General features: G+C 36.6%; 3 protein-coding genes, 1 long non-coding RNA gene and 1 other non-coding gene across 7 annotated transcripts; 2 read left to right on the forward strand and 3 right to left on the reverse strand.

Annotated features, from left to right (window-relative positions):
* Window positions 1-2797: 2797 nt before the first annotated feature.
* LOC142178286 (uncharacterized) lies at window positions 2798-3232 on the reverse strand. The gene has a single exon (XM_075247616.1). It carries the CDS (start codon window positions 3230-3232, stop codon window positions 2798-2800), a length of 435 nt encoding a protein of 144 aa, XP_075103717.1.
* Window positions 3233-7934: 4702 nt separating this feature from the next.
* LOC107793628 (IQ domain-containing protein IQM3) lies at window positions 7935-13454 on the reverse strand. The gene is made up of 10 exons (XM_075248362.1): window positions 13312-13454; window positions 12955-13204; window positions 11782-11896; window positions 11599-11664; window positions 11388-11476; window positions 10518-10605; window positions 10074-10220; window positions 9893-9985; window positions 9230-9331; window positions 7935-8804 (listed from the first exon to the last, which is right to left on the reverse strand). Exons 2-10 carry the CDS (start codon window positions 13092-13094, stop codon window positions 8388-8390), a joined length of 1257 nt encoding a protein of 418 aa, XP_075104463.1. The 5' UTR covers window positions 13095-13204; window positions 13312-13454; the 3' UTR covers window positions 7935-8387.
* Window positions 13455-41490: 28036 nt separating this feature from the next.
* LOC107785673 (uncharacterized) lies at window positions 41491-48911 on the forward strand. Of its 2 annotated transcripts, none has more exons than XR_012706496.1 (5): window positions 41491-41703; window positions 42414-44179; window positions 44986-45054; window positions 47223-47332; window positions 48437-48911. It is a non-coding gene; the product is annotated as an uncharacterized LOC107785673 (long non-coding RNA). The 2 variants fall into 2 exon arrangements; XR_012706497.1 differs by lacking the exon at window positions 41491-41703 and having other exon boundaries at window positions 43569-43873; window positions 43996-44179.
* LOC142178756 (U6 spliceosomal RNA) lies at window positions 41526-41626 on the forward strand. Its single transcript, XR_012707010.1, has one exon. It is a non-coding gene; the product is annotated as a U6 spliceosomal RNA (small nuclear RNA).
* LOC107763009 (myb-related protein 2) lies at window positions 42528-45304 on the reverse strand. Of its 2 annotated transcripts, none has more exons than XM_016581420.2 (7): window positions 45151-45304; window positions 44856-45071; window positions 44690-44766; window positions 44256-44316; window positions 44082-44157; window positions 43903-43972; window positions 42528-43557 (listed from the first exon to the last, which is right to left on the reverse strand). In XM_016581420.2, exons 2-7 carry the CDS (start codon window positions 45058-45060, stop codon window positions 42820-42822), a joined length of 1227 nt encoding a protein of 408 aa, XP_016436906.1. In that variant the 5' UTR covers window positions 45061-45071; window positions 45151-45304; the 3' UTR covers window positions 42528-42819. The 2 variants fall into 2 exon arrangements, with proteins under 2 accessions (XP_016436906.1, XP_016436904.1); XM_016581418.2 differs by having other exon boundaries at window positions 42528-43575.
* Window positions 48912-72089: the final 23178 nt, after the last annotated feature.

Genomic DNA, 72089 nt, shown 5'->3' on the forward strand with positions numbered 1-72089 from the left:
AATTGCTGATAAGCTATTCTTTTGTTAAAATGACTAAAATACCATTGAATTTTTTTCAAAAGATTATAAATTAAAAATTTCTTTGTAAAGAAAAGAATTAATAACGAATATGGAATGAAGAGAAAGTCAAGAAATTTATTTTGGGAAAAGTATTTTGTGAATTAGAAAATATTATTAAGGATAAACTAGTAAAAATGTTGGTCAAACTAAAAGTGCTTATAAGCTGAAAAGCCATAAGTTGGAGGTGACCAACTTATGAATTATGGCTGATTTTAGCTTATAAGCACTTGGTTTATAAGTACTTTGAATGTTTACCAAACGCGTAGATAAACCAAAAGATACTTATAAGCCAGTTTGACTAACTTATAAGCTTAGCCAAACACCCTCTTAAAGTGCTTATGCTAAGCATAAAAAATGTACAAGTCACCTTAAACACTTTATCTACATATGAAAAAATAGAATTTTTGCTACTCACATGGTCCAAAAAAGGAATGGACAAAGAATTAGAATTTGAAAACATGCACGAAGACAAAAACTTTGCAATTCATTACAATTCCTAACGTGTAAAAACTTGGAAACATGGAAGAGTTATATGTAAGGAAAATAGTTACACTAAATATAGAAAAATTATCTAAGTAAAATCTAACTCTAACTCAATATCATATTCCTAAATATTAGGATATTTTACGGAAAAGAATAATTAATTTACAGTTCTAAATATTAGAAAAATAATTAAATTATAATTATAATTTTATCCAATGTGAAATCTATTTTAAAAGGGTAAAAAAGTCGAACGACATTTCGCTAAGGGCGTTCGTGCTATTAATATAGTATATAGATAGATAAATATAGATATCTCCTTGCTAAACCTAATTTTTGGGTTGCCGAGTGGCGAGTGCAGCTATGTTGAATTCCGTAGTGCAACTGTGTTGAATTCCGTTTGATATCTTTTTTTTTTTGGGGCAGAATGGCCTAAATGGCACTTATACTTGAGCCACTTTGTCATGCCGATCCCCAAACTTTGAAGTTTGCCAATTGAACACTTACACTCATTCAAACCGTGAATAATAAACGCTTATCCTATGTGATTGATCCTATGTATCATATTTGGCTTTAGTGCGTGATTCACACGCCTATAAGGGATGTGAAGGCAGTTTAAAAAGCCCTAACGGTAATAATGTGGCCTATTTAACAACCATCTTCTTCTTTCTACCTTATTCTCCATTGTTGAACATTATAGAAGCTGATTTCTATCAAAATAAATTTTTTTGCTGGGATTCTTCATAGCCCATAAATTTTTTCCATCTCCTTTTCTTTTGAAAGTCGATTATTTTCTTCTTCTCCGGCAAGAAATAAACTACTGTCGCGTCTTCTCCTTTAGCAATGAAGAAGGAATCTTTGTGTTATTGTGGACTTGCTGCAGATCTTAAAATATCACGAACTCCCACCAATCCTGGAAGAAGGTTCCTAGGCTGCCGAAGATATGAGATTGGTGAAAGTTGTGGCTTTTTCCGATGGGTTGATCCTGCGATTGAGGAAGAACACTACAAGACTCTTCTTGCGGGTCTTATTAAGAAGAGTGATCGATGCCATTGTCAGAGAAGACAAGGAAGGTCGATGTTCAAAGTTGCTGCTATTTAATTGCGGTTGTAGTTGTTCTAATGTTATCTCTTATGTTATGTGTACAGGATTAATAGTGTACTTTCTTATTTTCTGGGTTTAAGCTACATATTTTGTGTTGATGTAAAATTTTGTTCATGGAATATATTGACAAAGGTTCCATTACGGCAGCAAGTACAAGAACTACTAATATCATGGCATGTTATAGGCAGTTAATAAAACATCCAAAATAAGAAAATTGCTTTACAAAATATTGTCTACGATAGGCAGTCAACAAAAACATACATAATGAAGTAGCTTTACAAAATATTGTCTACCACAGGCAGTCAACAAAAACATCCATGAATAAGTCTTCAAAATATCAGTTGAGCACTTCAATTAATATCTGTTGTGGCTTGGTTGATTGGTGTGGATTGTGTCATTGGTGTGGGTTGAGTGGTTGTAACAGAGTTTGCCCTTCTGTAACTCTGTTCTTGCAGCTGCTTTTGTGTAATTGCAGCTCGACCCTTCCACATTAGCCTAGGGGGTTTGAACCTAAGTTCAATGTTGGTAGGGGCGGAACTTATGAGTGTAGAAGGATTATGTACTACTCTGTCAGTAGTTCTAGACTGTATAAAGATAAAAGGTTGTGAGTGAGGGATTATTTAGTAAACTATATATGTTGATTGTGTAATTAAGTGGAAATATTTACCCTCTGTATCACAGTGCCACTTGAATCAAATAGCACACCATATCCTGCTGCCTTTGGTCTCTTAGACCCTGCATTTGCACCACCTCTTCTAGGCTCATTGGTCTTCCCTTTTGGACCTCCAGCAATATTAGTTGATTGTTGTGTGTTTGGATCAGTGATTGGTTGAGTGAAGGTGCTATTTTCCATATTTGAAGCTACTGATGCTGCTACTGATGCACTTCCACTAGTTCCAGCCCTTCCACCTGATGCAGTTTCACCTCCAACTGAACTAGTCCCAGCCCTTCCCCCTTGATTTCTCTGCATACACATAACAAAACAAACACTAGTAATTGAATTCATCTGATAATGACCACGAAGAACATTAATACTTACTGCTAATGGACATCTTTTCTTGTTATGTCCAAGAGTCTTGCACAAAGAATATCTCATTTGTCTCCCTATCCTTGTACCCTTCCCAAACTTCTTCTTTGGTTCATCAGCAGCTTTTCACCTTTTTTTCTTTTGCCTTCCTGGCATTGCAGTTATAACATGTGGCTCAATAGCTGGCAGTGTGCTTTTTGGCCACAAATTCATACTAGTTAAAGGTTGAATGAATATGTTGTATGCCTTAAGGTAGGTGTCCTTCCTATACCAATGGTCAACATATGGCTCAACCTCATAGTTCTTATAATGCATTGATGTAATTGCATGTGCACGTGGAATTCCTTTGAGTTGCCATGATCTACAAGTACAGGAACACCTCCTAAAGTCAACAACATGTTTATATGATCCATCCTGGATCTCATACCCTGTTTTACCATTAAATTTGACTTCACATTTGGCTGCCCTTTGAGCATTCTCTCCAAGTATTTTCATAGCCATGGGTGATATACCACCTACCCATTTTCCAGAAAATTCTCTCATGCTATTCATCCTCTCCATATACTTGATTCTAATTTCCTCTAACATAGTAATGATAGATTTGTGCTTAGCTACCAATATCCAACTATTGAATGTCTCACATATGTTGTTCTCCACTACATCACACTTACTATGTTCTTTGAAGTATGCCCTACACCATGTCTCCTTGTTGTATTTCAGTAAGTCTTGAACGATATTTCCCCCAGCTGGACCATTTCATCCAACTTCTTGCTAAAGTAAACTTCAAATGTAGCTCTTGCACACTGCCAGAATTTTTTCCTCCTTTCCTCACGAGGCCAAGTTTACTTCCAATTAGCCCAGATATGTCTAGCACGCCACCTCATCTCAGCATTTGGCAATAACTGAGTTATGGCTAGATGAATACCCTATAATCAACAACATTATATTGTTATAACTTAAACATAAATGAAAATAATTACACTTTAAAGACAAAGTGTTAGAAACCATACCTCCTACATATCAGACATGACTGTCAGCCCTTTTCCTTCAGATTCTGTCAAGTTCAGATCATGCTTAAGACATTTGATAAACCAAGACCATGTATCCTTTGATTCCTTTTCAACTATTGCCCAAGCCACATGGTGCATTTGATTATTTCCATCCTTGAAAATGTAGGAAAGCAGTTCACCTTTACATGTTCCCTTTAGGAATGCACCATCAAAGCCAATTATGTTTCTGCACCCTTTTAACCATCCAGTTTTTAATGCTTCAAGACAGACATAAATGCCCATAAACACCTCCTTGCCAGGTTCTGCATTTTTAGATGTCCTTATCACTATAGTAGTTCCAGGATTAGTAGACTTTAGCATTTCTGCATAATCATGAAGCCTAGCAAATTCTTTCTTGTAATCACCCATATTCTCCTTCATAACTATCATTTTTGCTCTTCTGCAAGAAGTTTTACTCACATACAGACCATATGCTTTCCTAATTAAGGCTTGAATTTGATGAAGCTTAATTTGAGGCTCACTAATTATTCTGTCTTTGAAGTTCTTTGCAATCCATGGTGGTTACACATCTTGTTCCTTGTCTTCTTGAAGCATTTGTGGACAGGGTAGTATGTAATCACCCTAAAATTTCTGGTGCTACCTTCTATGATGTCAAGGATATGCCACGGACAACCTTTCTTTGTGCAGTTTGCCCTAACCTTTTCCCTCTCATTAGGTTTCAACTTAAGGTTCACACCTTTTTGAATAGAATAGGTCTGCAATGCCCCCCTAAACTGTACAACATTCTCAAATATCATATACAGTTCAAATAATATTTTTTTGCAACTTGTGTCAAAGTAGACCTTCTTACTTGGATTCCTAGATGGTGCGTCCCTTACTTCATCAGTGCCAACAAGTTCTCTTTTATCATCACTACACTCACTACCTGGATCTGAGCTATCAAAATACTGGTCATCCCCTCCTAGTTTCCCTTCATATTTTCCCCTTTTGTTCTTATGCATATCTTCAAAACCAGAATCTATACCAACTGAACCAGATGGTATCTCATCTATATTTACTTGGGCATCCTTCTTTTTGTTGATTTTAGACTGTCTAATTTCAGCTAAGTCATCTTCCAAATCACTACACTCTTCAATGTTCTCATCTATCTCAAACAGTGAGTCAAACCCTTTAGAATCATCAAAGTCCTCGTCAAAATCAGATTATGATGTTTGAAAGTGATAGGATGAGAAGTTATTACCTTCACCTTCATCTGATTCTTCTATCTCTCTATTTATATCTATCCCTTTACCCTTATCTTTGTCATTTTCAGTCCTATTTATATCATTGTTGGGAGGTGACACATCAGCCCTAGCATTTAACCCAATGTCATGCCCATGTATTTGTATAGTGGGGTCTAGTTTAGTTTTATCCTCAACAAGAATAGGATCACTAATTTTATGGACAATACAAACATCAACAAAGTCACCACCTTTCAATATATTAAGAAACTTTAACACATCAACATCTGTTTTTAAAACGTAATAACCACCCCTTTTGTTAACTTTGCATCCAAACAAATCAACTTCTAAAAATCCTAAGTCCCTAGCAAACTTGTGAAACAACATAATATGCAGCTCATCAACATCAACTGTAGCTAATTGAGGACAAGGTAGTCCATTTGCATACCTTAGGTCAGGGTCCGATACAAAATTACCATTGTGGTGGATTTGTAGGTTAATTAGGCTTGAAGCCATTTTCTTCTCATACGTGCAAAGTAATAAAAAAAGCAGTGTTATCAATGACTATTTGTTATCAAAAGTTACACCTTTACACAACTCCATAAACAAACCAACAAAAAAGACAGATTTCTTAAGTAAAAAAGTTTTCAAGATTCCTTTTTCGTCCCCACAATACCCTATAATATTCAAAAATACTCTGGTGGATCACTAACAAGAAGGAGACCCAACAAACTTCACAAAAAAAATGCATAAACCTAAGATGAAATTCTGTTTTGACCAAAAAAAAAAAACTTAACGGAATAACATGCATGACACTACATTAAAAAGGGTTTTCACTCCAACATATAACAAAATACAGCAAAAGCTCCATATATTGAGAAAAATTAAATATCAATTATGACTTAACCCAGCCTTCCCCTAAAAATCCTAAACAGAGCAAAAGCCCCATATATTGAGAGAAATGAAGATCAATAAAGACAAAATATGAAGAATAGGTGAAGAAACTTACCCCCACAAATTTCGATATCAACTGCGATGATGAAAACCCCGGCAACGATGACGGAGAAGAGGGGAGAGACTCACTGTTGTTCGATACTTTCTAAGTCCCAACTACGCGGGTAATTGTAAAATGAGGGGAAAATTTGAGTTTTTTTTGGGGAGGGGGGGGGGGTAAATAATCCTTTCCTGTTTTATTTTCCTATGTGGCCATAATAAGTGACTTGGAGCCTACATGGTCTAATTTTATTGACGTGGCGTCCAACATGTAGGCGTTTGTATTACACGCACTGGCAGCCTCCTTTCATAAGCGTTTATTATTCACGGTTTGAATGAGTGTAAGTGTTCAATTGGCAAACTTTTAAGTTTGGGGACCGTCATGACAAAGTGGCACAAGTACAGGTGCCATTTAGGCCATTCTGCCTTTTTTTTAAAATTAAAAAAAAAGTTTTGATTTTAATCTTGTATATCAATGTATTTCTTGCATATATTTTTGTGTATATCCACAAAAACAATGTGTTATACATTGGAACGTACAAAGATGCTTAAAAAACGCACAAAGTTCTTTTTTTTTTTTTTTTTGATATACGTTGAGATATATAAAGAAAACATTAAATTTCTAATATACATTTTGATATACAAAGAAAAAAAATTAATATACACAAAGAAGAAAAATAAACTTTTAATATACATTTTGGTATACACATTGTTTGATATGTTATACATTACGATATACAAATAATATAATTTTTTTATTGTGACATATATTGATACAGAGATAATAATAAATTTTAAACAACTATATTTATAATTTTATATTTTAGATAAAAAAGAATAAAAATAAAATTTTACTATACATTTTAATATTACAAAGAGGAAAATTAAAATTGTGATATATATTTAAATAAACACATTATTATTGCAATATATATTTGTTGGTTGCGTGATGCCAATATTTATGACTAGGGCCTTTTCTGCTAGTTAAGTGGGTACGTTGCCACACTATGACAAAATCCCAAATAAAAAGCTTACACTTCGAGTAGATTTCACTTTAACCTTTAAAAAGGCAGTGTGGTGCACAAAGCATCCCGTATTCTCGCAGGATCCAGGGAAGTGTCACATCCCAAATAGTGTGATGTAGACAGTCTACCTTAATGCAAGCATTAATTGTTCACAGCTCAAACTCATAAACTATAGGTCACACATGGAGATAACTTACGCATTTTTAAAATTTAGGCGTCGGTGAAGTCTGAGTCCAAAAATGAGTTGGGTCATTGGCATATATTTTCAAGTGTGAAAAATGACCTTTAATTAGGATGACTTATTATATGATTTTTTGTTTCAAAAGAAAAATTACCAAAAAGTACCCAATAATATTATAGAAATGGGTAAAATTTTATCTAAACCGCCATAATATCTAAATCGTACTCCCTCTGTTTCAATTTAGATGACACACTTTCTTTATTAGTCCGTTAAAAAAAAAGAATGACACAATTCTACAATTGGAAGTAATTCAACTTTAAATTCTTCATTTTACCCATTTTACTCATAATGAGAAGCTTTTATAATCACACAAATGTCATGGCCCCACAAAACTTTTACCCCTTAAGCTTTTAAGACCACAAGTTTCAAAAACCTTCTTTTCTTTTCTTAAACTCTGTGTCGATTCAAATTACCTCATCTAAATTGAAACGGAGGGAGTACTTTTTTGCCTGAAATAGAAAACCCCATTAAATCAACACTTTAGGTGGTTTTAAAAAAAGGTTCAATATCATATCACCAATAAACTATATTAACATTTAAAATTATAATAAATTAAATAGTTTTAAAATTAATTAAAACTAGAATATATAAGAATAACATGAAAATAAAATCAGTATTTTACATGACTAGTTGATTTCAATACGAGCAAACGCAAATAACAAAATGGATCAAGACATCTTTAATATTTGAAGCTCTACAAAAAAAATGCATGAAACTGCTTTTAATATTAAAAGAAAAAACTGAAGGAGAAAAAAGATATGTACGAAATTTTAATTTCTATACAATGCTATTGGTTGAATAAGAAATCAGTACATGTTATAATCCATACTAATTGAAGGTCATATTTTTTACATTTTAAAAGTACATATAACGAACCAACTGATGTTTTGCCTTTGATTTAAATTTAAGGAGATTATTTTCCATTCACAAGGTGAAAGGGCATTATTTCCAAAACCCAAAAGATTAAGGGGGTTAAGCAAAATTTACTTCGGCTCTCGAACGTACAGAGGGGTCATAATTGCTCACATTATTAACAGTCGCATATTTGTTTGATTTTGGCTGAGAGAATAAGCAGAAGAACAAGGCATTTACACTTGCTACACACGGCTACAGAATACTTTTAGCAGGAAGCGAGGTTCAAGAGGAGTTATGATGCTATTGCCAAGAAGTAGAGAGATATAAGCTGCAAGTTAAACAAGAGTACATACGAATTGCCCTGGGAGTTGATCATACAGAACAAGGTCTAGGTGAGAGGTTAGTCAGTTCCAAGGCCTGCCATCTTAGCTCAGCAGGGAAGTCAGCAACACAGCCAATTCTTGGTCCAGCACCTGTTGACCACGCCATGGAAAGTTGATGCCCCAGTTGATACGACTTTGTGGACTTCTCGGAATGGATCCTTCGCAGTATTGCAGTCTTTGGCACATCTGCTATTGGGATATGAAGACCACCCGAGAGCGATCGGTTATACCTACTTGTTTGAGCTACCAGATTTCCATCTGATACCAAGAGAAGGCTTTCTTCCCCTTCCTTTAGAAAATCAGCTTGAGAAGGAGAATTTGATAGAGCTGAAAATTCAGATGCAGAGCCACTCTCAATAGACATCCCATCATCATAGCTTTCATAGGCTTCATTTGCCTTTCCAATCTGATGATAGAATCAGAAAAGACATGGATTATATTAGTCTAAAAATGGAGAAGTTATCATAAAGAAAGGCAAGTAAAATAATATGCAAAGTAGACAGTAAGGCAAGCATTCATGTGATATATCATTTAGTACTAAAGAAGAGCAAGATCGAGTTGAATCCTATCCTTAAGATCAAGAATTTTTTCGTTTTTTTTTTCTTCCTGTTTTTGTAAGGAGAATAATCCCAGTTATTTGATGCCTGGCTTTGACGGGTTGGAGGGCTTGCATCGCTCCTAGATTATACTTTTCAATTTCTGACACTGTCTTGGTGCATTTCCTAATATTAATTTCATTATTACCTAAAATCTGATTGTTCAGGGCTCTGAAACATTAGGCACTAAAAGCAAAAGGAGTAAGTGACAATAGGCACAAAAAACTTCACTAACCTCGACTTCATCCAGGTTGACCCCATTTTCATTGAGAAATGATAAAAAGCTGTCAAGTCTATCTTCCGTTGGCCGATAATGTCCACTATATGCTGAAATAGACTGAAAGGAATAAAATGTCAAGAGTACAGCACAGCTTCAAGCAAATGACTGTAAACAGCAACTTCGATTCAGCTTTCAAGTGATGTAAAGAATTCAGGTGGCATATCCTCTTTCTTTCACACCTTTCATTTTGCAAATAAAGCTGGTGAATACATTTATGTAATGGGGAAGACAAAAAGGTAAAAACAATTTTCTTCTTCTAGAGTTTCATCTCTATAAGTCAGGGTGTATGATAAAAAGAATTTCCATAAATGTGGTTCTATAAGTGATGAAAAATATTGATTAATTAGGATGATTTTACAAACATCACACTTTAATAACTGGAGATTGTCACTGCCGTACATTTTCTCATTTGAGAAACTATGAGTTGAGCATTTGGCAGTAGCCCACTTAGATTGGTTTAAGTTACCTAGTCAGACAAAAAATGTGACTAAAAGGAATGGAAATTACCTAATCAGTTTGATCTAAAAGATATGCCCTTAACTACCGCCACAAATCATTGAGAAAGTACAACTGAGTTAACAGACACAATTGAGATAATTGAGATAACAGAAATCATACGATGACTCTTCCATCCTCTACCACTAGTCTTCCAGCAGCTGAAGTAGCCCCACCAGCAAGAAAGCTGGAATGATGAAACATTCCTTTCTTTTTCTGAAAAACATTACGGAAAACAACCATATTAGGAATAACAAGGATGATCATCAAAAAGCATTTATAGAGCACCTATTTTACCACTCACTTCACCAGCATAGAGTCTTTTTGACGTGCTCATCACAAAAATCCACTTTGCCCTTGGCAACCCTTTAGTAGTATCAAGAAGATTTCCAGTTTTTGCATGCACAATTCTCCCTTCAGCAACGATATATTCATAATGTTCTCTCTCTTGCTGATTGAAGAAATATTAGGAGGAAACAATCAAGAACTGCATGCTAATATCAGCCAGTGCGACTAAAGCATAATGCAGAAGTTAATAGCTTCACTTAGGGCACAAAAATGGGCTACTTGAACATGCAAAAGAACTATATTCATATCAGATAGTGTAAAGTAGTGCTAATCAGAATCTTAAAGACTAAAGAGTGATAGTGTCCACACAAGTATTTAAGCCAGTTGTCTGTTATAACTAATGATTGACATTAAGCTTCAGGATATGCAGAGTGTAAGTAACAAAAGATTCGATACATACAGGTCCTAGGTACTTGATACTTTGCTTCTGAAGCTTAGATCTTGAACATTCGTTGAGATCAACCTTTTTGCCATCTCCAAGATCCAACCTGCAGTTTTTAGAAACTTCTAAGTAACCATACCAGAACTCCATTAGGATTCGTACATCTTATAAATAGCATCACACAATAATACATGTTGTCTTATCCATATGTCAAAGAAACTGAACCAGAAGAAAAGAGAAGCCAATAATGCAGAATGTTCTTGGACTTCATATTAAGGTAAAATAAGAATATTTCACAAAGATAAGGTGAAAGAATGCCCCAATTTCCTTTAAACTTCAAAACTTTACGAGAAGCACGTGTATTTCCTCTTGGGGTTAGAAACATTAGATAATCTTGGAGCAGATTTGCACTTATTTGGACTTTATCAAGTCGCTATGAACGGAAATCAAAAGAAGAGTTCAGGTTCTGGCGTTTGTTGCAAATGCAAGAACTAAAAAATTTCGTGTTAGAATATAAAGTGAATATGTGTTTAGATTCATACACGTCTGGATTAATTGTGCTTGAATAAGGAAAATCATGGGTTGCAGTCTCGTTATATGGTCTTGGGCAATTCTCATCCCTTGAGCTAACTTTTGGGATTAAGTTAGGTCTAAGGTCCACTTTTTTAACATTCCGGAAAAACGTTTTCGACCAAACACAATTTCCAGAAAAGTTTTTTCAGTTTTTACAAATAAAAAAGTTGGAAAGCTAAACCAAAGATTTTAGTTTTTGCAAAAAAGTGAAAAGCTTTTCTCTAAGAGTGTTTGGTGGAAAAAACTAGGAAAAATCTTAAACAATGAAATTTGTTTTAAACATCTTCTGAGAACAAACAATGTCAAAATTCTTACCAAAAGAAGAAGGGCTGACCAGAATCAGTTTTACACCATTCTTCATAATAAATATGCAAGTTATGCCCATAACGATGGCGTGGGTCAATCTATAGTGCAACAATACCAAGGTCAAAAAAACAAAAATTACAAAAAACAACAAAATAAATGGTGAATATTCAAAGAGCTGGGAAATGGAAGCCAGAGGGGAAAGCAAAGCACAGTGACTCACTGCTTCAATCCAGTGTTGAAATGCCAATTTTTGAGCTTTGGCATCTTTGGATAGACCTTTACCCACCTGAAAAAATACCTAAATACAATTAAAGTTTTCCTTATCTTTTTCTTTTCTTCTAAATAGTTTGTGATAACCAGAAACTGCCTGAAGTTAGGTATATGAAAATGTAGCAATATATACCTTGGAAGCATTTAAGCATATGCGATTCCACCGGGAAGAGGCCGTTTCTGGTTTCAAGAAATTGAAGAAAGAAATTGTACTGTGATTCAATCGAGCATAATCTATGGCTTGCCACCTTCAAGTAAATGTACTATGATTACTCCTTTTTAGAGTGCTATTGAAATAATTACTACCTCCCTTTCAGGCTAGACAGAGCATAATAATAGACGACGGCAACAATTACAACGCCTCATCACATCACAGAATAACCAGAGTAAACAACACAAGCATACATAATTAGTCCTTTTTTGAGTGCTATGAAAATAATTACTATCCTCCCTTTCAGTGTAAGACAGAGCATAATAATAGACGACCACATCACGACAACAATTAATATGTCTCATAAGGTTCATCACAGAATAACACAGTAAACTGCACAAATACACATGATTAATACTTTTAGAGTGCTATCGAAATAATTATCATCCTTCCTTTTTCGTATTTTAGCTTGTGTTCGCCTCAACTATTCCATGGAGATGGAGTACTCACTACCAGCTCCCACCAAAACAAATGAAAAGAACAACAACAATGTTTTTGCCCCAACAGATGAAAAGAATCAACTACTATTTTTGCCTTTTGCTGGTATACAACAACAAACAACAACAACAACCCAGTATAATCTCACTAGTGGGGTCTGAGGAGGGTAGTGTATACGCAGACCTTCCCCTAATCTAGGATAGAGAGGCGATTTCCGATAGACATTCGGCTTCCTCCCTCTAAGAACAACAACAATGAATCAACTAATGTTTTTGCCTTTTGCTGGGATACAACAACAAACAACAACAACAACAATCCAGTATAATCCCACTAGTGAGGTTTGGGGAGGTAGTTTGTATGCAGACTTACCCTAATCTAGGATAGAGAGGCTGTTTCTGATAGACACTCGGCTCCCTCCCTCCAAGAACTCCCCGCCTTGCTCTTGGGTGATTCGAACTCACAACCTGCTCACCTAGAGCAAACCACACTTTTGGTGGGATATGAACCTAAAACTTTACAGTTCTCTTTCCTTCACTGATTACTAGGCCACGCACTTGGGCGCAATCCCAAGCAAGTTGAAATCAAAATCTAAACTTTAAAGTAAAAAAGCTCATGAAGAATTTTTTAAAAGTTTGTGTAATAGTTAGTGAGCAGTACCAGAGCACTTCAGCTACCACAGCAGAGTCCGCTAACATGCGCCGCGTACGATAACTCCTATAAACTTTCTGCACTTTCATGGCAGCATTAGAAACAGACCGATCGCAATAATATTTCCCGCCATTGGAAGAAGCGGACATGTCGGAGCTCCAAATATCCGAAGCACGGAGCTCCGATTGTTCTGTATTGGAGTAGTATGGAGGAGAGTTGAAATCGAAATTTGACAGAGCGTGAGTTTTCACAACAAAGCCTGAAGATTGAGAATGAACAGGTGAACAAGTGTAGCTATAAGAAGATTGCTAGAGAGAAAGTGAGAAGTATTATTCAGTATTCAGAGAGTTCCATTAATGCACATACTATACGTGGTTATCGATGTGGTTTTGCTGATCAGTCCACCTGTCAGTGCTGTCACACCTTTCGGGGGGAAACAATATTTAGTCAACTCCACGCAACTGTTGCCTGTTGGTAGGCTAAGTAAAATTGAGGATGAAAGTGTTTTTTTTTTCGGGTTAATAGCTCGTTCATGGGTTGCTCGACTACAAGGCCACTAAAACAATTGCCTCGGCCTCATTTTTTTTTCTTAAAGTTGTATTATATATATATATTATTAAAAAAATATGCGTGCATTTAAATTTTAAAAAGAATTTTTGAAGCAAAAGTACAACAACATTAATGTGAGGATCGTCGTAATAATCAGAGAATGAAATAATTTTTAATAAATTATTCCCTTACAGACGGTGTTAGTTTTTTTTTTACTCATGTTTATCCTAACAACTAATATGAGCCGACATTATTATTTTTTATATTTATCTTTTCCATTTTCTCTCTTTTACTATTCTTATTCTCAATATTGAAAAGTCTCTCAATCGACAACGGGTTGTCTTCTTCAAAATATCAAACATTATAACAAGCAATCATCGTATTGAAGCAATGCAACACTTTTCGATATCATTATATCAACTTATCTTGCTCTATAGTTTCTTACCCTTTGATTTCTGCTATTATCTATTATTTCTTGCACTTTGTGGGTTTTCACTGCGTATGTTGTTATAGTATATCAACTTATCAATTGAGCTTGTTTTATAATTCTATCTTTCTTTTATACTTTTTTATATTGAAATTTTTTCTTTTATATTCTTACTTGGGGCCTCTCTCTGAAATTTGACTTTAGGCCTCGAATCTTGTTGAGACGGCCCTGAGCTCGTTTGGTTGGTGGTACAAGGAATAACAATCTCGGGATAAGACGTGGATTTTGATTATGGATATTAATTAGTTCTGTATACTATTTTGTACTAAAATTGTGGGACAGCTAATCCTATATGATATCCCAACCAAACAATTATTTAAACCCTAGCTTTAGTCCTTGTAATATATGATTAATCGCATTTGACCTTTGAAAAGTGCATCTTTGATCCATTTTCTCGTGAATATTCAATAATTTGCCATAATTATTAAATGTTTCACCGCTTACTTACTCGTGTGTTATGTTAAGTTTGTAATATTACTTCATATTTGACGGTAATATAATTTTAAAAATAGTTCAAATATAGCACATTTTCTCTATATATGAACCAAAAATATACTACAATTTAATTAATTGAATACTAAATTTGTTGAGTCATATATCAAAAGAACAAAAATCAAATTGACCAATAACTAATGAACCAAGAGCACTATCATTCCTTTTGTATGGTTTTAACATAGTTTTTTATTTGGTATTTAAAATTCATTAGTCTGGTAAATTTATTTGTAAGATATAACGATTACAAGCGAAAATGTTCTTACCTAGAGTACTTTTTCGCTCATAACTCAACCTAAATAAGGATTAAAAAAAATTCTATTTATTCTGATACACTCCTTGACGGCAGTTATAACATAGGCCAAGAAGGACAAGAAAACTTAAATAAACAGTTGAAACAATGAGAGGTCATTGAATTCAAAGTTTATGAGATCGAAAAGTGACTGCTGAACTATCCAGCAGGATCTAATAATTGGTCTCATTTTTCTTCTCCCACCCATACTTAGTTATTAGGTCCCGAAATCTATTTAGTAGATCATGAATGTGCTTTTAATATGCTATTACTCTCTGCGTCTCATATTATCTCATGATTCTTTTGTACACGCCCCTTAATTAAAAAAAATTAATTATGATGAAATTTTGACTATTTTACTCTTATTCATGTCTTAAGTAATATTTAATCTTTCTTCATTGATATTTGAACAAAGTTATCCATAATTAGGATGTTTGTAGTCTTCAAGGATAATTATTACTAAAGGTAAAAATGGAAAAAGATAATTAATTTTGTCTTAAACTTCTAAAATGACAAATAATTTGAGACAATTATTTTTAATAACCACGACTAATAATATGAGACAGAGGGAGTACTAAACTACTAATAATAGTAGGATTTAGATGACGAGGATAGGTAGTTGCATGTGACAGGTGGTTAGCTAGCTAGGTTTAGCGGGGCACGTTACTATATTATAGAGAAAAACAAACACTACTAAAAAAAACTTGAGATTAACTACAAATTTTGTCACTAATTTGCCACTAAATCACTCGTAGCTAATTTTTAAAAAAATATATATCTCTAATCCGTCTCTCAATAAAATTAGCGACAAATTTTACTTTTTAGCTACAAATTTTGTTTGCCGCTAATTCATATTCTGTTAATAGTGGAAAATATTGAATAAGGTGTGAAGCGACTCAGTTTTTCTATTGTGGAGTTATTATTTACATGGTCGATTTACGTAAATATTCCTTTTTAGGTTACTGTTAAGATTTTGTTTCTATTTTAAGAAATCGTGCAAATATAGCTATTTAAAAGTTACTCCTTTCAGACAACTTTTGACTCAGGTGTAATGTTTCATAAACTTAAGTTTGCTTAGAAAATATTAAACTATGGTCTAATATTTGCAATAACTTATAAGTAAGATTTTAGATCATAGTCAAACGTTTTTTAATAACATTTTCAGTTTGCTCAAAAAAGATCTTCGAATCGTGGTCTAAAAATTCTCTGATATGTCGTGACCAATGGAATTTTTAGGTGATTTCTTTCACCCGTTTAAATTCTAGTGGTTGTTATGAAATAAAAATAATTTAGTAAAACATGAACAAAAACAAGTTATGAAATAAAAGCAATTTAGTAAAACATGAACAAGAAATAGAGATAGAGAGAAGGAAGAGTATTTCTTCTTCAATTGTGTGTATTTTTCTATCTATTACAAGGCTTTTATATGGGCAGGAAAGTGAAGAAAAATATGTCATTGAATATGTTATTAAGCATAAAAATATGTCATTGAATATGTCATTAAGCATTTGAGAAGATCATGGAAGTAGAGTAGACATCCACCATAATTTAATTTTTCTTATAATACTCCCCCTTGGATGTTCATAGATAATGTGCCCCGTTAAAACCTTATTAGGAAAAAACCCTATGGGAAAAAAATTCTAGTGAAGGAAAAAGAGTACACATGTTTAGAAATACGTCTTTTGGTTGCCTCGTTAAAAACCTTGCAAGTAAAACTCAGTGGGACAAAACCTTGTAAGGGAAAAAGAGTACAACACGTATTAACTCCCCCTTATGAGAGTATCAATTTACATCCTTGAGCCTTCGTATCCCAATCTTGTACACTAGTTTCTTGAAGGTTGATGTCGGTAGAGATTTGGTGAACAAATCAACCATATTATCGCTTGAACGGATCTGTTGCACATTGATATCACCATTCTTTTGAAGATCATGCGTGAAAAATAACTCCGGTGAAATTTGCTTTGTCATATCCCCTTTTATGAATCTTCCATTCAATTGGGTTATGCATGCTGCATTGTCTTCATACAAAATTGTGGGTAGTTTGTCACACTTCAAACCACATTTGTCTCGAATAAGGTGTATTATATACCTCAACCATACACATTCTCGACTTGCTTCATGAATAACAATTATCTCAACATGATTAGATGATGTAGCCACGATTGATTGCTTAGTCGATCGCCAAGATATGGCAGTGCCTCCATATATAAACACATAGCCTGTTTGAGATCGAGCCTTGTGTGGGTCAGATAAATACCCAGCATCGGTATAACCAACAAGATCGGGACTGCAATCATTGCCATAAAATAATCCCATATCGGTAGTCCCTTTTAGATACCGCAATATGTGTTTGATTCCATTCCAATGTCTCCTTGTAGGAGCAGAGCTATATCTTGTTAAGACATTAACTGAAAAAGTTATGTCAGACCTTGTAATGTTAGAAAGATATATTAGTGCGCCAATTGCACTAAGATATGGTACTTCGGGACCAAGAAACTCTTCATTATTTTCATGAGGTCGGAATGGATGTGCTTTATCCATATAGAATCGCTTTAAAATCTTTTTAGTGTATGCTGATTGATGAACAAAAATTTCATCTTTCATATACTCAATTTGTAGACCAAGACAAAATTTTGTCTTTCCAAGATCTTTCATTTCAAATTCTTTCTTTAAATAGTCTACTGCTTTAGGAAGCTCCCTAGGAGTTCCAATGATACTTAAATCATCAACATACACGGTGATTATAACAAATTTAGATCCATATCTTTTTATAAAGATACAAGGACAAATTGAATCATTCTTGTACCCTTCTTTCAACAGGTACTCACTCAGGCGATTATACCACATGCACCCTGATTGTTTCAATCCGTATAAGAATTTTTGAAGCTTTATTTAATAAATTTCTTGGAAACCTTAATATGCTTCAGAACAATTTAAATCCTTCAATGATTTTCATTATACGCATATCACGTTTTTCTTGTATTGCCAGATTAAAACCTGAAATGGCGACATCCACCACAGGAGAACATGTCTCTATATAATCAATGCCAGGATATTTGTAAATCTTTTTGTGACACAAGTCGTCTTTATGTCTATCGACTTGACCTTCTTTTTTTTTTTCGTACAAGAATACATTTATACCTCCACTGGCTTTATACTTTCAGGTGTTGGGACTATCCGTCCAACTTCATATTTTTTTAGGTGAAATCAATTTTCATTGCGTATTTTTTATTTGGCCAAATTGTCCAAATTTCATGACAGATTTGAGCTAAAGATCCTCGTCAATATTAATAATATTGAGCACTACATTATATTAATAATATCGTCGACGATCATTTTATATCGGTTCTACTATTACCCAATAAAGACATAACTTATTGAGATCTTTTTATCTTATTATTTTTAGGTACCTGAGCCTCTCCCATGAGGTCTTATGAAGTGTTATGTCGTGGTGCTCTTTTAGAGCACTTGCCTTCTTATTATGATTATCTTGAACATTTGCTCCTCTTCTTCTTCAAGGAGTTTTATCTTTGGAACCGATTAGTCTATTATGCTTCATGCATGCCATAGACTCTATTCATTATGAACTTTATTTTATTTGGAGCATTAGCAGCTGAATATGATATTTAGCTTTGGGTCAGCAAATACTCCTGGCAATATTTTGCAAATGAATTATCACTTGAACTTCAAGTTCATATTTTCTCGTACGAGGATCTAGATGTACTCATAATAATTCATTACATCCATTACTTTTTCAGCTGCCTATTTTCTCCCTTATTCTTGGGATCACCAACACATATCCATAGTCTTATTTGGGGATCCATCTTTGTGCATTGTGGTGGAATAATTAAATCATATAGCACATTTATATTTCTAGATGAAAATTATTTGGTTCCTGACCCTGAACCGATTGTGATAGGGAGAACTTATCATAACTTGGCTAGATGCGTACAAGTGATGTTGTATATTAAATAATACATCACATACCAAATTTTATTTTGCTAGTTTTGTTCTCATAACCAATGGTTTAGATATAATTGGAGGCATACAATTTCTGCTAAACCAACTTAGATTTAAACCAGTATTATCAAGATAGATCATCATAATTTATATTCTGGAATTGTGCTCTAATAATTTGAGCAATCAATCTTGCAAAAGTCAAACTACAAGTTGATAACAAATACACATGTTGACATGGAATAGATGCATCTATTAAAATCATATAATAGTAAACGGTCCACATAGAAGATGACTGCGCCCATATATTTATCACCTTTTATTCGTTCCAGAAATCAAGGGATTCAATTCCAACCTAACTGGTATATCATGAGAATAAGCAATACAATTGTTGAAGAATCTTATATTTCTTCAATATATGCCAATGCAATTTTTAATTAATTTTTCGCATCATAATTGAACCGAGATGGTCAACCGGCTATGCCAACTAATATTTATTTCAGTAAACCTCTAGTTTACTTGTGGCTTGTGATTGTATCATCATGCTTATATTTGTGTAGTACAAATAGAAAAGAAGTCAGGTAACTTTCCATATTTACCCGGTATGATTATAGTAATATAAAGATATTCAATCTTCTATTCATTTATAGTCTCAATATGCCAACCACTTTGGCTAATATATTTGTAAATCAAAATATTTCTTTTGAGACTTACTACAATATTAATGTCATGAACAATTTGATTCATCCTGGTAGTAACAAATTAGTTCTTTCAGAGCTCTTAACTATTTTTTTACTATAAGATCTTTTGTCACACCATCCATATAATGAATGTCTCATTCACAAAGAGAATCATATCATAATAATTGTCATGTTCAAAATTATCATAAGCAAAATAATTTCTTGCTTTAATTTTGCTTTTAATAACTTTCATAAGGCATGACAAAATATTTTTGGCATATCACCTGTATGCGACCAATGATATATTCATGTAACTATACAGTAATATTCATTATCTTTCTTTGTCTCAAACCTCCCTTAGAGGTGAGTTGTGGTATGTATCCAATCATGCATTGCACGTCTTTATTCATTACTTTTATTACATATTGCTACATTCACCTTCAGGAATGGGTCTGCATTTTCAATGCTTATCACAAGTCACATTCTCTTTAAAAAAAATGGAGTATAATTATTGTGACATGCTTTATAAATTTTTCATACCATTTTGATGGTAAATATTTCCTTCACCTTTTCGAAGGATTACATCGAGAACCCTTATTGTTCTCCTTTTATAGTTACCATAATGAAGACAAATTATTATTTCGTCCCTTGCAATGTCTTCGTACATTCATACAGTCATGAAAAATTATTTTGTCGTCTTTCAAACTTATCATATATTGTTGCCACATTCGCTTCACTGAATGGAGCATATCAAGTAGGGCGGGCTTCATGATTCTTTCATCGATACTGTGCATTGTGACTCAAATCTAATGTCTTACCCATATAAAGGCATGTTAGGCAAAATGTATTAGGACTCAAACCCAACTCTTATCATTATAGTGCACCAGAACTTAAATATGTCTTAACTAGTTGCATAATAGGCCAAAGTACAAGATTAAATTATCAATCTTGTGGTCAGAAATATAAACAAAATTAGTTATAATAAGATTTAAAAATATAACCACTTTTTAAGGTTGTAGGACGAAAACGTTTCATTCCTTCTAAGTGTTATCACTTTTAGATTTACGTGAATTCAAATAGAAGTACATTCAAATAAATACTAGATAATCTGTTAGAACACTTACCAATTTTGTAAACGATAAACCAAATCAATAAAGTAAGAATAAAGACTAGGACTTGGAAGCATATATATAATTCTTGTAGTAATTCCAGTATCTACATATGCGATCCAATTCACATCATAATATATGGATTATAGATGATAGTCAAAGGCTAGGATTGACTGTAAATCAGAATATCTATTATGCTTACAACTATCCTGCCACAATATTATGTTTATTTGTGCATGCATTTAACCAACTATGCAGGAATAGTACCAGTTTAGTTCTATTCATTAAATATTACCATAGTAACATTCATCTTAGCGTAAAAAGGGTAAAGGGCACATTGGTTGTCTGATATCTGCGCACATATATGTAAGCACTATTCAACACGTTAAATATAAGTTAAAGAATTGAGTAGAGAGTACCTGTTTCAAAACTTAATTACAAAATATATATTGATGCATTTTGATTTGGTTCATGAATAGATCCCTTGAAGGATAGCCAAACGATAACTAAAAATTCATATCAGACGTCAAGAAAGAATAAGCAAAAACTATACTTGCCAATGCAGGGCTAGCACTCTTTCAAGCTATAACAAAATAACAATAAAATACTGAAAGCTTATTGTGAGTTATCATGGCAAAATAGAAATTTTTTGAGATTAGTGGAAGATAAAAATAAAAATATGAATAAGCTAGAAAGATGAAAACTTATCTTGTATTAGTATCCCTCCCATTGGCTTCTATCTTTATTTTGTTTGATAGCCACAGAATTGTTGGTATAAGGATAGCAAACACAAAGCACAATCTATGCCTATATGGAGGTGTACGAAAATGGGAGCACAGTCGTGCTGATAACGTGTTATGAAATAAAAGCAATTTAGTAAAACATGAACAAGTTATGAAATAAAAGCAATTTAGTAAAATATGAACAAGAAATAGAGATAGAGAGAAGGAAGAGTATTTCTTCTTCAATTGTGTATATTTTTCTATCTATTATAAGGCCTTTATATAGGAAGAAAAATATGTCATTGAATATGTCATTAAGCATAAAAATATGTCATTGAATATGTCATTAAGCATTTGAGAAGATCATGGAGGAAGAGTAGACATCCACCATAATTTGATTTTTCTTATAATACTCCCCCTTGGATGTCCATAGATAATGTGCCTCGTTAAAACTTTATTAGGAAAAAAAATCCTATATATATATATATGAGACCAAGTCTTGTGCCAACGCTGCTATTTTTTGTGAGGCTATTCAGTCGTGGTCTTTTCTGCAGGAACCATGAAGAAGGTTGTTGAATTCCACTCTGCATGGCCCATTTAATTACTTAACGTAACTGTAATGTGCTGTCAACATTTGTTTTTCTTTTTCGATTTCATTATTATTAAACTTCTGTTAATATCTTTGTTTTTTTCATTAAGACATATGCCATTTAGGTTAGAGTATTGTAACATTCTTTGTATAATAAATTAATACATATGAAGCAACGTAACAACAGCCATGTATACACCAAATTAAACCTTGTGTTTTTCGTGCCGACACATATATAAAAGAATCAAACAATATCTTATAGAGATTACGTACAAATGTTGTTTATTTAATACATAAGAGCTGGTTTGATATCGTAATGCTCACTACACAAGTTGTATATATATAACAACTACATTACTCCTTGCCCACTAACCGTTTGATCAGGGGCGGAGCTAGAACATACAGTGGTGGAGATAACATTGATGACGCGGGTTCGACCGAACCCAATCACTTTGATCGGAATCATATATTTATTTTAAGAAATTCATTTAATATGTAAAAATTATGTTAATTTAGATCGACAACATTAACTTAAAAGTACTAGAATTTCAAGCCCATAAGTTTTAAATCTTAGTTCCGCCTCTGAGAACAAATGTCACGGGTTCGGCCAAACCCTCACCTATGCTAGAAGGCTTAATGGTCCTCCTTATTAGCAGCCTAGATCTATTTTGCACTCGACTTGATGCTATCTCATATGTCCATAATTTTAATCCAAGTCTTGTATTTGTCTTAAAAAATCTATTGAATATGCACAAATTATTAATTTAGAACTTAGTAACTTAAACGGACTTTAAATTCTAGCTCCATCTTTGCCTTTGACGCATGTATTTCGCTCCGGGTCCCAAATATAATTTGCCAATTTTCCATCGTCCTTCCATAGGCTAGATAGTTATGTTCATAACATATTCAAAAATCTTCAGCAGTTAAAAAAACAATGAAGACCCGAGTATTTATGAATTATTGATTGTCCTACTTTCGATTATCCATATTTAAACAATATTCCCCCTTCTGTTTGAGTATATGTTACTAAAAATGATGTTTGTTTTTAACTTGAAAAAAATAAAGAAAAAATAGGATGAAAATATATACGGAGTAGTATTTTTCCCCCCAGCTGGTCCATGTGATTATATCTTTCCAAAATTAAACATGCGTCATTAGCTTAAGAAACAATGCAGACACAAGTACAGCTTATATTTTAATATATAATGTAGTAATCGATGATAAATACTGAATTCTTTTAATTGGTGTGGAACTACTGGTTACTATTATATTGACAATAAGAAGATAAGAAAAGAACATGTATAAGACCAAAGAAGACCAATATTAAATGACAAAAATCTTTTAGTTTCAACTGCATGCCCACCATGAAATATATTTTTTCTTTTAAATAACTAGAAGTGTCTTAGCTTGGACTTATTCTCATTTTTGGAGACACAATAAAGCCGGGGAATTTATTGATATAAGAAAAACCGAATTTACCAATGGACTTTATGTGAAACTAACTTAATGTATGGACGTATATATTATGACATAAACTAAATATATAATCATAAGATCATTTTCGTTGACATTTTTTATTTCTAAATTTTTTATTTAACGACAAAGTACTTTAATTTCATAAGTTTAATACAGTCAGATCTCTCTATAACAACATCCTATATAACAACACTTCACTATAAAAGCCAAGTTTTTTCGGAACCAATTTTTATGTTATGTTATAATATATGTTTTCTATAACAATACTTCGCTATAACATTCAAAAATATTCGGAACAAACGAGTATGTTATAGAGAGATTTGACTGTACCTCTAAAGTATTATTTTTTTGGGAGGAGATCGAATAATACTATCAAACCAAAAATCAAAGCCATGATCAGCATCCAACATCTAATCCTCAATTAGTAAACTTCGATTTTAGCATGTTGTAACAACAAATTTTCGTGTCGAGAAAAATAAATAATCAAGACTGAAAAATTGCGCAACAAATATAGTATTTGATTTCAGTAAATGATGAGTGTTACAATCTCTATGGTATTCCTCTGATTCTTCAAGAATGTAAACTATCTTGATAAGCTTGATTTTAATTTTGATTCAAGGGCTTGTAAAGCTTGGTCTTGAATCTCTTTCTTGAGCTTGAATTTGGATTTGATCACGAACAAGTAATTTGATCTTGAACGCCTTGGTATTTGATTTGGCTTCGTTCTTGATCTTGAACTTGAACTTGTAGCTTGAGTGCTTGAACTTGTAGCTTGAGTGCTTGAACTTGTAGCTTGTAGAGAAATCTATACTTGCTTCTTGTTATCACTTCTGATGTCTTCTAGCTTTATGAAAACCTCTATTTATATTAGGGAATGGTGTGGCTCTGCGATTTGATTGGTCCGTTTGAACTGACCAATACCATCTAGACACTTGGCATGATTTAATTGGCTCATTTATTTGGCTTGGATTGCCACGTCACTTGACACGTTGCATGATTTTATTGGCTTGTTCTTTTGACTTGGATAGCCACATCACTTGACACGTGGCATGAGCCTGAGCTTTAAGATGGGCTAATAGCCATTTGGACCTTTGTAACGACCCTGTCAAGACCCAAAATTTCCACCTTCGGACCGTGATGACGCCTAATATTTTACTTGCTAGGCAAGCCAACATTAGAATAATATTATCTATTTTTTTAAAAAAATTAAATTTATTAATAACAAGGAAGCAAATGCGGAAGCAATTTTGAAATAATCCATTAAAAAAAAATAACGATGTCTAAATACCATCCCAGAATTGGTGTCACAAGTGCACGAGTTTCTAGAATAAATACAAATAAAAGTCTGAATAAAATAAAGTTGTCTGAAAATGAACACACAACTAAAGAACAATAGACTGGGACTTCAGAACTGCGGACGCCATGCAGTTATACCTCAAGTCTCCTCTGGCAGCTGAAATCCGAGCAAGTCTATGGTACGCCGCTGGGACTAACTCCAAAATCTGCACAAGAAGTGCAGAGTGTAGTATCAGTATAACCGACCCCATGTACTGGTAAGTACTGAGCCTAACCTCGATGAAGTAGTGACGAGGCTAAGGCGGTTCACTTACATTAACCTGTACGCAATATTAATAACAACAACAAATAATAGAAATAAATCAGGTAACTCATTTATAATAATTGAAGCCAACTCAGCAGTCATAACCAATTATCATTTCCATCAATTCTGTTGCAGCGTGAAACCCGCTCTCACAATATATTCACATTCAATTCTGTAGCAGCGTGCAACCCGTTCTCACAATATATTCACATTCGGTTATGTTACGGCGTGCAACCCGCTCCTCCAATATATTCATTTTAATCAAGTGTGTCATATATTTATTTCAATCAAGTATATATATAGACTTTTAAATAAGTCTGATGCGGCGTGCAATCCGATCCTCCTATATTGACTTTTTAATAAGTCTATTGCGGCGTGCAATCCGATCCTCAAATATTAACTTTTTAATAAATCTGTTGCGGCGTGCAATCCGATCGCCCAATATTGACTTTTCAATAAGTCTGTTGCGGCGTGCAATCCGATCCCCCAATATTGACTTTTCAATAAGTCTGTTGCGGCGTGCAACCCGATCCTCTAATATTAACTTTTAATAAGTCTGTTGCGGCGTGCAACCCGATCCTCCAATATTAAATTTTAATAAGTCTATTGCGGCGTGCAACCCGATCGTCCAATATATCCATTTCAATCAATACTTATAAAAGAAATTTCCCCAATAAATATAATAATTAATATAAAATTACAAGACAACAAGTATGCAATAATTATGATTTAATTATGAAACAAACAATGACAAATAACAAATTATTATAGAAATCAGGGAGAAAATACGCTGTTTAATATTTAATATGCTAAATGTCAAATAACAATTAAATCACATAATTCAAATAGCATGTAACAATTAATGCAGGAATTCAAGAATTAATATTTGACAAAGAATAAGAGAGAAACAATTATTATAATAATTAATTTATGATTAAAAATAATTTATGATTTTTCAAGTAAGCAGGCAAACAATTAATTTGACTACGTATAGACACTCGTCACCTCGCCTATACGTCGTTCACATGCATTTCACATAACAAATAATTTAAGGGTTCTATTCCCTCAAGTCAAGGTTAACCCCGACACTTACCTCGCTTTGCGAATTCCAATCAATTATTCAACCACAACTTTTCCTTTTAAATTTGCCTCCGAAAGCTTCAAATCTATTCACAAATAATTCGATATATTCAATACGAATCATAGGAATTAATTCCATATGGATTTAAAAAAAATTCGGATAAAAATCCGAAATTCATTAAAATATTCGGCAGTGGGACCCACGTCTCAAATCCAGGAAAAACTCACGAAATCCGAACACCCGTTCCGATACGAGTTCAACCACACAAAATTTTTTCAATTCCGATACCAAATGGACCTTCAAATCTTAATTTTTTATTTTTGGAAGATTTTATAAAAATCTGATTTTTCTTTCAAATTTTTACGGATTCATGATAAAAATGAGTATGAAATCATTAAATATAATAAATATAGGATAAGAAACACTTACCCCAATGTTTTTCCATAAAAATCGCCCAAAAATCGCCTTACTCGAGCTCAAAAATGGAAAAAAATTGAAAATGGGTCGAAACCCCATTTCCAGAACTTAAGTTCTGTTTCTGGGATCTTTACCCTTCGCGAACGCGGTCAGTGCCTCGCGTTCGCGAAGCACAATTATGTGCTGTCAAATTTTACTCTTCACGAACGTGAGGGCTACCTTGCGAACGCGATGCATGCCTGGCTTGGCCTTCGCGAACGCAAGATGCCCTTCGCGAACACGAAGGCTAATATTTCCTGGCCAGTCTCTTTCCCTTTGCGAACGCGAGGCTTCTATCGCGAAGGCGAAGCTTTGAACCTCAAGCCTTCACGAACGCGGTCACTATGTCACAGCACAAAACGTGCCAGCCCAGTTTGCTCTTTGTGTTCGCGAGAGTACCTTCGTGAACGCGAAGAAGAACATACCAGAAGCCTGAAGTCTACAGAAAACTAAATTTCCTAAGTCCGAAATCATCTCGTAGCCTATCCGAAACTCACCCGAGCCCTCGGGGCTCCAAACCAAGCATGCACACAAGTTCTAAAATATCATACGAACTTGCTCGCATGATCAAATCGCCAAAATAACACCTAGAATTACGAATTGGACACCAAATCAAAGGAAGTTTTCAAGAAAACTTTAAAACTTATATTTTTACAACCGGACGTCCGAATCACGTCAAATCAACTCTGATTCTCACCAAATTTGGCAGACAAGTCATAAATATTATAGTAGACCTATATCAGGATCCGGAACTAAAATACGGACCCGAGATCAATAAATCCAATATCAGTAATTTCTTAGAAACCATTAAGCTTTCAAGCTTTTAATTTTTTTATCAAAATTTCATAACTCGGGCTAGGGACCTCGGAATTCGATTCTGGGTATACGTCCAAGTCCCAAATCATGATACGGACCTACCGGAATTTTCAAAATACTGATCCGGGTCCGTTTGCTCAAAATGTTGACCAAAGTCAACTTAGTTGAGTTTTAAAGCTCTATTTCCCATTTTAATCCATTTTTCACATAAAAACTTTCCAGAAAATTATACGGATTGCGTACGCAAATCGAGGAATGATAAATGGTGCTTTTCAAGGTCTGAGAACACAAAATTACTTATTAAATTTAAAGATGAAATTTTGGGTCATCACATTCTCCACATCTAAAACAACCGTTCGTCCTCGAACGGAGTTAGGAAAAGTACTTGAGCTGATGAATAAGTGTGGATATTTACTCCGCATGTCCGACTCGGACTCCCAAGTAGATGCCTCTACCGTCTGACCTTTCCATTGTACCCGAACTGAAGGATAACTCTTTGACCTCAACTGTCAGACCTGCCGGGCTAGAATAGCCACCGACTCCTCCTCGTAAGTCAAATCTTTGTCCAATTGGACTGAGCTGAAATCTAACACATGGGACGGATCACCATGATATTTTCGGAGCATAGAAACATGGAACACCGGATGAACCGCTGATAAACTAGGTGGTAATACAAGCCTGTAGGCTACTTCACCCACCCTTTCAAGAATTTCAAAGGGTCTGATATACCTAGGGCTCAACTTGCCCTTCTTTCCGAACCTCATTACACCTTTCATAAGTGAAACCTGGAGCAATATTCGTTCTCCAACCATGAATACAATATCACGAACTTTTCGGTCGGCATAACTCTTTTGCCTAGACTGAGCTGTGCGAAGTCGATCCTAAATAATTTTGACCTTATCCAAGGCATCCCGTACCAAATCGGTACCCAACAACCGAGTCTCTCCCGGTTCAAATCAACCAACTGGCGATCGGCATCGCTTTCCGTATAATGCCTCATATGGAGCCATCTGAATGCTCGACTGGTAGCTATTATTATAAGCAAACTCCGCAAGTGGTAAGAAATGATCCCAAGAACCTATAAAGTCTATAATACAAGCGCGAAGCATATCTTCCAATATCTGAATAGTGCGCTCTGACTGTCCGTCTGTCTGTGGATGAAATGATGTACTCAACTCAACCCGCGTGCCTAACTCACGCTGTACAGCCCTCCAGAAGTGTGAGGTAAACTGCGTACCTCGATCTGAAATAATAGACACGGGCACACTGTGAAGTCGGGCAATCCTATGAATGTAAATTTCAGCTAACCTCTCTGAAGAATAGGTAACCGCCACTGGAATGAAATAGGCTGACTTGGTCAACCTGTCCACAATGACCCAAACTGCGTCAAATTTTCTCTGAGTCCGTGGGAGCCCAACAACAAAATCCATAGTGATACGCTCCCACTTCCACTCAGGATTTTCTATCTTCTGAAGCAAACCACCAGGTCTCTGATGCTCGTACTTAACTTGCTGACAATTCAGACACAGAGCTACATATGCAACTATATCCTTTTGGCGGTACCTGGATGAATAGAATACCTGGAACTGTGTGCTTCTTTAAGAATTAATTCACGAAGCCCATCCACATTAGGCACACAAATACGACCCTACATTCGCAAAATCCCATCTTCCCCCACAGCAACCTGTTTGGCATCACCATGTCGCACTGTGTCCTTAAGGACAAGTAAGTGAGGATCATCATACTGCCTCTCTCTGATGCGCTCATATAAAGAAGACTGAGCGATTGTGCAAGCTAGAACCCGACTGGGTTCTGAAATATCTAATCTTATGAATTGATTAGCCAAAGTCTGAACATCTGCAGCTAATGGCCTCTCACCAACTGGAATATACGCAAGACTGCCCATACTCACAACCTTTCTATTCAAGGCATCGGCCACCACATTGGCCTTTTCGGGGTGATACAAAATGGTGATATCATAGTCTTTCAACAACTCCATCCATCTTCTTTGCCTCAAATTGAGATCCTTTTGTTTGAACAGATACTGGATGCTACGATGATCAGTAAATACCTCACACGAGACACCGTAAAGGTAATGCCTCCAAATCTTCAATGAACATGACATGCCTCTTGGACTAGATGCCTGATCTGTATAAACCATCCAACTCTCAGAAATTCATCACAACTCTTGCTTTGAGACTGAGAAACTTTGCCCAGGACTGTGTCGATGCCAGTGACTGTGAGGATCCTCTTTTCGATCAGTGGCGCCCTTTGCGGGTTTTCACCAGCTGGCCTCTCTCATTTCTCTTCTCACCATCGCCTTATAGTGCTCTTTGTGAGTTTTTACTAACAAGACTCTCTTATTTTCGAATTTCACTGCTTACCATCGCCTTATGGTGCCCGTGAGGTTTTCACCAATAAGACTCTCTCATTTTATTTCTCTCATTTTATTGTATCAGATCCGAGTAACTGTATCATCCCATTTTGAATCTCTTTGCCGATTGATCGGAAGGACTTGAAAAGGATTTGGGTAAAAAGGATTTGGATTGAATTACAACTTTGAAACCTTTCAGACAAAACCATCGCCAAACCATTATAACATCTGCCCCAGTTTCACTTTTGGGGGAATTTGGGTTTTTGTTTTGGTGTGACTGAACCCTAGAGAGAGGCTGCCTACGTATCTTTTCGGAATCAAGTCGAACGTAGTTCAAAGAACATGAACTTGTTTGGATTTTTGTTTTGTTTTGTTTTTCTTCTTCTTTCTCTTTTTTTCCTCTTTTTTTCATCTTTGTTTTGTTTTTCTTCTCTTTTTTCTTCCTTGTTTCTTTTTATTTTTAATAACATCTTCAGGTTCCAAAGAGGATAATCAAAGAAAGGTAACTGGCTCAAAATGGTTAGCAAAAAGGTTAATGATATTTGGATAGCGAGAATGAAAGCCTTCGTCATCCCAATCAGAGAACATTAATGCCACATAGAGGGTCAAACATAGTACCTTTTGACTATATCCGCATTGACAGTTATTTTAGGGACATTTCCTTTGTTGCTTCCCAGGTATAACACTCTCTTTTACAGTACTCTCGTTACAATGTATGGATCTTTCCAATTTGGAGCCAATTTTCCTTTAGTTTCTTCATGAGGTGGGAGGATACGTCTCACAATGAGTTTTTCTATTTCAAATTTCATGGGCCGCACTTTCTTGTTATAAACATGGGCTATTCTTTGTTGGTACAACTGCCTGTGAAAAATTGTGGCCAATCGTTTTTTTATCATTTAGTGTCAATTGTTCTAATTGGTTCGTGACCCAATCATTATCCTCAATCTCGGCTTCGACAATGACCCGGAGAGAGGAAATTTCAACTTCTGCAGGTTTCAATCGGGCTTGGCATAGGCTTATTCTCATACTGTTCCGATTTTTTATTTTATTTCCTTAACCTCATTTTCATTGCATTCTGCTTCTTGATTCATTATTTCGAAGTATGACAGAGTTTTAGGATCTAGTCATGAAGTCCGCAAGCATGTCATGTTATTAACATCTGCATGAATCAAAACTGAAAAGAGAATAAGGAAAGTGACAAGATTTAAAAAAATAGACATTCCTAGATAATGAAATATTAATTTCATTTGACTTTTTTATTCTCTTTTTTTTTTGATTGAATTTTGAAGATAGAAGGGTTTACATCGAAAAATAAGACAATAAAGTAAAACATCCGGATCACACCTTGAGATAATCCGGATGTAGAAAGGATAGCAAGACTGGCTACCGAGACTCCCGTCTGATGGAGAACTTTCAGGCTTGGCGAACGTTTTTTAACTTTTCTTCTGTCTCGGCAATGGATGCAATGGCCTTCCGTGCCGAATCAAATTCTTCATCTTCACAAATCATTCCGACTAATGGCACACTGGTGTGAGTATGCAGAGGATTGTTCATCATATTAGGGTCATTTTCTTCCACTGCTCTTTTGAGAGTCCAACAATCTTCAGTATCATGTCCCACTGCTCCGGAGTGGTATTTACATCTAGCATCAGCTCGGTGCAAGGGTGACTCGGTGTTTGGCCTGTTCGGGGCTAATGGCTGTAGTAGACCTAGCCTGACTAGCTTTTAGAATAAGCTCGAGAATGATTCACCAACAGGGGTGAACTGATTCCATCTCGGGAGACTCTTTTTTTTTCTTTTTTTTTTTGAATTTTTTTTCATATATTGATTTCTTTTTCTTTCTCTTTTTTTTTCTCTGTTATTTTTTTGTCACTCTTTTCTTTCTTTTTCACTCAATTTTTTTTTTTTGGTTTATTTTTTCACTCAATTTGTTTATGGCTATGATCGAATCCGATGGGGATTGCCTACATATCATGACGCCGCATGAATCAGATCTCACGTAGTTCGAGAAGATAAAAAATAAAATATATAAACTAACTCTTTTTTTACGCATATACAAATAATCCGACAAAATCTCATAGCAATGAAAATATTTTCAATTTTATTTTTTCGATTTCGATTTTTTATTTATTTTATTTTTATTTTTGGGAGTTAGTGAAAGAAAGACTTCTAAATAAGAAAGAAAATATTTTTAGATTTTGAATTTTTTTTTTTTTTTTTTTGTAAATTTCAAAAGAAAGAAAATATTTTTTTACATTTTGATTTTTTTTTTGAATTTTGGGAGAAAGACTTATAAAAAAAGGGTAGAAAATATTTTTTTTGGATTTTGATTTGATTTGTTTTCTTTTTTCAAATGAAAGACTTCTACAAAGAAAATATTTTTGGGTTTAAAGTTTTTTTTTGTTTTTTTATTTGTTTGGAGTTTTCTAAGAAAAGACTCCTAAAGAATGAATTAAAGATTTTTTTTTTTGGATTTTTAAAAAATGGGGCCGGAACCGATGAGGTTTGCCTACGTATCTCACATCCGGTGAGAATCAGACCCGCGTAGTTCGGTCAGTTTTGATGGAACAGGGGAAGAAGCATAACTTTTGAAAATATTAGCTTATTTTCTCTCTCTTTTTTTCAAACTTTCGGTAGAGTTTCAGAATTTTTCAAATACCTACCTTTCACTCTTATATATTTTATTTTTTTTTGATTTTCTTTTCCTATTCTAGAAACTGGTCAACATGCAAGCCGAAACAAACATATGCACAAGTAGCACGTAAAAATGCATCAGGATGGTCTTTTATATTGGGTACATATGTCCTAGACGGACCCAACCCTTGTGTTGAGTCCCCAAAGTCAAATGCACGTGATGCAAACAAACGTTCCTACTAGGGATCCAACATGAGGTTATGTTATTCTAGGTTTAAATCCTGGGTGTGTTGTTATAGACCTGGCTTACCTGAGCGGACAACTCGAGCCGGGGAGGGGGGAGAGGGGGGACAACGTACCGGGAATACAGAAGTTTCACCGGCTTTGCAACTTGTTCGATCCTCGTTCTAAAATTAGGGGTATGACTATAACAGAAAAGAAGTCACACGAAGCGCACGCTTCCCAAAAGATTTAGAAGACTCAGAGAGAAGAAGGGTGTCGTAATAATTTTATATACAGTTCACGGCAATATCAAAGCGGTAAAAATTGGCATTTAGCACATTAGGCTCAAACACATAAAAATCAGATAATAAACAAAAGCCAAATATAACAATTATTCTAAGCTCGAATTTCTGAACCCTGAATCAGAGATTCTGGGTTCTTGTCCCCAGCAGAGTCGCCAGAGCTGTCACACCTCCTTTTTTCTGAGGGGATAGGGGATAGAGAGTTTTTCCAATTTAAGTGACATTATTCGAAATGAGATTATTTATTTAATTCAGAGTCACCACTTGGAATAATTTATGGTGTCCCAAGTCACCGGTTTATTTTAGAATCCCAAATCGAGGAAATTTGACTCTTATTTTTGGTCCGCGAACACAGAAGACCGGGTAAGGAATTCTGTTCACCTGGAAGAACGTGTGAGGCACTCCCGAGTTCTGTGGTTTTAGCACGGTCTCTTAACAATTAATACTTGGCGTAATTATCTTATTTATTACATGTTTTAAACCTATTGTGCATTTTTGTCTTTTACCGCTTTTTAATATTTATGAAATTTATTTGAACAAGTTGCGATGTCGCACACTTGTCGTTTTGGTATACATTGCAAACCGCGCCACATGAAATATACCCGCGATTTACAACATGTTTATTTTTATTATTATTTAAAGTTATGGTCAAGTCGCGTGAAACGCGCACTTGAATTGGGGTTTATGTATCATGACTATGCCACGGGAACCGTACCCATAGTCACGATGATTTATTATTAATCGCGCCTAAATCAAGCTACGGTGTTCGAATATTATTCAATTACTAATTTTGACATTATTGTAAGGTCATGAGGTATGTATATTGTTATGGAGGAAATGAAGTAAATTAATTATTGAAAAAGTTGGCTAGCTTGTGAATGTTTATTTGTTTTTGGTCATGTGCAACAATTAGCCCATAAATACGATAGGGAAGTCCAATTAAAGTCTTACACCAATCATAGCCCAACTAATCTCTTATAATTTTACTGCTAACCAATATTTGAAACTAGACTAAATTTATGGCAGAAATAGATAGATACAGGTAGAACCAATTTAGTCACTAAGATAGGATATCAAAATGAAACTAAAGCATGCTAAAATGGAAAGTCCATTACTTCATTGAATAAACAAGAAACGTAACGAATTAATACATATTCATCAATAAAATTAACCATATGAACTACCAAAAAGGACAATACATTAATTTTAACAAATACTCAACGTGAGAACAAATTAATCTTAGCACACTCAGATGCGAACTCGATCATATCATACTCAAAGTTAAATTAAAACAGAGTGACCTAGAACATTAATGGGAAAAATAAAATAGAAAGAGAAGTGAACCTTTGTATTGATGATTGTGGATTTAAATTACAACCACTCAATGATCGGATAGCTCTCAACTGGACCCTTCGGACCACGCAAAACTCGAGTGGAAAATCTCAACTTGCAACCTCAATTGACCTTGCAAAACTGATGATTTAGTGGCTATTTTTGGAGCTTTATTTTGGGGGGGGGGGGAGGGGTTAATGATGGCTCAAAAGTGATCAAGGTCTGGTGGCTTTGGGGTGGTGAATCTGTTGTTTTTTTTCGAAATAAAGACGAATAGAATTTTCCTTAGCGTAGAACAAACAAAAACATTTCTCTCCAAATCCCTCCCCTCTTTTTTTTCCTTTCTTCTCTCCCTTATTTTTTTCCCTCACGTTTCTCTTCTATTTATAGAAAAAATTTCGGAATTTTTAATTTTTTTTTATTTTTTATTTTTAATTAAAAAGAATTTCCACTTCCCATTTTTCTTATTTTTTTTAAAAAAAAAAATTCCCACTTTCCTTTAATTTTATTTTTTAATTTCTTACTTTTTTTTACTTTTATTATAATTAAATTCCCACTTTTATACTTTTCTTTTTTTATTTTTCACTTATTTTACTTTTTTTTTATTTCCCACTTATTTTACTTTTTTTTTTAAATTTTCAGCTACCCTTACTTTTATTTTTTAATTCCAACTTTCTTTTACTTTTCATTTTTTTAAATTTCCACATTCTTTTACTTTTTTTTTAAATTTTTTACTTTCTTTTACTTTTTATATTAAACAATTTCCACCTATTTTTACTTTTACTTTCTAATTTTATATTTCTACTTTTTTTATTTTTTAATTCCCATCTGAAATTTGTTTTAAATTTTTTTAATTTATTTTCGGGTTTTAATTTATTTTATATAAAAATAAAGATAAAAATAATAATAAAAATAATACTAATAGTAATAATTGACCTTTTAAATTATTATTAATTTTTACCCTATATATATAAGTGTAACAAAGCTAAAAATATATATATTAAAATTTTGAAAATATTTACATAGTAGAAGGTGATAAAAATTCAAATATAGTCAAAAATTAGGTGCTCACAATGACATGCATAAATATCAAGGCACTTTCCTCGACTTCCGTATAAGATGAAGCATTTTGTTCGTCACGAATAGTGATATGATATGATGACCCTACACTTTCTTCATCTTCCTCCTATTCTTTAGTGTGGACTATAGTATGAGCCTTTGCTTTGAGGACCTCTCCGCACGAAACTACAATTTTGGTCTCTCGCCTCATTCTAGAAGGAATCAAACTTGGGCAGTCTGTGGTCAAAATCCCCTTCTTAGCGAAGATAAGTGTTCTAATCCTTCTATTACTTCCATGACGCTTGCTTTCCTTTTTCAGTGGTCCCAACCTATCAAAGACTGAGGTCCTTGGTTTCGTAAGTCGATCAAACACAGAAGGCTTCTCATTAAGCATCGTAGACACTTATTTTGCAGTAATGTAGTTACAACTTGCCCTTTTAACGGAGATACAGATTGGCGGGGGTTGTTTGTAACCCAATACTTTACGTGATTGCTTCAGTGGGTACCATTTCTCTATCATCATCTTTTGAGTAGGGTTTGAAACTTCAAGCGGGAGCTTTCCCAACTTGGATGCTTCATTGGGGTCATATCCAGCTTTTGCTAACAACTTGTAGCCATTTGGGTCAAAGCCCTCATCTGTGCGCTTTGCAGGAAGTGCTAGATTTAGAAGCGAATTGTGGTTTGATGAATTGACAAACCCTTTAAGCAACTTTGTAGACCACTTAATTACATCACTTCTCTTGATAGGAAGGGTCAAGTATCCTAATACATTACCTTGTAGTTCAGAAGATGGATCTTCAACCTTCCTTGCCTTTGGAACATAGCGAAGAACATGAGTCACTTTCTTACTTGAAGATGCCTCATTCATCTTGTTCGTATCATAAAACACGTGATCTTTTTCAACCGTAATCTTTGCCTTGCTAGTTGTGACATCAACCTTCTTTGCAACACTTTTGGCCAACATCACATCATCAACCTTAACTTCCTTTGAGATGTAATTCTTTAAGTAGAATTTTGCATCAGCAAAGTATGATTTAACCTCGGCAAAGGGGTTATTATTAGTAACTATCTTCTTTTCAACCCCATCTTCACAATACTTCAAGCATTGATGGTAGGTGGACGTGACCACTTTGTCCTCGTGTATCCATGGCCTTCCTAACAAGATATTATATGATGTATTTGGATCGATCACATGCATTCATGCACTCGAATGCAAATCTTCCATATTTATTTGCAATTTGATAGCCCATATAGCTCTTTGTCCCCTTGATTGAACCCTTGAATCATCAAACGACTTTCACATAGTTCATCCATAGATATGCCAAGCTCTTTGACAGTACGAATTGGGAGAATATTGACGCAAGATCCATCATCAATTAAAATTTTACTTATTCTCTGCTCACGCACAAATCCAACCATAAATAGCGGACGATTATGGAGTGTTTCACCAAGCAAAAGATCATCATTAGTAAATGTTATTTTTGCATCACAAGTGTCCACTTCTTCAGAGAGATGTTCAGTGAGTTTTTCAGACAAGGGAGGTGTAAACAATGATGCCTCTTCCTTTTTTGTCCCTTCTTTATCTACCTTACAACATGAGGCCTTGATATCTTCACAGGAAGTTTGCGTGTGTAACCAGCTTGGTAGGAATTCATCCAATGTCACTGGACGACATAGCCTTTGATAGAGGTTCTCCTCCATTTGTGTTTTCTTCCGATTCTTCTTTATCATTTTCTTCTTGGGTCTTTTCACCATTTCCCCCTAGTCAGTTGCTTATTTGACTCCCTTTATGAATTTGTCTTGCAAAGTTTCCGCCGAGTCACAAGAATCCAACCTTCATTATCATCTTTACCATCATGTGATTCACTTTCCTCTTGAGATCTTTCCTCCACTATCACTTTATACACTATAAGGAGAAACAATTATTTGCTCACATCGATAGGTTCAAAGTCACCAAATTTAATCATATTTGGTGATGATGCAGTTTGTATGCCATCAAATTCATGTACTTCGACAAAATTGCAAAGGAAAATGGGATCAAGTGAACCAAAAATGAAAGAGACTTGATTCGAACTGTCTTTCTCATCCTCAAGCAAGATTTTTCCTTCAGCGGCCAAGTCCATGACTTTCTCCTTGAAGACAAAGCACTTTTCAATATGGTGGCCAATCAACCGATGATACTTGCCATAATTCGGATCATTAGTCTTTCCAGTTTCATCTGGATACTTCATTTCAGGTAACTTAATAAGTTTCAACTCAAGGAGTTCTTCAAAAATTGTTAGAACATCAGAGTTCAAGAATGGATATTATTTCGCTTGCATTTCCTTCAGAGTTAATTTTTGGCCAACTTCATCCTGTAAGGACGTCCTCTTCACACTTTGCTTCTTACTCACTTTTGTACTGACCTTTAATAGCGAGGCATTAACATTCATTGATTCCTTGCTCTCATACTTCGGCACGAACTTGCCTCCTTTCTTTATTTCTTGTTTATCCTTCACTTTACGAGGTTCATAAACATGTGGCCCTTGATTTCCACTTGAAGACATGCTTAACTCCATATCATGAACTCGTGTAGCCAATTCTTCAAAAGACTTACGCTTGATACCCTGTAGGATGTAGCGGAGTCCCCAGTGCATTCCTTGGATACATATTTCTATTCCAGATCTTCACTAAGTTTGTCTTTGCAGTTGAGACTTGCATTCCTCCATCGATTGATGAATTCAACGACTGGTTCATCCTTCCATTTGCATGTTTGTGAGTTCAACCATATTTACAGTGTGCCTTGTGCTATAGAAGCAATTGAGAAATTTATGTTCAAGTTACTCCCAGCTATCGGTGAAACCAGCCTCGAGATCAGTGTACCATTCAAAATCATTTCCTTTTAAGGAACAGACAAATTGCTTGACAAGATAATCTTCATAGGTTCTAGCATTATTATAAGTTTCGACGAAGTGTGAAATGTGTTGCTTTGGATTTTTTTTTCCATCAAGTTGTTGAAATTTTGGGGGTTGATAACCTGCAGGCATCTTCAAACTATCATTCTCGCAGTGTATGGCTTCGCATATGCGAGAGAAGACTTGGTAGCAACATCGTACTTATCTTTGATGGTTCCCATGATGAAGTCTTTCAATTGGTCAATGGGAATAACCCTATCAGATGAAATCTGAAAATTCTTTAGGAGTCGTTGTCTGCCTTGCAAATGAGTCTCCTTTATCTTGCATCATATGGAGCTTTCCAGGTGCATGACTTGAATCTCCCTCCATCATGCTTTCAACTCTATCTGTAAGCTTGACAATTTGATGATCTTGATCTTGCATATGCTTCGTCAACCCCTCAATTGCCTTTGTTAAATTTGCAAGTTGTTCTTCAACAGTTGAAGTGTTAGTCACCATTGCTTGGATAACTGTCGTGGATGGTGGAGCAAAGCATGGATTTTCTCTTACACCATACTTTGAGTGGAACAACTCACGTGGAGTACTTGGAGTAGATCCAGTGATCAAGACATCATCATCACCCTGCGTGATGAGATTCTTAGATCTAGATGGGCTAAGTAGAGCCAATGTCTTCTCAACGATTTCAGCAATGTTCATTCCTTCTTCCAATTCAGTTGGAAATGATCTTGCCCCCTTTGAGGATCGAAAATCAAAGATAGGAACTGATGCAGACGGAATTTGAAATGCTTGTTGTCCCAACAAGTTTACCTTATTCCTAGTGACAGGTCTTACGCTTTCCATAGTAGCATCCAGCAAGTTTTCTACATCAGATGAGAACTTGGAATCCGTAGCCTTAGCAGTAGTGAGTTTGAAGTTGATCTTCTTAGGAGCCATTTCTGTGTTCTTGAAATTTGATAATTGAAGAGATGAGAGGTAGAGATTGTCCCACTGGGCGTGCCAGAAATTTGTAACAATAAATTTTTGCGTTGAGAAAAATAAATAATCAAGACTGAAAAATTGTGCAACAAATTTAGTATTTGATTTCAGTAAATAATGAGTGTTACAATCTCTATGGTATTCCTCTGATTCTTCAAGAATGTAAACTATCTTGATAAGCTTGATTTTAATTTTGATTCAAGGGATTGTAAAGCTTAGTCTTGAATCTCTTTCTTAAGCTTAAATTTGGATTTGATCACGAACAAGTAATTTGATCTTGAACGCTTTGGTATTTGATTTGGCTTCGTTCTTGATCTTGAACTTGAACTTGTAGCTTGAGTGCTTGAACTTCTAGCCTGTAGAGAAATCTGCGGTGTTTGATCCACGAGCTCTCTGCTTGCTTCTTGTTATTACTTCTGATGTCTTCTAGCTTTATGAAAACCTCTATTTATAGTTGTAGGGAATGGTGTGGCTCTGCGATTTGATTGGTCCGTTTGAACTGACCAATACCATCTAGACACTTGGCATGATTTAATTGGCTCATTTATTCGGCTTGGATTGCCACGTCACTTGACACGTCGCATGATTTTATTGGCTTATTCTTTTAACTTGGATAATCACATCACTTGACATGTGGCATGAGCCTGAGCTTTAAGATGGGCTAATAACCAATTGGACCTTGGGCTACCGAAGTGGGCTTATCATTTAATTTATAGTACAATTAAATGGACTAGCTCAACACATATATTGGATTTAAATAATTAGCCCAATTTACTAGCCATAATATTTGTTTGGACTAATGTCTTGAATTTAATATGGTCCAAATTACTTTATGGATTTAAATCCGATAAAATTTAAATACTTACCCATATATACATAGACATAACAAACAAAATTTTGATATAATGAGGCCTCGTTATATAAAAAAAATTCCATTGAGGAACATTACGTCAACCAAAATATGTATATACGCCTCAAAGCGAATTTTAGTTCTACGAATTTAAGATTAGAGTTCAACAACTAAATTCATCACCATGTTTGAGTTTTATGTTTTTTATTCAATATTTTTAGCAATTTCAATAGATTTTATCCAAATAAATTCAGGTTTTAAGCTAAAAATTATATATAGATTCCAATGAACCCATATTCACACTATTAATTCCACCCCTGATACACCCACAAAGGTCAGTATGGAAACTTTAGGAGTATTAAAGTAATTCTTACATTACTCCATATTATAACGATGAGATAAGATAAGACGTTTTAATATTCAAGAGAATTCGATACCTTATCAATTGCCCCTACTTATACAAAGTATGTTGAATGAATTTACTTTTAGCCTCTTTTATTGCCTGGTCATTCGAATATCACATCTCACAAAATGACTGATTATTATTACAATATGGACAGTTAAATCATTGATGTTGCTAATATATCTTTATGTATTTCGGTTATTAACCTTCCGTTTAATAACTCTAACGGACTTACTATGATCATTCGTCCATGCTTTTGGATTCTTCTTTAATCTATCATATAGAATAGAAGTATCATTGACCAAATCCTTTATAAAAGGAGAAATATAGTTTAAGCTTCCTAAAAATCTCTGAAGCTGAGTTTTATCAGTTATAATGTCGGGGAATTTAGAAGCAAATTTAATACTTCTTTGGATATGAATTATTTTTTCTTTCTCAATATTATGACCTAAAAATCTTATTTTAGGTTGGAAGAGAGACATCTTAGGTTTAGAAATTACTAAACCGTTATGTATAATAATTTTTTTAAAAAGATCTAGATGTCTAAAATGTATTTCTAAGTTTTTAGAAAATACAAGAATATCATCAATATACACTATTATAAAATCATTGTATGATATGAAAATATAATTCATGTATTAAAGTAATTCTTACATTACTCCATATTATAACGATGGAATGAGATAAGATGTTTTAATATTCAAGAGAATTTGATACCTTATGAGTTGCCCCTACTTATATAAAGTATATTGAATGAATTTACCTTTAGCCTCTTTTATTGCATGTTCATTCGAATATCATATCTTACAAAATGACTGATTATTATTACAATAGGGACAATTAAATCATTGATCTTGCTAATATCTTTATGTATTTTACTTCATTTGCTATAATATGATTAAAGTAGGACAATTATCTTTCTTCTGATTGCAATATTTAAATTTCTCCAAATGTTTTATATTCAAGCACCAATTGACATAGCAAAAGAAGACATTTCTAAAATCTATGGGTTAAAGAGAGCAATTTTGACTTCTTCAGAAATGCAGATGGGACTTCGTTACGTGAATGAATACTTAAGGGGGTGATATTGAAATAAACGTTCTTAAATTAGGATGAAAGTGTTTAATATTTGTACTTTGGGATCCAAAACGGTATTTATTGCTTTTTACGTGTGTCCCTCATCGGAAATAGAACAATCTCTTCTGCTCGTTAAAAACCCTAACGTAACAGCCCTTGGGGACATCCGATAAAATTGGAACGATACAGAGAAGATTAGCATGGCCCCTGCGCAAGGATGACACGCACAAATCGAGATTTTTTTGCGTTTTCCTCGTCTCTCTTTTATTTTCTGTTTCCCCGGTCCCAAATTTCTTTTGCCGGTCGTCGCTGGTCACGAGATTTCTTACGGTTCGTGAACTACTTGAAGTTTTCCTCGTCTCTCTTTTATTTTCTGTTTCCACAAATTTAGCTGGCGGCATTATGCCTGTGTGTAATTTTTAGGATGAAAAGGACCTTATACTTGAATTTCTTCATTTGCTTACCTTAGAATGGTTGTATTTTGTTCTACGAGGAAGAAAATTGCTTGTTTTGTTTTGTTCCTGTAATTTTTGCAGCTTGTAATAAACGAGCGTGGGTGAAAGTTTGAAGCTTCATACCGCGTGTGCTTTTTGGGTGTTTGATAAAATGCCAGAAATTTTTCAACACAGGCGTTACATTTTGAATTTTCCCATCTTCAATTGTCTATTAAATGAAAAGAGCGGGCCAATTTTAGAACCAAGCTTCCAGATAAATATTTTTCTTATAGTTTGGATGCTAAAAGAATTAGGTTGACATTGAAAGAGAAGTTCACCTCATAAAAATTTGGATATTAGGTAATCAATTTTCTATCCCGAGCTTCAATGAATCTTCTTTCATAAGGGAAAGTGATTATTGATAACACTTGAAAAGTTTTATACTAATAACTTTTAGGGTGACACTTGAGGAAAGTGATTGGATTTATTTGAATTTGTTATTCCAGTATGATTATATTATATTTGACATATTCCAAAGACGTTAGTTTGATTTCTGGGACTCTATATTCTGTTGAAGTGACTTTGGATGTGATTATAATCTAGCAGCATATGGCAGTTGGCGTTTGAGGGTGTATTTGCAACATATGGAGTTGCAAAATCCATGATATATTCCTAAGAAGAGGTCTGCTTATGAACCCCTAAGGACTTTAGCAGCAAGAGTTTTCGATTGAAGGATCATTCAACTGCTAAAGATTATTAATACCCTCTTCTACATCAAATTTTGCATGAAAGTTAAATATGAGATCAGAAATAAGATCTGAGAAGATGTAATGGAGTTACAATATTCTATATTTCTATTTGATCTGGAATTTTAATTATTATACATCATTTTTTCCTTCCAAGGAGACCATCGGGCTATGTTTCCATTTGCCGACCTCTATCTCAATCAAAATATAAGAAGCAAATTACCTGGCGTCTGCTCTCATGGTTTGCCCTTTGTTAATAAGGTTCCTCAACCCCAACTGAAACCATTTAAGTCAAATTGCTTACAACTTGAAGCTGCATCTGTTTCATCATGTATGTTTAGGTCCAGTTTAGGTGCAAAGTAAGACAACTTATACTCTTGTGAAGACTTCTGCCTCTCTTGCATTGAATCGCCTCTGTTGGCAGCCTGGTGAAAATGTCTGACGGCTGTGTTTGTTTCATTGAATTTCCCATCTGAATGGTTACTGCTTCCGTCCAAGTTTCCATCTTGAAGTCCGATACTCATTGATAAGTTCTTGCAGTTCGTCTCTGTGGTGAATGCTTTTTCTTTACCCTCATCGATTGCAGAGAATAATTTTCTATTCTCCTTGAGGTTGTCACACCATCTTAGTCCTGTCTGTTGTATCCTGGTGTCATTCTCAATATCCTTACATTCTATAGATGGTGTAAATTCGAAAGGCCTCAATCCAATTTGGTTATTATGCATAGTGTTGTCCCTCAAAGAGCCTTCACAAGAGGTCAAGCAGCTATCGATTGAACGATCTGCTAGTTGGGTAGTTTGTGTTTGTTGGCTGCTAAATCCTGATATTTCTTGTATATCAGAAAATGTAGGGTTCAGGCATTGGTTAGATACTGTGGATACCAATTCTGATAGTTGGATCTTGGCTGCCTCTAATCCTACTGTTCCCATGTCTTGTCTTCCAAGGGTTTCCTGTGCTTTCTCGAGCACGGCATGCAAATATTTTCCTTGAGCTTCTATCCGTAACTGTAAATGTCGTTGTACCTATATCAGTTCAATTAGGCCTCATTTAGAAGCCGTCAAGGAAAAATTTTCTTCGAAGTTTGACAAGAAAAAACACCCTATGCATGTCTAGATTAGATTCTTAATTCTTGAAACAGAACACATGGACTGGGCCTGTTCACTAGATTATTGAAGATATCCAGCTGCTTATCTTGAAGGTGAAAGTGCCTTCTATCAAGTTTCAATACTCTCATGCTTGTGGCTTTCAGATCATCAACCAGGAAGTCTCAAATTTTACTACAAGTATTTTTGGCATAGGCTTTGCTCTCACTTCTCATACGTAAGAGAAATTCTGCAGTAATGTCATACCTCAAGCTGCTCATGAAGCCTTCTCTGCACTTCTATTTGGATTTGTATTGCTTCACTTATTTGAATGTTTCTGAATGGATAACTTTTTGTCAGAATAATCAAAAAATGAAGATTTTGCTAAGACATGAAATAGAAGGATGAATGGTTTAAATGAAGGATCAAATGTTGTTTGTTCTTACTTGTTTGGCTGGGGTCCGATGCTTGGATTGCTCATGCAAGTTGCGCTATTCTCAGATATCCTATCTTCTCCTGCTGCTGTAACCATTCCACAAAGTCAGTAAGTTTTCGGATGTTATCTCTCCGTAAACGAAGTTTTGTGAACTATTTTCTTGGGTATGTATTTGATTTCTTACCAACTTTATTGGCCCCACTAGCATTTGCTTGTCCATGGAGATTCTTACTTAGTCTGTATTTCTGCCAGCATTTTTGTAAAGCGTTAGTTTCTGGCCAATCTAAAAGTATCAAAAAATTGTCAGAAATATTCTTCAGTCTTATGGATGTAAAGAAAAACAAAGGGCTATATTTCTCTGCATTTTTGCCAGCCCAGGTACAAAGTTTTGATCAGTTTTCCTTCACACTATAAAAGTACATATATGGCAGCTGCTTAAATGAAACAATTTGAAAATTCTTTGCAGTTGATGCAAAAGATGCTTTTCCCCTCTTACCACCAGTTGTTTTGTTTGGAACTATTGCCTTGGTAGCTAAACTTCAACGCCGAATATGTCCCTCATAGAATGTCTTGTTTATGCATGGATTTTGTAATGCCATAAAGCAAATAAGAACGAACCTGAAGATGGCTCTTTAAGTGGTACAAGGTTAATCCTTGGATCCCCATAAGCTTTAGAACTGATTTTGGCGTGGCTTCTGCAATAGAAGAATAGTGCAGTTAATTATCTTCACGAAATAACATCTTCCTGGTGCGTCTTGAAATTGGTATATTTGTGTGCACTTACTGTCTGCTCCACCAAGTTGATTAACGGCTTCTATAAACCTCTCATGGAGGTCTGGTGTCCATTTCAATCTTGGCTTGGCATCAGTTGACAGGACAAGCCCTGAATCCCCGTTGCCGTTTCCACCTTGCAGGAACAGATGCCTTTCAGAGATAGACATTCTTGTTGAAGGGTGCATGCTCTTATCCTGGTGGTGATGATGGTACATCTTCTGGCCTTCTGTATGATTATTAGCAATTAAGTTTTGTGGTGCGAGTTAATAGGCACGATATAAGTAATTTAACTAATTATAATGTACCTGAAAGTGATCTGCTGTACTTGGTTTCAGTCTAGTCTTACCCTTTAGATGCAAATCATGATTCTTCTGTATTATTCTTCAGAGAACAATTCTGCTTCTGATACTCAGTTCAAACTGCACTACTGCTCTTATCTATCTCCTTTGTTGTACAACTTCACAGACCAAAGATGTATCCAAAGAGCTCTTATAAGCGAATGGGGTGAGAAAGAGAGAGGGAGTCTAGGTGAAGCATAGAATCTTGGACAGGGCCAGTTGAACGCTAGAACCAATCGAATCTTCACAGCCGGCTCAAAAAGAGATCTCATCTTTCCAGTTTTACATATCTGTGGGCCCTAGCATGATATTCCGCTGCACTATAACTTGCTTGAAACACTTCACACCTTACAATGGGTACAAGAATTTATCCACCAGAGACTTTTATGTTCTCATATTCTTTATCTGGCAAAGTTTGGGAACCATATTCCCAGAATTAAATTTGGAATTTTTTTCTGATATAGACTGAAAGTATCCACTATTGAATGATGTATGACCTCTTGAAAACTTCAAAACCATTTTCCCTTTCAAATGGAAGATTCTGTTGACCAGAGCTTCAAGTACTTTGTATTGGATAAAAAAAACAAAGCAAAGAGATAGGGAAATGGTTGAGAGATGCTTCAATTATTTCATGTCAAAATAAAAAGACTAATACATTTCTTTCTATAAACCTCTGTTAGTTTACTATGGCCATGTTAAGAATTTGTTGAGGCAGCATTTCCTATATGCATGTTTTATTCTATTATATTGGCTATACTCTGCCTTGGGTAAAAAGAATTTAATGATTTTAGATGAGACTTTCATGCAATATCTTGCTCCTGTTCCTGTATTTAGTGATATGAACTTTTGGAATATCTTGAGCATTATTTTCAGTCTATGCTATTTTAATATATCATGTTTGAGTAACTAAAAAGGAATACGATAAAAAGGTAAAAAAATTGTGGAGAGATGCTTCTCCTTGGCTTTGTTTGAAGGCCAGGAATATTGGAATAAGGAACAAATACCTTTTTGTCTCCTTCAGTAAGTTTGGTACTTATTCGGCCTGGATATATAGAACTAAAATAGAGGGAGACCTCCAGTACGTTAGATATTTCCTATTCTTTAATTGGTGTAAGACAGCCATCTCCAAGGCATTGGGACCCCTTTGAAAGGAGAAATAAAGTGATATTACTTGCTTCCGTAGTCGCCTGATGGAAAACATGTCAACTCATTTGCTCGAAGATGACTACTTGCCTTTCCCTTGACTTGAGCCTTAATTTGCTCTAGAGAATATAAATAGTTACTTTACATTCTTTTGTGCCCGTTTATTTTTAATAAACATGTATAGATACCTGTCAGTTTTCTGTCATAGTTTATTGTGACACAAACTTGAGATCTCTATTTATCGCCTTGCTAATTCAATTTCTAGTTCACTTATAAAAACTAAAACACCATAGATTTGTGCTCATTTGTTTCTTCCTTTTTTTTCCTTTTTTTTTTTTGCATTTTTCTGTGGAGGGAAAACTAGGGAATTTAAACTTAGTTGTTTATGAAATGCTTAGTATCTTTTGCACCTTTTCCTTGTTAACATTGCAATGATACATCTAAACTGCTGTATTTTTGTATTGGTCAGCAAGTTCAACAAATCACGATTGCATAGTTAGGAAATGACTCTTGGTATCAAAAATATATCTTTTGGATAAATTTCAGGGGTTTGTAAGACTGTTTGTTATCTAAGTTTAATTATTTTCCATCTTGATATGAAATAAGTGAAAATTCCTCATCTCTGAACAAGGTATGCACATCAGTTGTCAGTTGAACTTTCAAGAAAAAGATCAACTGATTCTGATATCTTAGGGTATTTTATGCGCTTTGGAGGAATATATTACAACCTTTAGGTAAAGTGGTATAGGTATAAAGCAGAGTTCCCTTATACTGTTTTGCTGGCACGTGGATAGGAATGAAATGAGGATGTGCATTGTTAGCTGTATGAGTTGCATTGGACTATTATATTGTACTAAAATCAATAGATTTATGGAGTTAAATTTTTTTTTTGTTAGGTTCAACCATATGATATCCGGAACCCATTAGCTCATCTAATCCAAATGTGCGTAGCAGAGACCCATTTAAGGGAGAAGTGCTCCCTACCGGAAATTTCTTCGTTCACAAGGTTTGAACCCGAGACTTCTTGTTATAGTATTTATCTGACCTAACTGTCTTGTTATAGTGTTGTTCATCTGATCAAACTGTCTTTAACAATTGTTTGTCTTTCTTTTGTCATTCTCAGTTTCCCTTCTGTTATGGTAAAGTAGATTTTCTAATTGATGATGTGCAAGATCTAGTAGTTGCTTTATGTTTCTATATCAAACTATGAATAATATTTCATCTTTTTATTTTACAGAAAGGTAGTTGGCTGAGGATGAAATTTAAGATATTAGTTTAACTTATATGTATGATGTTAGTGATGATGGAATCAATACTAAAAGTTACAAGTTGATAAGCTAGTTTGATTTTAAAAAAATGCAAAAAAAAGAAAAGAACATTAAAATGGAGTAACTTTATATATATGAATTTTTGAAAGCTGTGAGTTTTATAGAAATGGAAGGATGACAAACATTTCAAAGCATTCTAAATTTTTTTATTTTTAAAAATATATAAAATTGGAACAGAAGAAGTATAAACATGCAATAGCATTCATTTTATGCCTCTCTGAATAACCCAAATAATCTTTTCTAGTAATGGTACATTAAAAGTACTTAATTTGCTTTTCCGTGATGTTGCCATAAAGCAATGACTGCTGTTCCTCTGTTTTGTAAGACATGCAGAAGAACCCTTTGCCTTTGCTATTCCAATCTATCTTCTTCCTCGTCTCTTTTGTTGCTTTCTTTATTCTATTTTCATGATATATTCTCCACTTTAAAGAAGAGAACATGTGCTGTTGTTCTTTCTTGTACTTGCATTTCCTTTTTAAAGCTCTTAGATTTAGTTAATTTTACTTTAAAGTACAAGATGAATCTCACATTAAAAAAATAAAAATAAAGAAATAGAGCATTTCGAATCATCTTAGGGAGGCAATGGTGGGAGAGTTCGTCAATGCCTGATCTGTAGTGTAGTGTACGCAGAATTTTGTGTGAGCAATGCCTGACTTATTATCAACTCAGCTTATATTTGAGTTAGGATTTGGAGTTGTAGATCTTCAAAGAATTTATTCATTGTCCCAAATTAATGTTGATCTATAATATATAATTATGTGTTTGAATTTTTTTCGATGAAGCGGTGTCGGATAACGCTCTCGTACAAGGGTATCTCTGCCACTGTGCATGATTAGTAAAGACGCACAGCTCGAATTGGTGCCTGCTTGTTGACCCCAGGGTGAAGACACTGGCTTAAAATAAAAGGAAATCAATGACCACGGAATGATATTCCTTATGGGGAAAAGGACTTGGGGTTCAGGATAAAAGTCAGATTCTGGGGAATGGAATTTCAGAATCTTAACTCAAACCCAAAGCAATGGACGTATTCTCAAGTCAAGAATTTCTTTGTTATTCTTTTCCTTTTCTAGGCCACGGAAAATGGATTCCGAACCCCATTATTCTTTTACCCTTTTAAGCTTCTTAACAACTTAAGTAATTCTGAACGATCAACATGCATATGATTTGTTTTCTTTCTCCTTCTGTGGACTCTCACCTGTATAATACCAATAGAGTTTAATTTATAATATGTCATCAATATAGATTTTTTTTTACACTAACAGGTCATCCAAAGGATATCATAGGTAAAACTGTTTAAAATATGAGATTTGTAGTCTTGAAAATAAGATAGGTTTTCTCCTATCTTCTTCAAGATTACATTCCAGTTGTGAACATATATGACATCAAAGACAAACAGGACACATCAAGATATAATGACACAACTTGTTTTTTTGGGTGGGGATTGGGGGGAGGGGGGGAGGGGGGGTTAATATAGCTATTCTGTACAAAAACACTGAAAAGCCAATATATATAAAATCACTAACACTTGAAGTGTTAATCTATCCCAATACCTCTACAAATCCGAAAAATAAAATAAAATGAACTATAAAAAGAGCAAAAAGAAAAGAAAACAAAGAAGCATATCATCAACCGGACGTCATTTCTAATGAAGAATCGGAGGCAGAGCACGAGACCAAAAAATGTTATAAGTTAGAACCTGGTTGTGTATGGTCAAAACCGATTCTCAGTCATAAAGACCGGTTGAGACGATGACATTTCGATCGGAGGATATCTACATGATGAGCTCGGTCGAAATCCGAAGTAGGGACGTCGAGCTTCGAGCCAATAGACCGATCAACGACAAGAATCGGTATCATTATCGAGCCCATATCCAAATCGAACTACGAGACAATTCATAGTTCATCGAAGATGCCTGGACCGACCAACACTCGCCCCGAATATCGATGCCCCAAGGCAGAATCGAGCTCGAACCAAGACTGGGGGCTCGATCTAATACCGAGCTCGAGCCAGTACCAAGCTCGCAGACAAGAGCCGTTACAACCGCACCAAGGGAGAGAATCTTAGCGAGAACCGAGGAAGAGACAAATTATCATGGGTCCTCCACTATATGAATTATTTTATTATGTTGTTATAGATAAAGCAATAACCCTCTATTATAAAATGGGACATCCTTGTAAGCTAAAGACACATTGCAATAAACACATCCTTTTCTCAGATACATTGAGATTTCTTTGTGCTTGTTTCGTCTCAACTTATTCAAGTTACCAGTATTGTTATTCTTGTATCAAAGAAATTTGCGCATCCTTAGAACCATACCTAAATTTAACGTTATCCGATTTTTCGGGTAAACAGTTTGGCGCCCACCGTGGGGCTAAGGGTAACAGTGATTGTTTGATATAAATCTACAGTACACTCCAGCTTATAACTTCAAGTCAGCAATGGCCCTACCTATCGACCTTGAAGCCGGCCTTCAAGATGAAACCAACAACTTGGCGCCCGGGGCCGGAAAGTTACTTGACGATGGCAACGAGGCTCGAATCGAAGAACCCGAAAATCGAGCCGAAGTACCATTGGATGTCAATTCACAAATAGCTCTAGAGGTGAATCAGCGTTCCGAACCGGAAAGAAGCATTCAGGGCGGTGCTCGACCCATAGCCCGAGACACCCACAACATGGGGAAAATCGGGGTCAGCTTGCGTATGATTTTCGAAATGCTACAAGCCCAACAAGCAGCGATAGCTCAGTTGCAGAGCCAAACTCATATGCAAAGCAGGCCGAACTTCAATCCACTTCTTCGAGAAGTCACCCCCAGAACGGAGCCAGCCATAGTGAAATCAAACGAGCAAGAATCGGGGACCGCTCCTGAAATTGCTAAATTGCTCGAGGAACTCACCAAACGAGTCGAAGCCAACGACAAGAAAGTGGAAGCGTATAATGCTAGGGTCGATCAAATCCCGGGGGCTCCGCTAATGATAAAAGGGCTTGATTCGAAAAAATTCATACAAAAGCCTTTTCCCTCGAGCGCGGCCCCAAAACCAATCCCCAAAAAATTCCGTATGCCCGAAATTCCCAAATATAACGGTACGACCGGACTCAGGAAGAAACTCATTCAATTTTCTATCGATAACATCGACTATTTTGCCTGGTCCCATTTAGATATAACAGGGATACCACCAGACATAACGACGCATCGGCTGAGCTTGGACCCTAGGTTCAGACCGGTGAAGCAAAAAAAAAGACCCCAATCAGAGGTAAAGCACGCATTCATAAAAGGATGAGGTAACCAAACTTCTCAAAATAGGGTCCATTCGAGAGGTGAAATACCCCGAATGGTTAGCCAATGTGGTTGTAGTGCCTAAAAAAGGGTACAAACTTAGAATGTGTGTGGACTATAAGGACTTGAACAAAGCATGCCCCAAAGATTCCTTTCCACTGCCCAACATCGATGCCACAACCGGCCACGAGATCCTTACCTTTCTTGATGCCTATTCCGGGTATAATCAAATTCAGATGAACCCGGAGGACCAGGAAAAGACTTCATTTGTGACCAGATATGGAACATATTGTTATAATGTAATGCCCTTCGGGCTAAAAAAATGCAGGAGCCACTTATCAACGTTTAGTAAATAAAATATTCGAAGAACAAATAAGTGAATCGATGGAAGTCTATATAGATGACATGCTAGTTAAGTCCCTGCGCGTAGAGGACCATTTGGCCCATTTGCAGGAAACGTTCGAGATTCTGAGGAAATACAACATGAAGCTCAACCCCGAAAAATGTGCTTTCGGGGTCGGTTCGGGCAAGTTCCTCGGCTTCATGGTGTCAAATCGGGGAATCGAGATTAACCCCGACAAAATCAAGGCCATCGTGGACAGCATGAAAGCCGTACAAAGGTTAACAGGAAGAATTGCAGCCTTAGGCCGATTCATTTCAAGATCATCAGATCGAAGTCACAAATTTTTCTCTCTACTCAAAAAGAAGAACGACTTCGCTTGGACACTGGAATGCCAACAAGCATTACATGAATTGAAACGATATCTATCGAACCTACCACTGCTTCACACTCCTAAAACCAACGAAAAACTTTACTTGTACTTGGCGGTATCAGAAGTCGTCGTAAGCAGTGTTCTGGTTCGAGAAGAGCAAGGTACGCAATTTTCCGTTTATTACGTAAGTCGGACCTTAGGAGAAGCGGAAACTAGGTATCCTCACTTAGAAAAATTGGCACTTACGCTAATAAGCGCCTCTAGAAAGTTAAGACCGTATTTTCAATGTCACCCCATAAGCGTATTAACCACCTGCCCACTTCGTAATATTTTACATAGGCCCGAACTATCAGGCCGATTGGCCAAATGGGCCATCGAACTCAGTGGGTACGATATCGAATATCAACCCCGTACGGCCATCAAGTCTCAAATTTTGGCAGACTTTGTGGCCGACTTCACGCCAACCCTCATACCCGAAGTCGAAAAAGAACTCCTGTTAAAATCAGGTATATCATCGGGGGTATGGATCCTTTTTACGGACGGGGCTTCGAACGAAAAAGGGGTCCGGGCTAGGCATAGTTTTGAAACCCCCCCACGGGCAACATTATTAGGCAAGCTATTAAAACTATCATGTTAACTAACAACGAGGCCGAGTATGAAGCCATGATTGCAGGTCTTGAGCTAGCTAGAAACTTGGGAGCAGAGGTCATTGAGGCTAATTGTGACTCTTTGCTGGTGGTGAGTCAAGTAAACAAAACCTTCGAAGTCCGAAAAAGTAGAATGCAAAGGTATTTGGACAAACTGCTTATCACTTTGCACCATTTCAAACAATGGACTCTACGGCATGTTCCGCGAGAACAGAATAATGAGGCCGATGCACTTGCGAATTTGGGATCGTCGGTCGAGGTAGATGATTCGAACTCGGGGACTGTCGTTCAACTTTCAAGATCGGTAATCGAAGATGGGCACGCCGAGATAAATTCTACTAGCTTAACCTGGGATTGGAGAAACAAGTATATCGAATACTTAAAAAACGGAAAAGCTTCCACCAGACCATAAAGATTCCAGGACCCTACGGACTAAAGCTGCTCGATTTACGTTGGCCACAGACGGAACACTATATCGAAGGACATTCGATGGACCGATGGCAGTATGCTTGGGTCCGGGAGATACCAAGTACATCCTACGGGAAGTACACGAGGGCACTTGTGGGAATCACTCCGGTGCCAACGCATTAGTTCGAAAAGTGATCAGAGCGGGGTATTATTGGATCGATATGGGCAAAGATGCGAAAGAATTTGTTCGTAAATGTGATAAATGTCAAAGGTTTGCGCCGATGATCCATCAACCCGGAGAGCAACTTCACTCGGTCCTATCCCCATGGCCGTTCATAAAATGGGGAATGGACATCGTCGGCCCTCTGCCATCGACCCCGGGTAAAGCCAATTTCATTTTATTTATGACTGACTATTTTTCTAAATGGGTTGAAGCGCAGGAGTTCGAGAAAATAAGGGAGAAAGAAGTTATAGACTTCATTTGAGATCATATCAGGACTGAAAAATATTGCGTCAAGAAAATAAAATCAGGACTGAAAAATATTGCAATAATTGTAGTATTTTATTTCAAACAATATGAGTGTTACAATCTCTATGAATCCTCTGATTCTTCTTTTCAACAGTAAATAAAAGAGCCTTGAGCTTAATCTTGAATTTTATTTTATTTTAACCCAAGTTCTTTAGGCCTAATATTGATCTTGATGTATTTTAGTCCAAGGGCTCGCAGTTTGTTCTTGAATCTCCGTCTTGATCTTTCAATCCTTAGAACACTTAGATGCTTGTAGCTTTTAGAGAAATCTGCAGCGTTTGATTCACGAGTTCTCTCTTGCTTTTTGTTATAACTTCTGGTCCCTTTCTGAGTTATGAAGACCCCTATTTATAGTTGTGGGAGGGAAGTATTGTGATGAGAACAAACTCTTTTCGACCAATCAGATTGAAGAGTGACAAGGTCGTATTTGATTGGCCGGAACATGTCACTTGCATATGTGGCACATTTTCATTGGCCTTTCAATTTGACTTGGCATGCCTTATCATTTTGACACGTGGCATGATCCTATTGGCTCTTCTATTTGACTTGGCGTGCCACGTCATTTGACACGTGACACCAAACGGGGCCTCTAGGAAGATGGCATCTTGGGCTTAACGAAGTGGGCTCATCATCTGTAGCCCAACTAAATGGGCTAGCCCAATGGATTAAGACTTTTTTTATTTAATCCATATATATTTGGACTTATATAATTAATCTATTTATATTAGTCCATAATACTTAGTTGGACTAACATATTTAATATATAGTCTAAATTATTTTATTGAATTTAAATCCAATAAATTTTGTATGCCTACACATTCTTCTTTTCCTTACAGCCTCTCGGCTTAGAAATCGAAGTAAGTGGGTTGAATGAAGACATGGTTGTTGATAATCAATTTTGCGCTCATATTTTTAAAAATTTCGTATATATTTTTAAAATATCATTCCTGCATCATCATCAATTTACAAGAGTCATATAAGTACTTTCTGTAATTTTTCATAATTTTTAAGGCTTTTAAATTTATTTTCTTTCTTTTAAGTTACTCAAATATTTATTAATTAATATTTCAAATTATTTTGTGATGCCGTAATCGTCCAAATTTATTTTTTACACCTACATATATGCCTTATAATATTTTATTTTATTTTATATAATTAAATCTGCATTTTATGAATTATTTATGCATTTTTTGCAATAATAGCATGTACTTTACAATTAATTGCACTTTGTCATTTTATTCAGAGTCAAAATAATTTCTTATATTTTTATAACTTGCATCTATTATTTTAAAATATTAAGTGGCATAAATATTATTTTTTGTATATAACTATTCTATTAAATTATTTTCCCTTAATTTCATATATTTAAAATCCAGCCTAATCCCCAAGCCAATTTTCGGACCCAATAGGCAGCCCAAATACCCCAAAACCCTTGGTCCAATAACTCTAGCCCAAACCAAATAACCCATATGACCAACCCAGTCGCGACCCCTTTAAACGACCTACCCCGCTCCCCTTCTGATCTTGAGCGTTGATTTCAAATGATCAACGGCCCACAATAGCCCTTCCCATTTTGTTATATCTCCCTAACCCGAACCCTAGATACATTTCCCCACCCACCCACCTCTGCATTCTCTCATCTCTCCACCCTAAACCCTAGCCGACCATGGAGATCCTTTCTTATTCTTTCCTTATACGCGTTCATACGCGGGTTATACTTACCTTTCCTGCTACTATCACTCATTTATGGTAACTTTCGTTACCATAGAACTTATGGAAAGCTCAATTCTCATAAATACGACTTTGATTCTATGGTTCTGGGTGCGTTTGTGGTTCTATACACTAGAGAAAAGAAAAGTCTCTCTTGTATATAGTATATCTCCGTTGATTCCGTCGTGATTGGGGCTTGTGAACGATTCGCCCTGAGTTCGATTCCAACAAGGGTTTGGATTCCGATTCTTCTTTTACTGTTTTTTCATTGATTGCATTTCCTTATTTTGTGTTTAATTGATTGTCTTCTATGTTTGTTCGTTCAATTTCAACCACTATATAAACCCTTACCCAAATCTCCCTAAGACAGACCTTAGTCATTGTATTCTTATTCTTACTCATCCTATATTATTGTGAAAGTTGAGCTCTCTTCCGGTTGAAAGCCAAGGCCACCAGAATTCGATTATTCGACCTCTCTCGGTGCGAGCACTGCCCGAGGTTTATCCGAAGCCTTTGGGAACTCTGACGCACTGATATTTTGGGTTCTACTGTTTGTCTCACTCGTCCTATATTATTCTGAAACTTGAGCTCTTTGCCGGTTGAAAGCCAAGGCCACCAGAATTCGATTATTCGACCTCTATCAGTGCGAGCACTACTCGAGGTTTATCCGAAGCCCTTGGGAACTCTGACGCACTGATATTTTGGGTTCTACTGTTCGTCTTGCTACTGATATTCGAGATATTGCTGAATTGTTCTTTTGCCTACTTGTTTGTCAATCAGTAACTGGTAAGTACCTTTAGCTCTAGCAATTTCATTCTTATCACTTGATTTCTTATTTCGAGTGTCTATATCCTTGAAGCTTTTGTGAATTAACATGTTATTACTCGTATTCTTGTCTGTTTTTGATGTTATTCTTGAAGCTCCATACTTCCTGGCATCTGAACTTGCCTAATTTGTAATTCCGACTCTGGCTCTCTCAAGCATGTTTTCCCTAATGTGTGTTCGAATGAATTTGACTTGTTATTCTCCTTGAATTTGTCCCTACTTTGTTCTGCATCCTTATGACAGACCAACTAATGTGTTCTAACGCTTTAAATGACCAATTCCTAATTGTGATGTCAACCAATTGTGAGCTTTAATGTGTGTCCATGTTTAGTTCAATCCTGTGTTGTTTAATACTAATTATAGTCTATAAGATGAAATGCAATTTCTAGCCTTTATGTGGCAATCTAGTCTTTAATGTGCCCTTGACGTTTGAGAGTTCTGGCTCTACTAAACCTGTTTAGTCTACTATGAGTATGCTGATATTTGTTGTTTGCTTTCCCTACCGTGTCCTAGATTGTTATGTCGACCAAACTCAAGCCTAGGAAGTCCATGCTTAACTTGTTACTCTTCTGATCATGCTATTCATGAGGACCTGTTATTATGTATTTGTGAACCTATTATGTATTTGCTAACTTGCTCAATCCTTCATTCCTTAGTACCAGTTAAGACCCTAGGGATAAATCTTACAACTGACATTCTTTTACCACACATGGCCAAATAATATTAGATTTGATGCTTTTTTTTTACTGTTGAAGTTTGATGTTGTCTCTATACTTTGATTAATGTTCAGTATGACAACTTTGTCCTGTTAAGTAATTACTCGACCATGAACCTATATTGTCAGTCCTTATGTTAAAACTACTCTATTAAGGTTGTTCTCTATTGATCCTTTAACTTTCACAATTAGATCACCTACTTGAAAATTGTCTTAAGTTGTTTTTGGACCATGTTAGTATTTGAAACTTCTTTGGAAAGAGTCTGCTATCCTATGATGATCAATCATGTCCCCTAAACCTTTAAAATTCAAACATGAACTTACCTTATATGTGTTCTGCCAGCCTGCCACATGAATATGTTTATGTGTCTTAGTGATAATTAGCTTTACAGTCCTAAGAACTAAGTGTATGGACTTCCTGCTCTATTTAATTAATTCAACATATAGTCTGTTGCTTGTGTGATCATGTATGAGTCATTCATTTGGGCTTGGTGTTTGGTTCTATGTGATGTTGGGTTTGGCTGTTGGATTCAGACTTACTATACTGGTCTTATGATATGGGGATTTGAGTCTACTGGTCATATGAAAGGGAGTTGTCGAAGGCCCAGAAAAACACTGGGTTATTTTGTACTGAGGCTATCGTTGGGCCTATAGTTGTCTCCTTCTGTAACTATTCATATTTGGTTTGTATTATTCCATTCGGGCTATAATAACTTATAATAACAAATAATGGGGAAACTATTAAAAAGGGGTTGGGGTATTCTAATACTTGCATGAATGGGTAGAAAATATGCCTAAAGGGTGTATGCATTCTATTTTCTATTACGTTCAACATGCCTTTTATGTTATTTCTTTCAGTGTGTTGCACGGTAATAGAAATCATGCCTAAAGGAATTGCGCACATACTTCACTCAACGTGTCTAAAGCATATTTAAGTATTTGCTGTACATGTTTCTAGGTTTACTGTTGTGCACACTTAGACAACATGCCTATAGGATAAATAACACATATTTTGTTATTGTCCATCTAGATACCATGTCTATAGGTTTTCAATTAATCGATTAATCAATTATTTCTATTGCTCTTAACACGCTGCTCCTTTAGAAATCATGACTAGAGGATTCTAATCAATTAATCAATCGCTTTGTTATTTCGTCGCGTTACCACACTTAAATGACATGCCTGTAGGGATAAAATATATAAAATCCGTTTCAACTATTAGAAATCACATCCATAGGACACTGTCATCTGTTTTAGAAGCGCCCTTATAAAATCAACACTAGTAATATGGTAGTTTAGATCGCTTCACTGCCTCATTTCCTAAACAATTAGAAATCATGCTTATAGGGCATGCAATGCTTTTATATGCCTATATGCTACAACACTGCCTTGATGATATTGATTAAAATCACATAGGAACCATGCCTATAGGATTTAACAACTCAAACATGTCTTAATTCTGAAACTGTCTACTGCATAAACAGAAATCTGATCGCGTGCTTTTTGTGCTTATGTGTGGAGGCTAACTTTGAGCCTTTCATTGCTATTATGTGCAGTCTTACCTGTTTTGAATGTCGCCTAGTTTTATCATTTCGAGCACCTTAAGTAAAGTCTAGAATTACCCAAATAGTAGGTCCAAATCCTCCTGGACCATACGCATGGGACGAGTAATGCACGCATAGGATACGACTTAGAATTGAATTGGAGTCCTTTAAGTAACAACTTTAACATAGTAATCGGTAGAAAGAGATGATAGTTTGTGCCCACTGAATAATATGAGCAACCCCTACCTTAAGGGAGTTGTGAAGTTTTATTTATGTTGCACGAGGAGATCATTTAGGCTAAAAAATTTAGCCCCCCTTCCTTTATATGCTAGTTGTCCATACTTAGTCATTTAATATAGACCAGTGCAGTTGTACCCTTGTAATCTTTAAGATTTGTACCGATCATTTATATAGCGTAATTCTTATGTGTTATGTTATAATAGAGCCTTCAACTTCTACATCTTTCTTCCCTTATATGATCACCTAGCTTAATTTTCTAATCCACATAGTGTAAATTTCGGCCGGGACTCACAGTTGTGGACCTCGAAGAGTGCCTAACACCTTCTCTTTGAGGTAATTCGAGCCCTTACCCGATCTTTGGTGACGTTGACCAGTCGAATAAAGTTATTTTCTAATAGGTGCTCTAACGCACCTTAAAATCGTTAGGTGGCGACTCTTCCCTTTTAATAGCTCATTTAAAAGAGTTGTCACATGTCGAAACTCGCTTTCGCGTGAGAACAGGGCGCGATAATGGTTAATCTGAGAGATATTCACATTAAATAGATCATTAGTTATGCAATAAGACAATTAAAATTCAAAATAACACATTACACATATAACCATGCTCATTGAACAACTATATTCGATAGGAAAATTTAACTATTCATGCAAAATATATGAAGTTAGTCAGATATTCATCCCATAAATTAATACAGGACCAACACAGACGGAGAGTAAAATATCAATTTAATATTGGTAAATATCACTTTTATCCTTAGTTTCATTGAATCAACATGTAACTCAGTTGGAGAGTTAATACAAGTTATCAAATAACTAGAGACAAAATCACATTAATTATCCATAATGAATCTATTCGATGTGGAAGAAGACCTATTTCAACATATAAACTTATTATATCACTGTAAAACATGAATGTAAACCATAGGGATTGAATCCTACCACTACTGTTTTCGAAAAACAAATTATTAGATTTTTTTCCAGAAAATAGAAAAATGTCCAAAAACCCATCTAAACAACCCCAAATGCCCGAAAAACGACGTACCATTGGGTCATTTTCGGTGAACCTACCAAATTTAAGGTCAATCAGAGTTCGACAGAAAATCAGAATCCAAAACCATGACCAATTGGCAAAAACCAGTTTTTAGTGTTTTTAGGGTTATGAATATTTTGACTCGTTCATATCACATATCATACTTCTTTATGTTAATCTATGATTTCAGAACTCAAAATATTACTGAGAACTATCCCGATTTTTGAGAAAAAAAAATACTTTTTTCATAGAATAAACATAAAAAACATGTATAATTGAACACCACGTTTTAAGGTTACTCTATTCATGCGTATGACATTATCTACTATAATTAATTACAGTTTATTCCATTAAAAACAATAAATTGAACTATAACGACCTGACCGGTCGTTTTGCTTTCTAGATCTCCATTACCCTAATTAAGTCTCCTTGTATGTGCTTTTACTGTTTTATGACTTGCGGGGATAGTTAGTTCGGGTTTAGAAGGATTTAGGTCGAAATCGGAACATTTGGTTCCTTAATAATGGCTTAATATGGTTAAGTTTGACTTGAGATAACATTTTGAGTAAATGACCTCGGAACCACGATTTCACAGTCCCAATAGGTTTGTATGATAATTTTGGACTTGGGCGTATGCTCGGATGGGCTTTCGGATGACCGGGGAGCGTTTCAGCGCTTAATATTAAAAATTGGCGCATTGAAGGTTTTCAAGTTCTTTAAGTTTTGTTTGGAGTATGTTTTGGTGTTATCAAGGGCTGTTTAGGATTCCGAGCCTGGGAATAGTTCCGTATGGTGATTTATGACTTGCACTAAAATTTGGTGTCATTCCGAGTAGTTTAAGTATGATTCGGCGCGTTCGGAGTAAGTTGAAATAACTTGAAGTTCATAAGTTAATTCGATTTGGTTTTGGGGTGCGAATCTTAGTTTTGATGTTGTTTTATACGTTCGAAGGGTTTGAGAGAGTCCGTTTTATGTTTATGAACTTGTTGGTATGTTTGGGCGAGGCTCCGGGGGCCTCGGGTGCTATTTGGACGATGTGTGGAACATGTTTGGACTTGGAATAATTGCTGAAGCAATAGGGGTTCTGGTACGTTCGAACCTGTGAGAAATTTGACGCAGGTGCGAGCCAACGAGTAGAGGAGTGGCTGCGAGTGGGCTGGCCAATGTCCGCAGAAACGACGCTTCTTCCGCAGAATGAGACTCATTTCTGCGATTGAGGGACCACATATGCGGAGGGAGGCAACATCGTATGGTCGCAGGTGCGCGAGGCGAGCCACAAAAGCGGGCTCACAGAGGCAGAGCTTTCCAGCAGGTATGATCAGTCCTGAATCATGTGTGTTCCGCAGAAGCGGACAGTTGACCGCAAGAGCGGCCTCGCAAAAGCGGCGAAGCTGCCGCAAGTGCGAAATCGCTGGAGGCAGTGAGGTGCATTTAATTCGGACTTGGACTCTTTCCCCCATTTTCACTTAGGGAGGTCAACTTTGGAGATCTTGGAGAGGGTTGTTTTGCCTATCATCGTGAGGTAAGTAATTCCTACTTAATGTGAGTTTTATACGCGGATTTTGGGTAGATTCTTAACATTTAAATTGTAGAAATTATGGGTTTATTTGAGAAACCTAGGTTTTGATAAAAATGGGATTTTACAATGAAAATGATTATGGAATTTAGTAGAATTTATATATTTGGGTTCATAAGGTTATGGGTAACATTTATCTTCTACAATTGCCAAAATCCGGGCACGCGGGCCCGGGATGGAGGGTAAATTTTAGGAATCTTCTAATTTGGGTTGGGTAATTACTCTAGAAGCTAAATTATGAAGTTTTGAGCATATATTGATTGATTTATATAATATTTGGCTAGCTTCGGATTGTTCGGCACCAACTTGAGGCTTTATAGTGAATTTGTGGGCCGGAAAGTGAGCTTTGGGGCGAGGTAAGTCTCTTGCCTAACCTTGTAAGAGAAAATTTACCCCATAGGTGTTTTAAATTACTATTTGCTTCTAATTGTGTGTGCTACGTACGCACGAAGTGACGAGAGTCCGTGCGTAGCTACAAATCATGCTTACGTCCAAGTAGTTTTAGGACCCTATAATGAAATACTTGTGTTGTTTGCAATCTACTTGTTATTTAAGTGCTTAAATTATATTGAGACTTGATAAAGGATTCGTAAAGACCAGACTTCACTTATTTTGAGTTTTGGCGAGTTATTTGGCCGTTAAAAGAAATTGTGCCTTCTTGTGTATTAGTCTTGTGATAACCTTTAAATCGGATGTCCGTAGAGTATTCTCTCTTCTTGTGGAGCGGGTCGAATGCCTCGTCAGTATAATAGATGCATCTATGGTTCGTGCCGGTCGATCCTCGACGGTGTACACATTATTCTGGATCGGGCCGTACGACCTCAGCATAAATCGTGCGTGATAATGTTCGAAGTCCGATTACACTTGATTTTACTTTAATGACTTGAGAAAATATAGTTTACCTGATGGCCGTATTTTTTGAAGTTAGTATGTGCTAATTGGAGATGTTTAAATTGGCGTCTAGTTAAAGAATCACTCATTTACTATTTGTTATTGTGTTATTATTATTGATGTATTCCATGCCTATTTAGAATTTCTGTACTTTATTTATTGGCCCATAGTAAGTGTCAATGTCGACCCCTTGTCACTACTTCTTCGAGGCTAGACTAGATACTTACTGGGTACATGTTATTTATGTACTCACGCTACACTTCTGCATTAATCGTGCAGGATCTGAGGCAGGTGCATCTGGCAGTCATTTAGGTGCATGCCCCCGTTACCCCGAGGCATAGTGGTGAGCTGCTCTCTGCGTCCGTTCTGTAACACCCGCAGTCTCTCATTTGTATTTATTTTTTGTCTATCTTATTCCAGACAGTAATATAGGCGGGTTTTGTTTATTCTGCTAGTATCTCATACACTTGTAATAACGAATTTTGGGAGTATTCTAGTAGACACTTTGTGGTTTGAGTATTTATTTCACTATATATTACTATAATTTTTCACTACTTATATACTTAATAAATTAATTTCAACTACTTTGAAATTATTAAAAAGAACAAATACATGACTAGTTCACCGTTGGCTTGCCTAGCGGCAACGTTGGGCACCATCACATCCTATAGGGGAAATTAGGTCTCACAAGTCATGTGCAGGCCTAATAGAGTCTTGCGGATTGATGCGGAGACGTCCGTACTTATCTTCGAGAGGCTATAGGGTATTATGAAACTTCTCTTTCTTCATCGCCTATCATGCAGTTGATGTTGTGCTAAGTATCTTTCTCTTATTCTCTCACAGATGGAGAGAACTCGCGCGGCATATGTACTCGACCGTGGAGGAGTTCTCCCCCTATTGCTAGAGGCCGAGGGAGGAGTCCAGCTCGTGCTAGAGGACAAGGGCGTCCTAGAGTTGCTCTAGGTATGCCATTGGTGGATCAAGTAGAGGATCATGTCATTGAGGAGCAGGTTGAGGTATCTGCAGCAGAGCCGGTCCCAATGGATTTCATGTCCGCACTAGGATTCCAGGAGGTCATAGGTCGTATGCTGCGGTTTATGGATTCTATGATGCAGGCTGGTTTATTTCCAGCATACCCAACCATATCTCAGGCGGGAGGGGGAGCACAGACCCCTACCGCTCAGGCTCTAGGGCATACAACTGCCATATATCAGACTTTGGATGCACTACTTGTGGGCGGAGCTCAGCCTATTGCAGCGGGTATACCAGGACACATCAAGATATAATGACACAACTTGTTTTTTTGGGTGGGGATTGGGGGGAGGGGGGGTTAATATAGCTATTCTGTACAAAAACACTGAAAAGCCAATATATATAAAATCACTAACACTTGAAGTGTTAATCTATCCCAATACCTCTACAAATCCGAAAAATAAAATAAAATGAACTATAAAAAGAGCAAAAAGAAAAGAAAACAAAGAAGCATATCATCAACCGGACGTCATTTCTAATGAATAAGCGGAGGCAGAGCACGAGACCAAAAAATGTTATAAGTTAGAACCTGGTTGTGTATGGTCAAAACCGATCCTCAGTCATAAAGACCGCTTGAGACGACGACGTTTCGATCGGAGGATATCTACATGATGAGCTCGGTCGAAATCCGAAGTAGGGACGTCGAGCTTCGAGCCAATAAACCGATCAACGACAAGAATCGGTATCATTATCGAGCCCATATCCAAATCGAACTACGAGACAATTCATAGTTCATCGAAGATGCCTAGACCGACCAACACTCGCCCCGAATATCGATGCCCCAAGGCAGAATCGAGCTCGAACCAAGACTGGGGGCTCGATCTAATACCGAGCTCGAGCCAGTACCAAGCTCGCAGACAAGAGCCGTTACAACCGCACTAAGGGAGAGAATCTTAGCGAGAACCGAGGAAGAGACAAATTATCATGGGTCCTCCACTATATGAATTATTTTATTATGTTGTTATAGATAAAGCAATAACCCTCTATTATAAAATGGGGCATCCTTGTAAGCTAAAGACACATTGCAATAAACACATCCTTTTCTCAGATACATTGAGATTTCTTTGTGCTTGTTTTGTCTCAACTTATTCAAGTTACCAGTATTGTTATTCTTGTATCAAAGAAATTTGCGCATCCTTAGAACCATACCTAAATTTAACGTTATCCGATTTTTCGGGTAAACAATTTGGCGCCCACCGTGGGGCTAAGGGTAACAGTGATTGTTTGATATAAATCTACAGTACACTCCAGCTTATAACTTCAAGTCAGCAATGGCCCTACCTATCGACCTTGAAGCCGGCCTTCAAGATGAAACCAACAACTTGGCGCCCGGGGCCGGAAAGTTACTTGACGATGGCAACGAGGCTCGAATCGAAGAACCCGAAAATCGAGCCGAAGTACCATTGGATGTCAATTCACAAATAGCTCTAGAGGTGAATCAGCGTTCCGAACCGGAAAGAAGCATTCAGGGCGGTGCTCGACCCATAGCCCGAGACACCCACAACATGGGAAAAATCGGGGTCAGCTTGCGTATGATTTTCGAAATGCTACAAGCCCAACAAGCAGCGATAGCTCAGTTGCAGAGCCAAACTCATATGCAAAGCAGGCCGAACTTCAATCCACTTCTTCGAGAAGTCACCCCCAGAACGGAGCCCGCCATAGTGAAATCAAACGAGCAAGAATCGGGGACCGCTCCTGAAATTGCTAAATTGCTCGAGGAACTCACCAAACGAGTCGAAGCCAACGACAAGAAAGTGGAAGCGTATAATGCTAGGGTCGATCAAATCCCGGGGGCTCCGCTAATGATAAAAGGGCTTGATTCGAAAAAATTCATACAAAAGCCTTTTCCCTCGAGCGCGGCCCCAAAACCAATCCCCAAAAAATTCCGTATGCCCGAAATTCCCAAATATAACGGTACGACCGGACTCAGGAAGAAACTCATTCAATTTTCTATTGATAACATCGACTATTTTTCCTGGTCCCATTTAGATATAACAGGGATACCACCAGACATAACGACGCATCGGCTGAGCTTGGACCCTAGGTTCAGACCGGTGAAGTAAAAAAAAAGACCCCAATCAGAGGTAAAGCACGCATTCATAAAAGGATGGGGTAACCAAACTTCTCAAAATAGGGTCCATTCGAGAGGTGAAATACCCCGAATGGTTAGCCAATGTGGTTGTAGTGCCTAAAAAAGGGGAACAAACTTAGAATGTGTGTGGACTATAAGGACTTGAACAAAGCATGCCCCAAAGATTCCTTTCCACTGCCCAACATCGATGCCACGACCGGCCACGAGATCCTTACCTTTCTTGATGCCTATTCCGGGTATAATCAAATTCAGATAAACCCGGAGGACCAGGAAAAGACTTCATTTGTGACCAGATATGGAACATATTGTTATAATGTAATGCCCTTCGGGCTAAAAAAATGCAGGAGCCACTTATCAACGTTTAGTAAATAAAATATTCGAAGAACAAATAAGTGAATCGATGGAAGTCTATATAGATGACATGCTAGTTAAGTCCCTGCGCGTAGAGGACCATTTGGCCCATTTGCAGGAAACGTTCGAGATTCTGAGGAAATACAACATGAAGCTCAACCCCGAAAAATGTGCTTTCGGGGTCGGTTCGGGCAAGTTCCTCGGCTTCATGGTGTCAAATCGGGGAATCGAGATTAACCCCGACAAAATCAAGGCCATCGTGGACAGCATGAAAGCCGTACAAAGGTTAACAGGAAGAATTGCAGCCTTAGGCCGATTCATTTCAAGATCATCAGATCGAAGTCACAAATTTTTCTCTCTACTCAAAAAGAAGAACGACTTCGCTTGGACACTGGAATGCCAACAAGCATTACATGAATTGAAACGATATCTATCGAACCTACCACTGCTTCACACTCCTAAAACCAACGAAAAACTTTACTTGTACTTGGCGGTATCAGAAGTCGTCGTAAGCAGTGTTCTGGTTCGAGAAGAGCAAGGTACGCAATTTTCCGTTTATTACGTAAGTCGGACCTTAGGAGAAGCGAAAACTAGGTATCCTCACTTAGAAAAATTGGCACTTACGCTAATAAGCGCCTCTAGAAAGTTAAGACCATATTTTCAATGTCACCCCATAAGCGTATTAACCACCTGCCGACTTCGTAATATTTTACATAGGCCCGAACTATCAGGCCGATTGGCCAAATGGGCCATCAAACTCAGTGGGTACGATATCGAATATCAACCCCGTACGGCCGTCAAGTCTCAAATTTTAGCAGACTTTGTGGCCGACTTCACGCCAACCCTCGTACCCGAAGCCGAAAAAAACTCCTGTTAAAATCAGGTATATCATCGGGGGTATGGATCCTTTTTACGGACGGGGCTTCGAACGAAAAAGGGGTCCGGGCTAGGCATAGTTTTGAAACCCCCCCACGGGCAACATTATTAGGCAAGCTATTAAAACTATCATGTTAACTAACAACGAGGCCGAGTATGAAGCCATGATTGCAGGTCTCGAGCTAGCTAGAAACTTGGGAGCAGAGGTCATTGAGGCTAATTGTGACTCTTTGCTGGTGGTGAGTCAAGTAAACAAAACCTTCGAAGTCCGGAAAAGTAGAATGCAAAGGTATTTGGACAAACTGCTTATCACTTTGCACCATTTCAAACAATGGACTCTACGGCATATTCCGCGAGAACAGAATAATGAGGCCGATGCACTTGCGAATTTGGGATCGTCGGTCGAGGTAGATGATTCGAACTCGGGGACTGTCGTTCAACTTTCAAGATCGGTAATCGAAGATGGGCACGCCGAGATAAATTCTACTAGCTTAACCTGGGATTGGAGAAACAAGTATATCGAATACTTAAAAAACGGAAAAGCTTCCACCAGACCATAAAGATTCCAGGACCCTACGGACTAAAGCTGCTCGATTTACATTGGCCACAGACGGAACACTATATCGAAGGACATTCGATGGACCGATGGCAGTATGCTTGGGTCCGGGAGATACCAAGTACATCCTACGGGAAGTACACGAGGGCACTTGTGGGAATCACTCCGGTGCCAACACATTAGTTCGAAAAGTGATCAGAGCGGGGTATTATTGGATCGATATGGGCAAAGATGCGAAAGAATTTGTTCGTAAATGTGATAAATGTCAAAGGTTTGCGCCGATGATCCATCAACCCAGAGAGCAACTTCACTCGGTCCTATCCCCATGGCCGTTCATGAAATGGGGAATGGACATCGTCGGCCCTCTGCCATCGACCCCGGGTAAAGCCAATTTCATTTTATTTATGACTGGCTATTTTTCTAAATGGGTTGAAGCGCAGGAGTTCGAGAAAATAAGGGAGAAAGAAGTTATAGACTTCATTTGAGATCATATCATATGCCGATTCGTTGGCAGCAAAGTCACAAAATTCCTCGAAGATCACAAAATAAGAAGGATACTATCAACACCATACCAACCTAGTGGGAACGGACAGGCCGAATCAACAAACAAGACTATTCTTCAAAACATGAAGAAGAGGTTGAACGACGCTAAGGAAAAATGGAGAGAAATTCTGCCCGAAGTCCTTTGGGCATACCGGACAACATCAAAATTCAGTACGGGGGAGACCCCATTCTCCTTAGTATATGGTTCCGAAGCATTGATACCAGTCGAAGTCGGTGAACCTAGTCCCAGATTTCGATTCATGACGGAAGAATCAAATAACGAGACTATGAACACCAGCCTTGAATATCGGACGAAGGACGAGAAGCTGCCCTCGTCCGATTGGCCGCCCAAAAGCAACGAATCGAAAGGTATTATAATCGAAGAACTAAGCTTCGCCATTTCAAGCCCGGGGACTTAGTGTTAAGAAATGTCACCGTCAATACCCGGAACCGAAACGAAGGAAAATTAGGACTGAACTGGGAAGGACCATATCAAGTGCTCGAGAACGTCGGAAAGGGATCATACAGGCTCGGCATCATAAACGGCAAACAACTATCAAGCAGTTGAAATGTATCACATCTAAAATGGTACTACTGCTAAGGTACGACCTTTCAATATTCATTTAACTGACCCCTGCAGAAGTCCGAACAAGAGCTGAGGTGGATCTTTCGCCTAAAGGCACGTGTTGCATTCTTTTTCCCTTAGACCGGTTTTATCCCAAATGGGTTTTTCAGCAAGGGTTTTTTGTCACGACCCAACTGGAGGGTCATGACTAGCACCCGGGCCATACTTGCCGAGCACCAACGTACATTTTATCTAACCTTCCTTATTATCTTTAAGGGCCGACAAGATCAATATAAATGGTAGACATGGATCATGAACATCCAACAATGAAAGATAATGTCATGAACATACATAACATGGGACGACAAGACTGTCAAGAAACTATATATAAGGTACGAGCTACCATGAGTCGACACCTGTCTATGAGCCTCTAAAAGAACATAAGTGCTACAACATTGCCGGAACAGGGCCCCGACATACCCATAAGGTCTATAACAAAAATGCATACCAAGACCACGGCAAGTCCGGAGAAAGGATCTTGCCAATAACGCTGAACCGGATAGCCTACTGTGATGGGGGAGCTGCGTCTACCCGTCTATCAGGACCTGCAGCACGACATGCAGCATCCACAAATAAAAAGGACGTCAGTACGAATAAAGTACTGAGTATGTAAGGCAGAATAGCATAAGTAAGAACAATAATGTAAACAGTGATAGGGAATATACAACCTGTGACATCTGGGTACCTCTGAGGGCTACTGACATGAAATACATGATACATACATATATATATACATAAACGTTTAAAACATATGCCTTTGTGGGCATCATCATCATCATATCGTACCCGGCCATAATAGGCTCGGTAAAACGTACCCGGCCATCATAGGGCTCGGTAGAATCGTACCCGGCCACGTGGAGCTCGGTAAAACCCAACTGATCAGTGGTTGCACAATAGGTGCCATACCCGGCCGACTATAGCGCGGCTCGGTAGAGTAAAATAGATACATATATATGATGCATGCTGGACTCGTTGGAATCATAATTTGAACCTTTCGGAGTGACGTAAGGTCGGTATCCTTCGTACACGTTATTAGGATTAACTCTTCATCAAGAATCTTATAAGAATCAGGAACTACCAGCAACATTGATAATATAAGAATAAGAGAAGTAACATCAATATCAATCGTTTCATAAGAAGGGCAGCAATGTAAGTACTGCTAGCTTCTAAGAGTAGAGTATCTTTGGGAGCTCGTTCATTACATTATGTACAATTGGAGTCGTGCAAAAGAATGAAGGGGATAGCCTCACATACCTTGTATATACTGCCCAACCTCAAGCTATGCAAATGTCACGACTCCTTAGTCTACAATAAGAGAAATGACACTATCATTATCGTTTAAGCGTCGTAACTATTATGTATCGACCGCAACCTATTTTACGATGAAACGGACAGCACCTCCCCTATTTATATGACTTCCCACAAGTCAATACAATCACCAAACAGCCCAAACAACATCATTAATAATCATATTGAGTCTCCAAAACAGTCCACCAACTAACAACATTACTACCAAGCCTTTCGATATATATTTCACAAGTTCTAGCATCAACGACTTAGCCACAACTTGGATATTCTTAAATATATATAGAGTAAGAGGTTCATTACCTTTAAACAGAAAGAACAACTCCAATTTGACCTTAATTTTCCTCGAAATATCCCTTCAATTCTGCCACAAGAACAAGGAAGCGAAACTAGCAATTAATTCGGGTTTTTCGGCACTAGAATTACTTTAGAAGACTTGAAATCACCTAGGGTTGATATTAAAAACTTGAAGGTGTATTTACAGGACATAAAACACTTAAAACAACCTCCCACACGAGCTGGAACAACACAAAAATCAGCAACAACAAGAAGAACAAGAAACTTACTAGCGCCACGGGATTCCCGACATTTGATTTGTGTTGTTTGCCCTTTGTTTGGGTCTTGGATCATGAGAGAACCTTGAGAGAATGTTTTTAGGGTTATAAGGTCTGAATATACTGAAAAATAATGACTTAAAACGGGGTTGAGTTATCTTATATATGTCCAAATGTCTTAAACCGCCTTTGTGGGCCCCATAGAGAGCAGCTTGGCACACTCTCGCGAAAATACGAATATCTCTCTATTCCGAGATCGTATCGACGAACAGTTTAATGCGTTGGAAACTAGACTCATAGATCTTCAATTTGATAGGTAGATCACCCCATAATTCCAAGCACATTGGGAGTAAAATGCAGTAACATTTGACCTAAAGTTTAAGTAAAATTATAAACCTAAGTTGCGACAACTTTTATCGACTTTTATTTCATAACTCGCTTGACTTCAAGACTTATGATGCGGATATTATATGATTCAAATACATTAAAACAAGACCTCTTGGGACAGTTAATCACCTCTAGTGTTATCCGAAAATACGGGTTACAACATCCTTGATTAGCTTAACTTCAAATACTTGTTAACCACTCTTATACACCCTTGTATCGTTTAAGACCAATAGGATTAACTTATTATCATCTCAAAGATAATCTCTTCTTGGATTTACGTCGACTACCTTACGGCGTGATCTATGATATGCGAATTTGGGTTGTAACATTTTTAATGAGGCAATCATCGATCGTGCTGCACTTTTAACAGTATCCGAGGCCTCTTTCCAATCGACCTCGAATACCGGGGGGCATCAGGCCCTCAAATACATCAAGTTCAGATGCAAGAAAGTCATTTCACAACAATAGGGCCAAAATGGTCAAAACGAACCATGCTTATGTAGATTGGCCCGAACATAGGCACAAAACATGACCACATGTACTATGACTTGAGATTTATTGTGAAACCAGAATTAAGATTCACTCGACTATTAAGCCTACGGGCTACTTTTATTACGAGTTCGAGCAAATACTCACTCGACCATTACGCCTACGGGCTACATTGTTTTGACTGGCTACTTTTATTACAAGTTCGAGCAAATACTCACTCGACCATTATGCCTACGGGCTACATTATTTTGAGTTCGAAACATTCACTCGACTATTAAGCCTACGGGCTACTTTTACTACGAGTTCGAGCAAGCACTCACTCGACCATTACGCCCACGGGCTACATTGTTTCGACTTCGAAACACTCACTCGACTATTAAGCCTACGGGCTACTTTTATTACGAGTTCGAGCAAATACTCACTCGACCATTACGCCTACGGGCTACATTGTTTTGAGTTCGAAACATTCATTCGACTATTAAGCCTATGGGCTACTTTTACTACGAGTTCGAGCAAGCACTCACTCGACCATTACGCCCACGGGCTACATTATTTCGACTTCGAAACACTCACTCGACTATTAAGCCTATAGGCTACTTTTACTACGAGTTCGAGCAAGCACTCACTCGACCATTATGCCTACGGGCTGCATTATTTCGAGAAATTTACTCGACTATTAAGCCTACGGGCTACTTTTATTACGAGCTCGAGCAAGCACTCACTCGACCATTACGCCTACGGGCCACATTATTTCGAGTTCGAAACATTCACTCGACTATTAATAAGCTACTTTTACTCTGAGTTTACATTAACTCAACCATTACACCTACGGATTATGTTTCTTCAAAGTTTGAATCATCAAGTCAACTAGCAAACCTAAGGGCTACATCACTTCAAATCTGATCGATCATAGAGACTGCGAGATCAACATTTGATTAAAGGTCTTCACAAAACAAAAACAAGTCGACCTTTATATATATATATATATATATATATATATATATATATATATATATATATATATATATATATATATATATATATATATATATATATATATATATATATATACAAGATTGCCTGTATGATTAATTTACAAACGTGAAGAATTAGAAACTAAGCTTCCTGGTCACCCACCGGAGCATTCACTCTACTGTTGATCTCTTCCCCATATTCGGATCCGCTTTTGCTATCATCGTCATAATCATCATCAGAAGCCAAGGCTTCAGCTTCTGCTTCGAGCTCTTTTGCTTTTTTATCTCTTCAGTAAGGTCGAAGCCTCGAGCGTGTATCTCCTCGAGGGTCTCCCTCCGAGACCTACATTTAGCAAGTTCGGCACCCCAAATGAGCTCGAGCATCGGCAATATTCGCCGCCTCCCGGGCCTCAATCTGAGCAGCCTCAGCATCAGCCCGATATACAGCAATGGACTTATACGCCAAAACTTTCGATGACTCAACCTCCGTATTAGCCTCAGCAAGCCATGTTTCAAGCTCGTCGATCTTCTTAGCTTGAACCGACCCCT

The sequence above is a fragment of the Nicotiana tabacum genome, chromosome 24 (assembly GCF_000715075.1).
Source record: "Nicotiana tabacum cultivar K326 chromosome 24, ASM71507v2, whole genome shotgun sequence".
Taxonomy (NCBI): domain Eukaryota; kingdom Viridiplantae; phylum Streptophyta; class Magnoliopsida; order Solanales; family Solanaceae; genus Nicotiana; species Nicotiana tabacum.

Bases quoted from the DNA above. Each gene is read 5' to 3' on its own strand.
- LOC107763009 (XM_016581418.2), bottom strand. From the start codon at position 45,060: ATGTACCATCATCACCACCAGGATAAGAGCATGCACCCTTCAACAAGA. The intron at 43,973-44,081 runs GTAAGAACAAAC...TTATCCATTCAG, and splicing joins ATCGGACCCCAGCCAAACAA to AAACATTCAAATAAGTGAAG. The intron at 43,576-43,902 runs GTATGACATTAC...GAACTGATATAG, and splicing joins GGCTTCATGAGCAGCTTGAG to GTACAACGACATTTACAGTT.
- LOC107793628 (XM_075248362.1), bottom strand. From the start codon at position 13,094: ATGTCCGCTTCTTCCAATGGCGGGAAATATTATTGCGATCGGTCTGTT. The intron at 10,606-11,387 runs GTAAGAATTTTG...TAAAAACTGCAG, and splicing joins GGTCAGCCCTTCTTCTTTTG to GTTGGATCTTGGAGATGGCA. The intron at 9,332-9,892 runs GTATGATTTCTG...TATTCCTTTCAG, and splicing joins TAGAGGATGGAAGAGTCATC to TCTATTTCAGCATATAGTGG.
- LOC142178286 (XM_075247616.1), bottom strand. From the start codon at position 3,232: ATGGAGAGGATGAATAGCATGAGAGAATTTTCTGGAAAATGGGTAGGT.